Genomic DNA, 58,816 nt, shown 5'->3' on the forward strand with positions numbered 1-58,816 from the left:
TAATTTCTGGGGAGCAGAAGTGGTGCACCCCCAATACTTAGGTGCCCCTGGGCTTGTTTCAGCCCTGCTGCCTTGTACTCCAGGGGCGTGGGGCGGGGGAGCGGGGGTGGGGAGCGTGCCCAACACAGTGACTGGACTCAAGAACCATAAAATGGTGGTAGAAGCTGTCATTCCTCTCCTTTTGCCTTCCCCCAAAGCAGGAATCCTGGGGTTCCTGGGAACATCGGTTGGGGGCCAGCCCTGGCATCTCATGGCAGCACAATGCCCAGCATGACTGCAGTTCTGACACGTCCACGCCTGATGGGCCTTTGGTGTCAGAGTCTCAGGCTGCTTCAGGCCTCTGCAGCCTGCAGCCTGCGAAAACCGAAAACCGGAGAACTTTAGACACAGCAGGGCCTGGGAAGAGGGTGGAGCCAAGAACAGTGATGGGAAAAGTATATGGGTGGAAATTTCCATGACTCTTCTGCCAAAGCAAAGGCTTCAGCTGAGGCCCAAGACAGAGACAGACCTGGGAGCTAGAAACCATCGAGGTCACAAAGGGTCACTCTTACTCATTCTCCCAGATCTTTGTCACCAGCTGCCCCACCCTGAACCTAGGCCATAAAACTCAATTAGTTGTGTCTCCTCTATTCCAGCCCCACTTGATATCAGTCTCCTAGTTTCATGAGACATCCCACCACCTCTCCCTCAAGGACATGGACAACCTCCCAGCCAGTGGAAGCCCCTGCTTTAGGAGCTACATCGAGGCTCCCTGCCTCCTGCAGGAAGCCCTCCCTGCTGAATGGCCCATCCGTCCTGTGGTCACCCATAGCCATCATTGTTCAGTTACTTCCCCAGCACTCTTGTGATCATGCCCTTTGCTCAGTGACTCATCTGTTACCCTCAGCTATGGTCTATGACTTTTATTGTTGTTTGTCACTTATCCTTGAAAACACAGTCCAAGTCTTCCTATAGCCCTGCCTCAGCTCAAAATAGTGGTGCACACAGCTTGTGCAGCATCCACACAGACCATCCCGTGTGTCCTCCAGCTGGTGAGACTCTTGAGAGGCTCACCCCAGGTTCCAGCTGCTGGTCCCCAGGATCCACCCCCAGCCCAAGCTGGCACTTCCCCAGCAGGAGTCCAGCAGGAATATTTACAGGCTTGACCTCTCTCCCCACTCCACCCCTGCCCCGGTCAGAATCCTAGGGAGGATGAATGATGGGGACTCAGCCTGGGGTCCTGGCCACAGCTTTCCCTGGGGCCTGTGCGGCCATGCCCACCAGCCCTCAGCCCCAACCCAGCAACAAGGGTGCCCTGGAGCCAAGCAGGGGTCTCCTCCCTGTTCTTCCACTCAGTCGAAAGTCACCTTCCCTCAGTCCCCCAGAAGGCCATGGATCTCAACCCCCTTTGCACCCCATCTGGTTCTATAACTATTTGGCCTTTATAGAGGGGTCATGGAGAGAGTGGCCTTGAGAGTCCCATACACTTAGTCTCAGCCTGGCTACCCACTTGCTGGCTGTGCCCTGTGATGTGGCAAGTAAATTAACCTCTCTGAATCAAGTTTATTCCTCAGTGAAATAGGGGTGATCTGTGTAGTACCCCCTTCTCAGAGTTGTGAGGATGTCTGGAGCTTAGTAAAGTGCCTGGCTCAAATGATGCACCCTGAATATGATGGCTGTCACCACCTTCCTTCCCCCCATTCCTGTACTAAGTAAGCAGCCCCCTCCCAACCTCCCAGGTCTGACTGGAGCCAGGCATATCTCAGGAAGGGGTTAAACACTGCAATGATTTCATCCTTGCCTTGGAGGAAGAAGGAGGCAGAAAAGATAACAAAATCAGGCCAGAGACTGGGTGGAATTTTCCAGTGCTCATGAACAGGGCCATCTGGGTTGCTAACTGTGGTCACCATGGAAACGGTCACGTGTGCCTGCCTTCTGGTTATTCCATCCTGGCTCCAGGCCGATGACACAAGCTCCAGGCCTCTTCATTGGCTGCCACATTCTCTTGCCACCAAAATCTAGCAGGAGATTGGCCAAGTGCAGTTACTGGGCTGGAGTTAGACCTTCCCATGCCACTGCTGGAACCTGCTGGAAGCTGTTGTTTTGAACCAGAGGAAGATGGAAAGTAGGCTGCCAGAGATGTTGCCATAGCAACTGCTTTCCTTTCTGCTCTCCTAGGAGTTAACAGTTGACTTTGTAGTTGAAGTACTTTTCCAAAGGCTTAAGAAGTGGCAGCCATTTTACACTCACTTAAGCATCTTTGAAGGGGACTACTCTCCACAGTAGTCAAGGAATTTCTGAGCCTCTACTTATGGCTTTGGTTACCAGTCCACCCCTGCTTTCTTTTTACGAAATGGGGTATTCATTCAGGACATTCTATCTTCTAGGGCTGGAGTAAGTTTGCAAATGGGCTTCCCTGGTGGCTCAGTGCTAAAGAATCCACCTGCTAATGCAGGAGATGCAGGTTTGATTCTTGGTCCAGGAGGATCCCTTGGAGAATGAGATGGCAATGCACTCTTGTGTTCTTGTCTGGGAAATCTCATGGTTGGAGGTTACAGTCCATGGGGTCACAAAGAGTCAGACACGACTTAGTGACTTTTTTTTTTTTAAGTTTGCAAATGCTCACTGTAAACTGTAAAGCTCTACGCAGTCACTGTGTGTCTTTAACTGACCAGCGTTGACATTAGTGTAGGGTGGAACCACCCTATGAAGTGGAGTTGGGGGCCCTACTGACTTGTTTAGCAAAGCCCAGAGCCCTGGGACTCAGGGGCCCCTTGGAAATCCACTTACTGTTCTGTCACTGGGACCATCAGCAGTTCACATAGCTCCCCAAGGACTCCCTTTCTCTTTCTGTAAAAGAATTCCTCTGTAGAGGAGCTTGGAAGGCCCATTCCAGCTCTGACATTTCATGAATCTAAGTTAAAGGTCTGCCTGCTTGTGGCAGTGAAAAGGAAAAAAGAGGAATGAGTTTTTCTCTTTCTCTTTCCTGAGAACAAAGTAGATAAAGAGAAGCGTGAGCAGGCCTGAACATTCCTAGTTTGTTTTTTCTTTTTACTTTAATTGCTCGTAACTCTACATGTCTACAACTAAGTTTGCTTTTCTGCTCCATAACTCTGCAGGAGCTATAATTCAGTTTTCCTTTGACTCCATGCTAAATACATCCTGTATCTGGTGTTTACCCTTACAACACCCTTCCCCTTGTAGTTACGTATCAGAAAAGAGGCTGCAGAGTCACTGAGCTACCAGACTCAATTATTAGATTACTGACGCCAGATTACGACTGTCTTTGAAAGAATTCAAGGGGAAGAAATCAAGATCTTATCACCTTTGCTCCTCATCACCGAATCCTAACTTTGAGCCCTTGCCTTATATAAGCCCCTAGACTCCTTATGGGGCAGGGAGGGGGCACAGTTCTTGAGGCATGAACCCTACTGTGTTCCCCTCTCTACCAACTGAGAATTAAAGCCACCTTTCTATTTCCTCCAAATTCTGTCTGTTTTTTATTCGGCTCCAATGGGTAGAGAAAGCCAAGATTTTGGCCAGCAACATAAATCTGTGGACCACAATAAATCTGTGGACCTCATCATCCCCACAGGAGGTAAAAATATAGGCACCTGCCACACACCGAGCACTTTTCTCTGTGGCAGGCACTGCTCATGCACTAGTTCAATCTTCACTGCAGCCTTAGAAGGGAGGATCGTTATTACAGTTCCCACTCATTTTACAGATGAGGAAACTGAGGCCCTGAGAAGTTAGGTAGACCCAAGGTCACACAATAGCAGGTGGCCAGATTTAAAGCCTGGTGGTTTGGCAGCAAGTCCATGTAGCTATCTTTCCAGGCACCAGCTGAAATGAAGACAAAGACAACATGAGTCAATCAAAGAAGGTAAAACATTGAGTGGAGGGGACACTGGCATAGGAATCAAAAGTCCTGGGTTCAACTATGGGCTCTGCCATTAGGTCATTCTCTGTTGTGTAACCTCCAGCAAGTCACTTTTGCTCTCTTGGCCTCAGTTTTCCCATCTGTAAAAATATGAGGTTAAACCAGATCTCTGAGGGCCTAAATATGCAGATTCTTTGAGAAATTGACCAAGAGGAGACAGATGACAGCCTTCCCAAGACACAGAGCAAACAAGTACAGCTCCAATGGCCTGTCCACTAGCTGAGACCTCAACTTTTGAAAAACACAAGGTTTGGAAGGGATTGGTTGAAGCTGGAACCCACTGACCAGTACTAGTCCATGGTAGTGTCTGCTGTGATTTTTGCATTAAGCAAAATACATTCTGTTTTGATTGGCCTTTATCAGAGATCCAGCCTTTCCTGCATCTTTGATTTGATAAAGTCCTTTTTCTAATGAAACGATGATGATAGCAGATGGTAGCTATTTTATTGTCACGTTCTTATTTGGGGAAAGTTGGCTAATTGACAAAAGGCTAACCTTATGTCAACATATCCAAATTGTTTTGGCTACACTGGGTCTTTGTTGCTGTGCTCAGGCTTTCTCTAGTTATGGCAAGCAGGGACTGGCTACTCTCTAGTTGCAGTGCTTGGGCTTCTCTTGTTCCTAGGTACAAGCTCTAGGGCTCTCAGGCTTCAGTTGTTGCAGCAAGGGGGCTCAGTAGTTGTGGCACACATGATTAGTTGCCCCACAGCATGTGGGATCTTCCTGGGCCAGGGATTGAACTGGTGTCCCCTGCGGTGCAAGACGGAATCTTAACCACTGGACCACAGAAAAGCCCAACGGATCCAATTTTTAAAATTTGTTTTCAGCTTATTGTTTTTTTGGTGCACCACACAGCTTACAGGATCTCAGTTCCCTGACCAGAGATCGAACCTGGGTGGGCCATGGCAGTGAAAGCCCAGAATTTAAACCACTAGACCACCAGGGAACTCCCTAAACATGTTTTATTATGGAAAATTTCAAACATGCAAAAAACTAATATGAAGAGTTTAAAGAATCCCTGGGTTAGGCAGCTTCAAAATTACTAACTGCTTGCCAATAAATGTGCCCTGGGTTAGTCTAGAACAAATCACAGACATCAAATAAATTCATATGTAAAAAATAAAAAAGATCTTTTAATATAACCAGATGAGCATTTTCACACTTTAAAAAATAGTGTACTTTTTAAATATTAGTCTTCAAATATATAATTTATCTCTCTCTTTTTTGCAGTTTGTTAGTTCAATTAGACATTGTACAGAAGGCAGTGATTCAAGACCATCCCCAAGAAAAAGAAATGCAAAAAGGCAAAATGGTTGTCTGAGGAGGCCTTACAAATAGCTGTGAAAAGAAGAGAAGCTAAAGGCAAAGGAGAAAAGGAAAGATATTCTCATTTGAATGCACAGTTCCAAAGAATAGCAAGGAGAGATAAGAAATCCTTCCTCAGTGATCAATGCAAAGAAACAGAGGAAAACAATAGAATGGGAAAGACTAGAGATCTCTTTAAGAAAATTAGAGATACCAAGGGAACATTTCATGCAAAGATGGGCACAATAAAGGACAGAAATGGCATGGACCTAACAGAAGCAGAAGATATTAAGAAGAGGTGGCAAGAATACACAGAAGAACTATACAAAAAAGATCTTCATCACTAGATAATCACGATGGTGTGATCACCACCTAGAGCCAGACATCCTGGAATGCGAAGTCAAATGGGCCTTAGGAAGTATCACTATGAACAAAGCTAGTGGAGGTGATGGAATTCCAGTTGAGCTATTTCAAATCTGAAAAGATGATGCTGTGAAAGTGTTGCACTCAATATGCCAGCAAATTTGGAAAACTCAGCAGTGGCCACAGGACTGGAAAATGTCAGTTTTCATTCCAATCCCTAAGAAAGGCAATGCCAAAGAATGTTCAAACTCCCACACAATTGCATTCATCTCACACGCTAGCAAAGTAATGCTCAAAATTCTCCAAGCCAGGCTTCAACAGTATGTGAACCGTGAATTTCCAGATGTTCAAGCTGGATTTAGAAAAGGCAGAGGAACCAGAGATCAAATTGCCATCTGTTGGATCATCAAAAAAGCAAGAGAGTTCCAGAAAAACATCTATTTCTGCTTTATTGACTATGCCAAACCCTTTGACTGTGTGGATGACATGCAGAAACTGTGGAAAATTCTTAAAGAGATGGGAATACTAGACCACCTGACCTGCCTCCTGAGAAATCTGTATGCAGGTCAAGAAGCAACAGTTAGAACTGGACATGGAACAACAGACTGGTTCAAAATCGGGAAAGGAGTATGTCAAGGCTGTATATTGTCACCCTGCTTATTTAACTTATATGCAGAGTACATCATATAAAATGTCAGGCTGGATGAAGCACAAGCTGGAATCAAGATTGCCGGGAGAAATATCAATAATCTCAGACATTCAGATGACACCACACTTATGGCAGAAAGTGAAGAACTAAAGAGCCTCTTGATGAAAGCGAAAGAGGAAAGACAAAAGTTGGCTTAAAACTCAACATTCAGAAAATTAAGATCATAGCATCTGGTCCCATCACTTCATGGCAAATAGATGGGGAAACAATGGAAACAGTGACAGACTTTATTTTCTTGGGCTCCAAAATCACTGCACATGGTGACTGCAGCCATGAAATTAAGAGATGCTTGCTCTTTGGAAGAAAAGTTATGACCAACCTAGACAGCATATTAAAAAACAGAGACATTACTTTACCAACAAAGGTCCATCTAGTCAAAGCTATGGTTTTTCCAGTAGTCATGTATGGATGTGAAAGTTGAACTATAAAGAAAGCTGAGCACCAAAGAATTGATGCTTTTGAACTGTGGTGTTGAAGATTCTTGAGATTCCCTTGGACTGCAAGGAGATCCAACCAGTCCATCCTAAAGGAACTCAGTCCTGAATATTCTTTGGAAGGACTGATACTGAAGCTGAAACTCCAGTACTTTGGCCACCTGATGCGAAGAACTGACTCATTGGAAAAGACCCTGATGCTGGGAAAGATTGAAGGCAGGAGGAGAAGGAGACAACAGAGGATGAGCTGGTTGGATGGCATCACCGACTCAATGGACATGAGTTTGAGTAGGCTCTGGGAGTTGGTGATGGACAGGGAGGCCTGGCATGCTGCAGTCCATGGGATCAAAAAGGGTCAGGCACAACTGAATGATGAACTGAATTGAACTGAGTTCAATTAAGATCTTAACAGAGTCCAAACATTTCCTTTGATTATGTCTCTTAAGAGTCTCTTATAGTCTATAGGTTTCCCTTCCCCACTTTTTTTTCCTCTTGTAGTTTATTTGCTGAGGAATCTAGGTTGTTGGTCCTTGGAATTTTCCACATTGTAGATTTTGCTGACTATACCCCTGTGGTATGGTGAGACATATTCTTCCATCTCTTCTGCAGTTTTTATAAAGAGGGGATTAGATCTTGATCCAATTTGGGTTCCTTTTTTTTTTTTTTAAACAGGAATATTTTATCGATACTGGTAGCAATATTGTTGTTGAGAACATCCAATTTGAAAATAAAATTATTGACCATGTAAGCCCAAAAACTGGGAGCCACACTGTTTGGAAAGGAATTGTGTCCCTCCATCCCTCTTTGATTCGAGGCCTCACCCCCACCCCACCCCCGCCCGGGTCTAGCCAGAGCCCCAGAAAACCCCTTTGTCCACCCTGCAGCACTGCATGCGCTGAGTCGTTCTTGGCACCCAGCTCACTGCTGATGCTGCAATGCTCTGTGAACAAGGCCTTTAGCTCGAAACGCTGCTATTGAGAGCATCCCCATCTGAAAGCCTATGTGAGAAACTTCTTATATATTAGCCACCCACAAAAAGTTTGCTTTCCCTAAGGAACTGGAAAACTCTTCATAGACAAGATAAATCATGTAGTATATACTGTTCCCTTTTCCTTTAGCTCTCAGGAAGCTCAAAGCCATAACTGAGGCACAAATTTGGCAATGATAAAGGACTCTATGGCCTTTACCCTGCTCTTTTAAACCTGCCTGAACTTTCTCTGCCTGATTTTTCAGTCTAGCTACCTACCTATCTCAGGCTCACTGTATATTTAAAAGCTGACTCCAATCCTTTGTGTAGAAAGTAGGTATAAAGAGAAAAATTTAAATATTTATTTATCTGTTTGGTGGTGCCGGGTCTTAGTTGTGACACTCAGGATCTACGATCCTTACTGTGGCATGTGGGGTCTTTAGTTGTGGCATGTGAGCTCTCAGTTGCGGTGTGTGGGCTCTAGTTCCCTGACTAGGGATCGAACCCAGGCCTCCTGCATTGTGCAGTGTGCAGAATGGGAGTGCAGAATCTTAGCTACTGGATCACCAGGGAAGTCACCAAGATAAATTTAAAAATTAGTATCAGAACAGGATTTGGTTTTCCTGACTTGTAGCTTCATTCTTTTTATGATTCTAGAACAGAACTTCATTCATTCAACAAATACCCTCTACGCAAGGCACAACTAGTGGAAATAAGGCAGATGAAAGGCAAGGTTTCTACCTTCATGGAGCTTATTTTCTAGCAGAGGAGTGAGGCAACAATCCCAGTGAGTAGCAGCAGTGTAAGTGTTCTGAAAAAGGTAAAATGATGGGATAAAGGGAACCAGAGGAGGGGACCAGTTTTAGATAGGGTAGACCAGGAAGGTGACATCTGAGCAACAAGTAAAAGGATCAGAATGAACTGGCCTTGAGCAGAGATCGAGGAATTTCAGCCATAAGGAAGAACAGGGGTGGACAGAGGAAGTCAGGCTCACAGAGATGTAGCTCTGGGAGATGGGCTGTTCCCCAATGGGGAGAGGGGATTCCTTCCCCTCACCCCTGGGGAAGTCTCCCAGCGTGGCCTTCTGAAGCTCCAGTACTTTGGCCACCTGATGCAAACAGCGGACTCATTGGACAAGACACTGACCCTCATACTGGGAAAAACTGAAGGCAGGAGGAGAAGGGGACGATAGAGGATGAGATGGTTGGATGGCACCATGGACTCAATGCATATGAATTTGAGTAAACTTCAGGAGATGGTGAAGGACAGAGAAGCCTGGCATACTTCAGTCCATGGAGTCACAAAGAGTCAGACATGACTGAGTGACTAAACAGTGACGTGGCCATCTGCCCTTGGCCAATGAGTGTGAAATATACAGCCGTTCTCCCTGATCCTAGATTCCAACCACCACCTGTGTGAAAACACTCGCTCACCTCCTTGTTTGTGGGTGGGGGCCCCAGGTCTTTTGACCTGTGGGCTTCAGCTCAGACAGGCAACCCCTGCAATCCTGGCTTCCTGTACCACACGTTTGTCAGGATACCTGCTCTAGGGTCTGTGCTTCAAGGCAAGACCCAGTTTCGCCTGGACAGCCTACCCCAGAATGCAGAGCTAGAAGCTGTGGGGATTTCTCAAAGCTCAGGATTCAGCTTTCACCGGGCGTTGGTGCATCAGTCATCACTAAACACCTTGGTCAAGTCCAAACCAGAAGAGGCTCTGACTTCTCTGGGTTAAGGAAGTGGAGGTCTGGTGGGTGCTGAGGAAGGGGGAGGCTGGGGGCTACTAGAGCAAAGAAGAGGGGCTTAACTCAGAGGGCAGAGCTAGGAGGGCTTCCAGGGGGAAACGATCCACACACTTGGAAGAATCCTGGAACATCAACCGCAAGGTTGGGTTTTATCAGGGCTAAATTAATCCTCATTATTTAAACCAGTGCCCAGCCTCTGCCACACAGTAGGTGCTTTGTAAATATCTGTAGTGTGAATGAATGGGCGGGGGTTGTTAAGATCTTTCTTAGCAGTAATAGCTAGTGAGCTCCTTATTACTGGGAGGAACCTGCTGGCCCTGTTGGATGGCCACTGGTCTGGGGTCTCACCTTAGGAAGTGGTGAGACCTAGGAGAACCTTCTATCCCGGGGCGGTGTGAGGTTAATTTTGAATAACCTGGGGTGGGGAAGTCAAGTCCAACAAAGTAATCTACACGGAGACTGCTGGCTCAATCCCCTAGACCTCTCTGCGTCCTCTCTGTGAACCCTCGTTCACACAGTCAAGCCTCCCGGGCCGCCAGACCTGAGAAGCGCCCGCCCCTGCGCCTCCCCCACGCGGAGCTCAGGGCGGCGGAGCTGACACAGCTGCGGGTGTGCTCGCCAGCTCGGTTCCGGGAGACGAGGCGGGGCCGCGGGGGCCGCAGTTGGAGCAAGCGCGCCTCACTGCAGTCCAGTGAGCTCAGCCTGCTGCCGCCACCCGACCCCTTGGGGGAGGAGGGGTGGAAAGGGGAGGAAGGGAGGAGGAGAGGAGGAGGGGAGAGGGGAGGAGGAGGAGGAGGAGGAGAGAAAGGGGAGGAGGAGAGGAGGAGGGATGGGAGAGGAGGAGCGGTGAGGGAGGAGGCGGAGAGGAGGAGGGGAGGGGGAGAGGAGGAGGGGGGAAGAAGGGGAAGAGGAGGGGGAGGAGGGGGACAGAGCGGGGGAGGAGAGGAGGGGGACAGAGGGGAGGAGGAGAGAAGGGGAGAGGAGGGGGAGGGGGGACAGAGGATAGGAGGAGGACAGATGGCAGGAGGGGACAGAGGGGAGGAGAAGAGGAGCGGGAGGAGGAGGACAGACAGGAGGAGGGAGCGCAGGCACCAGCCTGGTACGCAGTTCCGGATACCGCCCCCCCAACCTCGGTCGGGCAGAGCCCCAGAGCACCACACCCCTCCTTCCTTGCAACGCTGTCCCCCCTCCACCCCGCCGAGTCTCTTGACACCCGATTCCCATAGAGGCCGAGTGACCTGCCTATCCACCCTCAGCCCTGTGCGGTTCCCCAGCCCCAAAGCCTTTTCGCTGCAAGTGACAGGCCCCGCGTGCGCGCTGGCGAGCGCACACGTTTGGGTCCCCAGTCTGAGGGAGGTCTGACAGTGAGGCTGAGTGGAGCTGGTGGTGGAGGCTCCCAGAGAAGGCATTCCAGGTGGGGGGGCTGCTCTGTAGCTGCGTGTGGGGCTGGCTCCAGCGTTCCCCAAGGGGTTTCGGGAGAGGGCAGTGCGGGTGCAAAGGTACAGGGTCGTTTCCCAATCTGTAAGGCCAAGGCAGAGACCCTGGGAAGAGAAGAGGCTTGGGCTCCTCCCACCCCACCCAACCTCAGGATCTCTGGGCGGGGAGAGACACACAGTCCGCAGATTAGCCAGGCCCCCGACCCCACCAGATCCTCATCGGTGGCTCCCCCCCTGACTGTCCCAATAAACATCCACTGGAGGGCTTCTAGGCATCCCTGGTGGTGGTGGCGGCGGCCCTAAGTCGTGTCCAACTCTTTGCGACCCCTTGGACTGTAGCCCTCCAGGCTCCTCTGTCCCTGGGATTTCCCAGGCAAGAATATTAGAGTGGGTTGTTAGGGGATCTTCTCCAGGAGATCTTTCCCAAGGATGGAACCCACAGACCCACATCTTCTCCATTGCAGGTGGATTCTTTACCTCTGAGCCTCCGGAAAGTCTATTGTCATCTCTAACCTGCCTTCGTGCAAGCTGGGCCTGAGACAGGCATCAGCGGGGCGGGCCCCCTCTGAACAGCATGGTCCCCTCGCCTCTGTTCCCTGGTCTGCCACTTGCAGGTGGCCCCATGTCTGGGGCCAGGCCGGTGTCTGAGTTGGCTGGGAAGGAGGGACTTATGGGGAGGGAACTCCTGGGTCCCGGTGGGCCTGGGCCTTTGAGAACCGTTTTTCCTATTGGCTTGGCCCATCTTGGTGTCTGCACAGTGTCAGGCGGGTACTGTGGTCCTGGATCCAAAGGCGCAGTAACGCGATTGGGGCAGGAGCACAGGGCCAAAGGGTTCTCGAAGGACCCTGTAGCTGGGCCTCATTCTGGGGAGTCCAGGAAGGCCCCAGGGTGAGGCAGGGCCGCCCTCTGTCAGCCTGAGGTCGCCTGCTTCCTCACTTGAGCCTCATCTGCTGAGTCGGCCTCCTCCACGTCCCCCTTCCCTGCACCTACAAGCGGCCTCCTCCCCAGGCCAGGGCCTTTCCCTGGTACCGCCTACCTCCTCCCCAGAGCCCCAGGTCATCTGCCTTCAGGAAACTTGATGAACTAGTCTTTGGTCCTGTCCCACCCCAGCCTTCCTGAGTAAAACCTGGCTTCTCTGGGTTTATTCTCCTTGTGTTCCTGGCTCACCCAGTTGCCCCCCTACCCCAGTCCTGGTGAATTCTAGTTTGTCCTTGAGTCTCAGCTCAACCCTGCAGCCTCCTTGAAGACATGAGTGTGAGAGCCCTGCTGCAGGGCTCCCTGACCTTAGGCAGAGGGCTGACTGGTTCCTGCTCTCTCAAGACAGGAGCGCCAGTGGCCCCAGAACCAGAGTAGCCTAGAGTGCTGCCATTAAGTGTGGACAGTTCACTCTCCACCCAGTGCAGACCAATAGCTCCGCGAAAACTTGGGATCCACAGAGATTCGCAGCAACACTGCAGTTAAGAAAAAACATTCAAAATTTGAAAAGGCAAAAGGATGACTGTCAGCTCCAACTCGGTGTTAAGTAGACTGCTAAGCTGTAAATAACTCTAGCAGGTAGAGAAGATGACCCCCAAGGTAACAGTGACCCCTGTAGGTCATTAGCCAGTTTGTATGTAACCCAGCAATCTTACTCCAGCACTTTTTCTTTTGGTGCCTCTCAATACTTCTGTCTTGCCAGTTCTCTTTGAACTAGCTCTTCCACCATATGGGTATCTTCCTTAAGGCATTAAGTAATCTTTGACACATACCCTATATTGAGATTCATGCTTTTAACTTTGAAAATTATATGCTGTGACTCTTCCAGAAACTGTCTCACCAAGATGTCCAACTGGACTCAGCTGCCAGGGCCAATTAAACTTTGTTGAAGTGTCTCATGGGCTCACCTGAAATGATGCCTCTCCCACCTCAGGCTTCCTGATTCCATCCTGTGATGTATTTATATTATTTATTTAGAAATACCCACCACTTTATTGTTACAAAATTTAAACAGTGCTGTCAAAGCCCCTTGGACCATTGTGTCCCCTTCAACCTGTCCTAAAGTTGACAACTGTTTATATATATGATATAGATATATAAATACATATATATACATCATATATATAACACATATATATCAGTGTGAAGAATATATATATACTCTAGTTTGTGTATATATAGACATACATATATTAATGTGCTGTATATATATATACACACACACACATATATATGTATATATAGCTATACAAATATGTATACACCCGATTTGATATATGTGTATATCATATGTATATATATACAAATGTAATATCATTTTAGTGCCTGGAGATTTTCTTCTATAAAAGGTGTTATTCTGAAGAAATTATTTTGCAGCTTGCTTTTTCTCAAAAATAGAATTGAAAATCTCTTTTGGCACATAAAACCTACCTTATTCTTTTTAAGTGCAAACATGGCAACACAAACCATAAAATACCTAGGAATACAGTTAAGAAGTATGTGACATTTCATGTAGAATGTTATTAAAGATGTTGTTTTCTAACAAAACAAAAGGTTGTAATATTTACAACCTTGTGATATTGATAATTTTATAAACGATGAAATGTATGAAGCAAAAAGTAAAAGTACACACATACCCCCTACCCAAGGCAACAACACTGTTTTTTCCCAGGTTTTTTGTCTACCTTCCTAAGCATATTTCTAGAACTTGCTTTTGGGGATTGAGGCGATTTCCTTCCAGGGAGTTGAAGACATCTATAAATAGTTGTGATGCGCGTGGGCCTGCCAACGCTGTGACTGAGGCACCCAGCGCATTGGGAACCTGCGTCAGGGAGATAGTCATGGTCACGAGCTTGGAAGAGGCTTCTGAGAGTGGGTGGTGCTTTAATTAGGCCAGGAAGGATGAGCTGGTAGATAAGCTGGGCAGGACACTGCAGGCAGGGAACTTGGTTTGGAGGTAGGAAAATCATTTCTAAAGAGCAGAACCAAGGCCCACAGAGGCTAGGGGAGGGGTGGGGGGACGGGGAGCCATGGTCAGAACCACCAGACTGTGACTCAAGTTCTAGCCCAAAGGAACCAGCAAGGTCCAGTTTGTGAATCTCCTGTGCCCCGTAGAGCGGGGGCCACGGAGGAGCCCCTCTTTGCTGCACAGAGGGGATGTCTGAACCCTGAAGGCCTTCCCAGTGTGCCAGCGCTGGGGACGGGCAGTCACAGAGATGAGAGGGAGCTAGCAGGCAAGGCAGCCTGGCCTCCCCTGCCTCTCCCATCTCATCAGTTGGCAATGGATGTATCTCTTCTGAGTTATGAGTCCCAGTTCTGACCCGGGAGTCCCCCGGGGGAGCTCACACTGCCCTTTGAGGATCGGGTGGCTGTGGTGCGGCTGGCAGCCTGGGCAGGGGACATCGAGGCCAAGCCGTCACTCCCTCAGCCTCTCCACAGCCTTGGGAAGCACAGGCCCAGAGACAACTCGGTGAGGAAGTAGAAGCAGCCAGCCTAGAGTTCACTTGTCCTGCCCCACGGCAGGTCAGGTCTAGGACTGTTCTTTTTTCTCCCCTCAAGAGACATGCCCTCATCCCGTTACTACTTGCCTGACATTGCACACCTGAGGCGTGTCAGCACTAGTGCACTAGGCCCACATCAAGGTCTCCCAGACCTTCTTCAGTTTCACCTGAAACTTCTGCACCAGCTTAAGAGGGGCTAAGCAAAAAGGGTATTTATTGTATTACATTATTGGAAAATGCAGAGGTGGTCTCTGCCTGGGGCAGAGCTGGCCCCAGCTCTCTCCAAGGCTCCCCACTGTGAGGCTCTGGTATCCTCCAAGTGGCTTCCTTCTTAGACCAGCCTTCTCACATCACTTAGCTTAAGTGGTTTGTATTGTACAGTAGGAACAGGAAATGCTTGTTAAACTTGCTGAACAAGGATTAAAAGATGGACGGTTCACTGTGATTTCCTCCTGCTGTGGAATGCTATACCTGGAAGGACGCTAAAGGAGGTATTTCAAAGTTATCCAAATACTGGATTCATCAGACGCCAGGAGACTGGAAGGGAGAAGCTGATGTCAGACTTCTTTGGTGGTCGAGGGTTTAAGAATCTGCCTGCCAATGCAGAGAACATGGGTTTAATCCCTGGTCCAGGAAGATTCCCCATGCTTTGGGGCAACTAAGGCCATGCACCCCCACTACTGAGCCTGAGCTCAGAACGCCCGTGCTTGGCAACAAGAGAAACACCACGAGAAGCTCGCACACGGCAACTAGAGAGTAGCCCCTGCTCACCACAACTAGAGAAAGCCCACGAGCAGCAGCAAAGACCCAGAGCAGTCAATAAATCAATAAGTGAAAAGCTGGTGTCAAGGTCAAAGCAAAATAGAGTCAGACCAGGCCAGAAGAAATGCAGAGGGGGATCAGGGGACAAGGAGAGGGGCCCCAGAAGTCTGGATGTTGAGGTTCAGTGTGAGTTTAGGAGATGAAGGCTGAAGTGGGAGGAAGCAGCAAGCAGCCTCTCTGCCCAGCTCAGCCCTCAGCCCTCACTAGAGACGGGGACAAAGTGGCCTCGACTCGTTTCCCAAGCTCTGTAACTGAAGGGCTGGTAGCACACAGACCCAATGTGTGGCTAACAGGGGGCTTTTCTGCAGCTTGCTCTGTTCATTGGCCTCGTGTTTGTATAGTGTTTCTGGTTCTAGTGTGTTCATTTTCCTGCTGAGCCCCGCTGAAACATAAATGTAGGGAGTTCCCTGGTGGTCCAGTGGCTAACACTCTGGGCTCCCAGTGCAGGGGGCCTGGATTTGATGCCTGGTCAGGGAACTAGATCTCACATGCCGCAATGAAGTGTTCCCACGCCACAACAAAAAGACGAAGATCAAAGATCCCGAGTGACAAAACTAAGACCTGGTGCAGCCAAATAAATAAATAAAATAAATATTTTAAAAAGAGAAATTTCCATTGTACCCTGAGGTTCCCTGTGTCCCCATGCTGTCAATCCACCCACTACCACCCAGCCAGGCAACCACAGGTTTGCTTTCTGTTACTTTAGATTAGCTGCGACTTTCTAGAATTTCTATAAATAAGATAATAAAAAGTAGGCAAGTCTTTTGTGTCTGGCTTGTTTTTCAATATTTTTGAGATTCATCCATGTTGTTACATGTGTCAGTAGTTCTCTCCTTTTTATTGCTGAGTAATATTCCATTGTATGGACATACGGAAATTTGTTTATATATTCATCTGTGATGGATATTTAGGATGTCTGTTTGGAGGTTTTTATGAATAAGACCACTCTGAACATTCTTTGTGTGTATGTCTTTGTGTGGATATATGGGTTTTCTTTTTTTTTGGATATATGTTTTCATTGCTAAGTCATATGGTAATTATATGTTTAACTATAAGAAACTGCAGAATCATTCTCCATTGTATTATTTTACAGTCTCACCAGCAGAGCGCTAGAGTTTTTGTTGCTTCACATGTTTGCCTGTGCTTGGTATTGTTCCAACTTTTTTTCAGAGGGGGGGCTGCAAAATGCAGCTTGTGGGATCTCATTTCCCCATCAGGCATTCTACCTGGACCAAGGTAGTAAAAGCCAGGAATTCTAACCACTAGGCCACGAAGGAACTCCTAACTTCTCCTGATTCTGTCATTTGTTGCTAGATCCAGCTGAGCCTGAAGATGGAGGTTGCCTTTCGTCTTTTATGAAGGCCTAGTTGCTGCCCTTTTCTGGCAGTGTACCTTTGGAAAGCTAGTTATTTCCTCTGTAATTTTTTTTTTTTAATCAATAAAACTATACCAACAATGAGATAGCTCTTTGCATCAGGTGGCCAAAGTATTGGAGCTTCAGCTCCAGCATCAGTCCTTCCAGTAAATATTCAGGGTTGATCCTCTAGGATTGACTGGTTTGATCTCCTTGCTGTCCAAGGGACTCTCAAGAGCCGACTCATTGGAAAAGACTCTGGTGCTGCAAAGATTGAGGGCAGGAGGAGAAGGGGATGACAGAGGATGAGATGGTTGGATGGCATCATCGACTCAATGGACATGAGTTTGAGCAAACTCTGGGAGACAGTGAAGGACAGGGAAGCCTGGTGTGCTGCAGTTCATAAGTTTGTGAAGAGTCAGACACGACTTAGTGACTGAACAACAATACCAATAATAGCTACACTACGGGTTTCTTTGGGGGGGTGGTGAAAGCACAGAAGTAAAGCATCAGTACTTGGCACATAGTAGGTGATCAATAAACATCTTTCTGTTTTCTCATGTACCTTGTCCAGTGTCTTATAATAACCCCTGTATTTATGCTACATTTTAACTGTATTTATACAGTGCATTTTTTTCTAATTAATAGGAAGGACAAAGGTTAATATTTCTAATCAAAAACTAAAAGACTGAGGACGAGTGCAGTGACTCACTGAAGGTGGACCAGTCTCTCACACAGCGAGACTGTGACAGTGGACAGGCCAGGTCCTCCTGTGGTTGGTTGTGGCTTGCCCAAACGTGACCTCATCACCCCCTGGTGAAGTGTGCCAGGCTGCTTGTCCTACACTAAGGCCTCTGCAGTTGTACCTTTGGAATTCTGCTTTTTAATTTCTCCCTGTTTCGAGTCTGGCAGCCAATTGCCCACCTGCAGCAATCCTGCTACTCATGGTAATTTGTTGTTTCTTAGTGGCTCTGGCAGGCTTCCCTGGTATCTCTGCTGGTAAAGAACCTGCCTGCAAAATGCAGGAGACCCCGATTCGATTCCTGGGTTGGGAAGAACCCCTGGAGGAAGCAAGGCAAGCCACTCCAGTATACTTGCCTGGAGAATCCCCATGGTCAGAGGTGCCTGGCAGGCTACAGTCCATGGGGTCGCAAAGAGTCAGACACGACTGAGCTACTAAGTGCATGTACACACACGCACACGCACACACAGACACAGCGGCTCTGGCTTTGGAGGAGATCAGATCCTACTTGATACAAATATATGTAAAACAGAAATCAGGAAGCTGTGAAGTGGGGATTCCAAGAGCTATGTTCTTGCTTATTTTATTTTTACTTTATTTGGCTACACCACAAAACTTGCAGGATCTTAGTTCCCCGACCAGAGATTGAACCCAGCCTATAGCAATGAAAGCAGTGAGTCCTAACTTCTGGTTGTTGTTATTGTTTAGTCACTCAGTCGTGTCCAACTCTGCAACCCTATGGATTGCAGCATGCCAGGCTTCCCTGTCCTTCACTATCTGCTGGAGTTTGCTTAAACTCATGTCCATTGAGTAATGCCATCCAACCATCTCATCCTTGTCGTCCCCTTCTCCTCCTGCCCTCAGTCTTTCTCAGCATCAGGGTCTTTTCCAATAAGTAGGCTCTTCACATCAGTTGGCCAAAGGATTGGCGTTTCAGTGTCAGCATCAGTCCTTCCAATGAATATTCAGAGTTGATTTCCTTTAGGATCGACTGGTTTGACCTCCTCCCTCTCCAAGGGACTCTCAAGAGTCTTCTCCAGCACTACAATTCAAAGGCGTCAATTCTTTGATGCTCAGCCTTCTTTATGGTCCAACTCTCACATCCCTACATGACTACTGGAAAAACCATAACTTTGACTATATGGGCCTTTATCGGCAAAGTGATGTCTGCTTTTTAATATGCTTACTTCTGGACCACCAGGGAATTCCCTATTAATTTTAACTTCTCAGAGGCCTTCAAGACTCCCTTTTGGGATGCAGGAATCCCAGTACTGGGTATGTAGTACTCTGCCCACCTGCCTGGTCCAAGCACAATCTTACCAAGAGCAGTGGACCAGTCAATGCCTACTGAATAAATGGTCTAAAAGTTCTGAGAAAGGGTCAGCTTTGATGTTGCCCCTAATAACACCAGCAAAGGGCTCTCTCCAAGGTCACTAGGGATTCTAGTCTCTAAACCCAGTGGACAATTTTCAATGACTGTGGGCTATGGAGAAGAAAGGAACCGAGGAGAAGGCCAGGGTCTTCAGCCTGAGCAGTAGGAATAACAGAACCATCATCAACCACAGCAGGAGATTTTGAAGACAAAAATCAGCAGCTCTGTTTTGGAGTTAGGAAAGAGAGGTCTAGCGGGAGGTACAACTTTGGGAGTTAGGAGCACATTACACCCATTTAAAACCAGGAGACCAAGAGGAATGTGCATCAGCGGGGAGAGTGTAAATGAAAAAGAACAGAGCCTGAGGAGCTATAACATTTAGAATTTGGGAAGTGACAAAAAATCAGAAAGGAGGCTGAGAAAGAGCTGCCAATATAGTGAAAGGGAAGCAAAGGACATGTTTTTGGAGGAGGGAGACATCATCTGTGTCAGATTCCATTATTAACGCCCCTCCCCAAGACTGCCATGCTGGAGAGCTCATGTATAGCCCACTGGAGCTCCCAGCTTAAACCAGGACCACAGCTGGTTTGCCATCATGAACATCCAGCCCAGCTAAGCCTTCAGACTGACTGCGGCCCCAGAAGACAGCTGACTGCAACCACGAGAGACTCCAAGAGAGAGGAGGAGTGTTGGGGAAAGCCTTCACTGTAGTTTCCGCAGGAAGAAATGGGCAAGGAAGAATGGCTGGGTTTAGGATTGGTTACTCTGAATAATTTCATTAGGCTCTGAGTCACAGGGCCTGTCTGATGCCTGGCCTTGAGGTGATTAGGATATATGGATGGTGGCCTAGAGTGTGAGAGCCTGATAAAGGAAGTGGTTGTGGGTATGGGCTCTGGATTGGTTAGTTTATATCTCCTGGGATTGGCTAATCTTGGGAGGAGCAGTTCCTTCAGGGTCAGCACGGCCCCAGATGTTAAAGCATCAGAACACAGAAAATAAAATACATGAAAAATACAGTGACCAACAGAATATGACAGAGGTGATGGTGTGTCACTTTAAAGATCAGGTTATAAAGATACTGTGTCTTTCTTCAGCGTGTCCTCTTTTTCTCTTTCACACCATTTGCTTCAGGAAAGTCAGTTACCATGTTGTGAGCAGCCCTACGGATAGGCCCAGGGAGCCAGGGACTGAGGCCTCTTGCCAACAGCCATGTGTGTGTACCATCTTGGATGCAGATCCTCTCACCCTGCTAAAGCCTTCAGAGAACTGCAGGCCCAGCTAACAATTTGATTGCAGACTCTTAAGAGACCTTCAGCTGAAACCACCCTGCTAAGCCACTCCCAGATTCCTGACCTAGAAATACCAGTATGATATTTGTTGTTTTAAGCCATTGATATAACTTGATGCAGTAACAGATAACTAATATGTGCAGTAATAGCCTCATTTTATGGATAAATGTAAAGCTCAAAGGGACAAGGTAACCAGTTCAAGGTCATGGAATGAACAAAAGACAGAACTGACTTGTACTCAGAGCAGGTATCAGTATATAGTATGTTGCATATAGTATATTGCCAACAAATATTTGTTGAATTGGCTCAATCATTTTTTTTCCTGTTATCAAATTAGCTTAAGGAATTCCCTGGCAGCCCAATGGTTAGGACTTCATGCTTTCACTGGCATGGCTTGGGTTCATTCCCTAAATGGGAAACTAGGATCCTGCAAGATATGTGGCACAGCCAAAAAAAAAAAAAAATTAGCTTAAAGTTGAGGTACAATAGTTATCAGTTAAAACCAACTGTTATAAACATAATTAAAGAGTCTGCCTAATTAAGTGTTATGGATCCCAGGAACATCTGCTTTTCATTAGGTGACTTGCTGTAAAGTCACCTAAAGTAAAGGCAAAGACAAAGGCAAAGGCCTCGTTGTTGCCCAGAACCCAAACAGTCTTATTTTGGGGGAATTCCAAGGTAGAAAAGAAAAAACAGGCTGTGAATCTGTCAGGGTTCAATCAGAAGAAAGAAAACACACAGCGAGTTGAACAGGGAAGATTTAATATAAAGAATTAACTACAATGGGAGTAAGAAAAACTCTAAAGAAAAAGAGCAGATACAAGCAGCAGCCACTACCCCCAGGGCTGAAGTAGGTGCCCAAGGAAGAAGTTCCCCACTGCAGGGCTAAAATTCACACTTGATTGGACAGGGTATATTCAGGTTTATGGAATAACAGAGAAATTGCTTCTATGTCACAATGAAAGAATTTGCTGGAAATCTGCCCTCTAAGGTACTAGGGAAAGCTGTTCATGGGGAAGCGTCTCAGGAGAAGGATTCAATTATATAACTGCTGGAAGCAGGGGAAGCTGCTGGTTTCTGGGGGCTGCTGACTGCTGGGCACTGCAGGAGCCTGGTACTTGCCATCCGCCACCCATTATGCAGGAACATGCCAAGTGAGCAGACCAGAAAGGAAAGCTCCTTTCTTTGGCAATGTGTGTCCATTGCCCTCTACTGACAAAGCTTGACATTATGCCAGATGTCAAAGGCAAGATATTTAAAGGCCCAGATCTGTTTTTGGAGAGCAGACAATGAAGGACAAATTTGGGGCTGAGAGGCAAGAAATTGATAACAGCCACAATTTCATTCAAACAGCCACAGAAATTCTACAGCTCGGTACATTTTGCTCAAGGTGTGAGACCAGTAGAAAAACACAAAAAATAACTGTGGTAACTTAATTTTTTTAATTAAACACAGTATAAGCACATAACATACAAAATTTATAATACCAGATATTTCAAAGACAAAATTTAGAAATACATATTTAAAAATAGAGATCTTTAATTATTAAACATTTCTTTCATTATCTGTTACTCCTTTGACTTGGAACCAGAAAACTGACACCTTTTTTTCTGCACCAAGATATTAATGTCTAGTCTCATATTTTGAGGTTCAGTGTGTAGGACTGAATTCAATCTTGTATCCTTTAACTGGGAGCAAAATTTAGTTTTACTCAATTTTATGTCAGAAAATAGCTGTTCACAGACATAGGTGCTTCGAAACATTGACAGAATCTTTGCACAATGGTTTCTATATTTAGGGGAACTCTTGCTAAGGTATCTGTAGAATTCTGGTATCCCAATGTCATCATATTTAGTCTTCAGTACTGTATCACACTGCAGTTCAATAACTTCCATTTGTAATTCTTCATTAAAGATATCAATGTTAACTAAGAAAGGTGAGCTAAACAATGTGAGCTCATTTTCATAATGTTTGAAATCAGAAGAATCTTTTTGGGGATGCAATCTTCAACTCTACAATTTGGGGGATGTAGATTAAACCATAACTTTCACTTCTATAAACTAATCTCAGTGTGAGCCAGATTGTTTACTGCCAAATGAGTATCCCAAGGAATACTCTTTGCTCTTTACTAGGAAAGAGCAAACTATCATACATTTGTGTAACTACTTGGTGAACATCTTTGCAGAAAAGTATTCAAAATGCTTAGATGGTTTGAATGTCACCCAAAAAGGCCAGACCTCTGATCCAATCTTCACTGGTGAGCTGGGGAAGGGATTTGCCCTTGGATGCCATGAACAAATCTATCTCCATTATTGATTCAAAAAATCTCTTCAATACCATGCCAGACTAAGTCACCTTACCTTTGTATAGTAAAGGAGATTATCATATTGTATATCCAATTCCTCAAGCAAAGCACTGAATTTTCTATGACTGGAGCCATGAGAGTGTATCCAGTTTACTGTATTTATGACTACATCCATGACATGTCCTAGTTTTAACTTCTTAGTATAAAACAATTCCTGGGGAATAATGCAGTGAATGGATTTAAGTTCTGCATCCTTGCAAAAACATTTTGACCTTACATTAAAGTTTTACAGCAAGTCCAGTGTTATCACAGACCATCACAGGGGCACCATCTGTGATCACACTTACTAATTTTGACTAGTCAACATCAAACTTGTTGAGACTTTTCTAAACATGCAAAAATAAGTCATCTTCAGATGCTGAGTAAGTCATAAGTACCATGTCCAAAAATTCTTCAGTAATGTCAAAATTCTCAACACTGCAGATAAATATAATTAACTGGCTCATGTTATTTATGTATGTGCTATCATCAACTGCAATACAAAATGTCACAAATGATTTATTTCACTTTTTCTCACAACTTATCCTGTAAGTTCTCAGCCATAGCTTTTACTCGCTGAGCAACAGTGTTTCCATGTAGAATGTACCTTTGCAAATGCTCAGGTCACATGATTTCAGCTGCACTGGGTAGACAATCTTTTATAAACTCACCATCTGTGAAAGGTTTTGATGCCTAGGCAATTTTTTCACTTATGCAACTGCACTTCACAGCAGCATCACTTATTTTATTTGTATTTGATGACAAATGCTGTAGAAAGTTTAGTCTTTTTTTTAGTTCATGAAGTTTTTCATCATGCATCTTTTCTGCATGCCAGTCAGAATTCTTACTAGGGTTTGTTTCATAATGGTGTCTTAAGTTGTATTCTTTTGACACAAGGTTTGGTTGCATATTAAACACATGAGGCTATTCTTTACTTTCAAAAAAAATAGGCTCCTTCCCACTTTTCTTGAAACATGCAGTGCTCTGGATCCGTCTTTCATTTCCCCACTTTTGATAGAGATACAAAAAGAGAGTTCATTTTTCTTTTCTCTGAGAGAAGCAGCAGCACAAACCTGTTGATAAATGGTAACTGACACCGTTTTGAGGAGTAACAGGGAGGAGGAGGGACTGTGGTAAACTGGAGAGTCTTCCAAAGGGAGCAGCCCTTAGGTAGGGCAGACTGTTGGTATTTGATAACACAGATTATTGTCACCAGATCTTCCCAATTTTTGAGGCCAGATACTGCATTTTATCACAAAAGGAGCTGGCTCATTTAGATATTGTAAATTAACACAAAAAATGTTAGATGCTGTGCAGGGCAAACAAAATAAATCTAAGGGTCACAAACACTCTCTGGGCACCAGTCTGGGGCCTCCGTAGCTCCAGTCACCTCCTAGCATGCGGCCCACCACTTCCAGGGTAGTCAGGGCGTCTACCCACATTGGCCCAGAGCGGCTTCATCCTGAGGGGGAATCTGCCAGAAGCACACCCTTAGCCTCAGGAGTGAGGCCCTCCAGGGAGGCTACATGGGACGAGGAAAGAAAGGGAGAGCCAAAAGTATTCTCTTAGGAAGCCACAGAATTGGCAAAGGGCGGATGGCTCGGGGATACTCTGTTATCTTTGCCTAGATCTGGGCAATGATCTCCAGGCCGGTCACTTCAAGAGTGTGCAGCTCCTGGCCACAGACAAACAGCTTCATCTTGGCGACTGAAAGGATAGAGAATAGTGAGGTCAGGAGCTGGGCGAGGTACGGGGAGGAGTATGGGAATCCAGGACAGTTCGCGGCTCTTAAGGGTGTTTGTGGACCGGACAGCATCCTAGAGAGCTATAGAACGGGCACGTGCCGGGCAAGCCAGGCCTCCTGAGACCCAGGGTGAGGCACTGCTTTCCCGTTCCTCTGAGCCCTGAAGACTTCAGTCTCTCAGGTTTCATGTTTCAGTTCTACCTAGATCTTACCTGGGACACTGTCTCCTAACGCTGCAGTAACCGTGGAAACGGAATCCAACGTCTGCAGAGAAAGAGAACGGACGCACTCGCCACTAGGGGCGCATTGCGTCACTGCCTCACGCCTTCCACTGAGGCCACACCCCCATCTTCTTCGCCACGCCCTCCGCAATCCACGCAGGCGCGGGCATCGTCCTGGGCGCCCCAAGGCTTTTGGAGGGCGTGCACAAGATGGCGTCCTCCGTTTTCTGTCCAGCCCTGAGAAGCTGGAAAATTCGCACCCTGCCGGGCCGTGGAATGTCGCAGATGATGGGATCTTACCCACTGGACCACCAGGGAAGTCCCCAAGTTAACATATTTATAAAATATTCAGAATAGTGTTTGGCACAGAACAAATAGCATCGTGAGTTAGACGTGTAATTCAAACGTTTGTCTCAGAATTCTTCAAATGCATCTCCTTACTCGAGTCCCACAGGTCGGAGGAGCAGACATATCACAGCCCAACCCTTTTTCCAACCTTGTTTGTAGCCCACTAGTCTCCCAGACTCCGGCAAATTGAACCCAGTGTTTTCTACCTCCAGGGCCCTGCCGCCTTGCTTCCTACTTGGAAAGCTCTCCTTTCACCTGTTGAGTTTCTTCCCATTCTTGGAGGCCAGTGGCTGAGAGAAAGGTGGTTGTTTCTTTGCTTCAGACACAGACCCAAGGCCTGCCTAATCATGCTATCATGGTGTGATCTGTGGTTGAGGGCTAGTTTGTGGAGCTCCTGCTGCCCCCAGCAGCCTCCCACAGCAGCTCTAGATGAGGAGAGGGAGAGACATCCAGTCAGTGGGTGGGCCAGACTTCTTGGTCTCTGCCTTTTCAGGGATAGGGGATTACGAACCTAGAAGGCTAGACTGCTCTCTGGAGGGAGGAGGCCCCTGGCGAGGCCTGCCTGACCTACCTTCTGGCCCACAGCAGGACGTGGAGGGCTTCCCCTCAGCGGGGCTGGGTTTGATGCCCATCACCCACATCAGTGAGGTAATGGGGACCATGCTGGCCAAGGGCGGCTCCCTCCTGGCCCCTAGGGAAGGGCCTCTGAAGTTTGGCCAAGCAGCCTGCATTCGTGTCCCCATATTACAGACAAGCTCAAGGGGCCTCTGAGCTAGGGAGAGATGCTGGAATTCTAACTGAGGGAGCACAGTGACTGGATCCTTGGAACCAGGCTCTGCCCTGAAAGGGGTGGGGGTGGGAACCCACAGAGGGATCAGCAGTGGAAGACAGGCTCTGAGTACCTTCAGGGAGGGGTGTTTATAGAGACCCACCAGGAGTAGCCAAGCAGTGTGTGGGAAAGCTGCTGGTGTCCACTTCTTTGCTGTTTCACTAGTGGGGCCACTGGCTCTTCTGCTTGGTGGGAGCATATATCCTAACCCAGCTCCAGCAGGCAGCAACTTAAACTCTGGAAGTGGGTGTGGTGCTCAAGACGGGGTGGGCTTTTCTCCTAGGCCAGCTGTCCCCACGGTCTCCTGTGAGTATGGCGGAGCCCCTGCCCTGTGCCCTGCCTGGTGGCGTTGGGCCCTACACAGCTGGCCCAGAGATGGGCCTGAAGAACAGTGCCCATGAGTGGTAGGGCTCTAGAGTGGTAGACCAGCTGTGGGGCCCCCACCAGTCTCTTCCACTTCAGATCCCTCTCTTCACCCAGACCTGGCAGCTTTGGGTTCTCACAGACCTGAGTTCAAATCCCACTACAGTTTCCCTGGTGGCTCAGTGGTAAATGTGCCATTGCAGGAGATGCTGGAGACATGGGTTCGATCCCTGGGTTGGGAAGACCCCCTGGAGAAGAGCATGGCAACCCTCTCCAGTATTCTTGCCTGGAGAATTCTCTGGACAGAGGAGCCTGGCGGTACAGTCCATAGGGTCACAGAGGGTCAGACATGATTGACCATGCACGTACACATGCAAATTAAGCAATGTTAGCCCTGATTTTCTCAGCAACCCTTCAAGGCAGGTATTACTAACTCCATTTTAGAAATGGGGAACCTGACTCTCACAGGCTAGGTTGGACTCAGAGACCTAGGTTCTTTTCGCCATGTGTTGGTTCCCCTCTGGCATTAACTCTGGTGCCTGTGTGCCTTTGCTCATGCATGCGCATAAGCCTGTCAGCCCCCACCAGGCTGATCTGTCCAAGCGCAGCAGGTCCCACAGCTGCTTTTTGTCCTTGCGGCTGCCAAGCTTCAGATAGATGGGCACCTTGGTGGACATGGAGACCTCACCACCCAGGCTGCCGGGCCAGCCGGAAGATTTCAGCGAGCAACACTACGCGTTCCTTTAGGCTAAGAAAAAAGGAGACAGAACAGATGGGGTCGAGAGGATCGCTGCAGTCAACGATGATTCTTTATTTCTCAGGGTTACATATATACTAAACCAAGAAGAGAGGCATCACAAAGAAAATTCTTCCCCATGTACATCATCTTTAAGATAACAATAACCAGAGCTCTCTCATGGCGCCAAAGGCATCCTACTTATCTTAAGGGCAGTCGTGTAAAGCCATCTATCTGCACCTTGTGTACATTCAAGGCTCACTAATGGTCTGTTAGGAGTTAACTTGGATAGTAAATTTCAGAGGGGTGGCGGGACAGAGAGCTATGTCTGCGAACAGACCCTTGATAATCAATCAAGGCAGCTCCCAGAGTCAGCTTTTTCAAGCCGCTCCCCGCAGGGTGGCGGGACAGAGAGCTATGTCTGCGAACAGACCCTTGATGATCAATCAAGGCAGCTCCCAGAGTCAGCTTTTTCAAGCCGCTCCCCGCAGCTCCCCCTCTTTTATTTAATAAAACGGCACGCCTGATTCTTTTGGCGTAAATAATTACTGTGTAGGACAGCCTTGATGTCCCACAGCTCTTTGACAAATTTCTTTATGATAAAAGGAGTAATGCACACAAAAAGCGCTAATACCAGAAGCATGGCCACGACCCCTGAAAAAAGATGCCAAAGTGAGGTTATTGGAGGAAAATTGGAAAACAAACTGTTAACAAACTCTTCAGCATTTTCTGCCAAATCCATACTAGCCCGAGGAGCATTTTCTATATCAAGAATTTCCTGATGAAGTTGTAATAGATCTAAGGAAATGTTTTCATTATGCCAAATACCATCTAAATGTAATTTTATCTTATTCCAAGGGGTCTCAGTATTATTATAAATTTTTGGAGTTACACAAATCCAACGATAATTAGCATGACATCTAATTTTTGTTCTTAGCTTTAACCCTTGCACTTCTTCTCCCAAAAATCTTACTGCATCATAAAGCGCATTTAGTCTATCCTCTAATTTTCTATCTATATCTTCTTGAATCCCTAAAGCTTTGGAAGTATTTTTTGCTAAATCGTCTACAATGCTAGCAGTTTGCACAGATTGAGCTAAAGATACAGAAGCAGTAACAGCAGAAGCAATTAAAGTTATAAGCGTTACTACTCCTAGAATTATTAATCCTATCCCCCTTCGTGGCCTAGCAAGGGCTGTACGCACCTTATTCCACAGCTCAAGCCCTGACTCTTCATACCAGGGCTCAGTAAGATTTACAGGCATCATGACGAAGGGTGGTTGTTTAACTATCAGAGCCCCAGAATTATTTTCCATACCTCTTATACAATTAGTCAGGGTACAATTAAAACAATGAACATGATATTGACTATTATTCTTAGTAAGATTTACAGAACCAGCAATAATCATAAATGGATAAGGTACACAAGCCCGAGGATATCTCCAGGTTGCATTCCAAAAAAATCCACCTTTAACCTTTTCTCCAGTCTGCATGAAGGATCCGCTTGTTTCAAAAGCGGCCAGCAACTTCCAGACCTCAGTTTGATAAACAAGGGTGCCGCCAAGATTCCAAATTCTCGCTGCAAACTGTCTGTTACTTTCCTTTCCGGGGTTTCTCTCTGAGTCTGGTGACCAGTCCCACAGTGAGTGTGTGCTGTTAGGAATAGAATACACCGTAGTAGTCTCATTCCGGCAGAGTTTCCGTGGCCCCGCTCTATGTTTCCCTTCATGCCCCAGGCCACAGAATGGGACATCCTGGGGTCCCGTTCCGTTGCGTCGCTGTGCATGCCCTGTGAGCTTGGTCACACCAGGAATATCCACACTCCAGCCAGTGCTGTAATCAGAATATCCAACATCTGTAACAGTGAGACAACCTGAAACATTATGATTTCGGAAAAAGCACATTGGTAATTGTGAAGAGGATCCTGCATAAGAAATACTGGCATTCTGTGGAAAAATATGCTTATCAGAAAACCCCCCCAAAAGTATTGTGTCATTCACATACACAGGAATAGAACTCATTTCCCATCCAACAGGCTGTAAAAGAGGGGGATCAGGAACATACGCCCAGAAGATACTGGCTTCCATGGAACTTATCTGGTTTAAAAGAAGTAATAATGAAATTAATATACTAGTAGGAGAGGCAGGGGAAGGGTTGGAAGCATTCTCACATGCCATCTGTAACAGTGCCTGTATCTGCTGAGCTGTCGGCAGCAGGACCGTCTCCTGGATTGTGAGCTGTCTCATTCGCTCCACCAGTGAACTCCTCTGCCGTGTGTACCAACCTTTCCGGGAGCCAGCGCGGCGCTTCAGCATTCTGCGGGAAAACACAAACATGACCTCTCCCCCATATTAGAACTGGATCCGGCCCATGCCATCTGCCTTCCAGCGGGTCTTTCCACCTGACTAATGGCCGTGCCTTTTTATTATCATAGTGCCAAAAACGTTGAGCTGCTGATTTTCCATTTTTATCGAGGCTCAGAAAATTTAAAACAAACAAAGCATGACTAAGAAGATTGTTAGGCGTAACAGCATACAAACTCCCCCTTTTTAATTTTTTCAGTTGGTGCTGAAGGGTTTGATGTGCCCGCTCAACAATTCCTTGGCCCTGTGGGTTATATGGGATTCCAGTCTTGTGTATGATGCGCAGCTGGGCACAAAAGGTTTGAAAATTGCGGCCAACATATCCAGGGCCATTGTCTGTTTTAATGCATTTAGGTAGGCCCATAGCAGAAAAACTCCGTAAGCAATGCTGAATACAATGTTTACTAGCCTCTCCAGATTGAAGTGTGGCCATGATAAACCCAGAGAAAGTATCAATAGTAACATGCACATATTTCAGTTTTCCAAAATCAGAAATATGTGTAACATCCATTTGCCACAAATCATTGGGGAGTAAACCCCGAGGATTGACTCCATATGTTGGGAGCACAAAAAACTGTGGACAAGTAGGACAAGCTTTTACAATTTGACGAGCGGCTTCCCGAGAAATTCCAAATTGCAGCCGTAATGAATTGCTATTCTGATGGTGTATTGCATGAGAGGCCTGTGCTGCAGAGGTAAGGGTTAAGGAAGAATAACATACCGTATGGGTGACTTCATCAGCCAGAGCATTCCCAGCCGCTAAAGGCCCAGGAAGGGCAGTGTGAGCACGTATGTGCCCAAAAAAGCAAGGATGAGTTCGGGCTCGAATGAGATTCTGAATTTTCAAAAACAAGGTTTGAATAGAGGCCTTAGCAGCTCCAATGAGGGGTACTGTTTCAATGACTGAGAGAGCTCTGACAACATAATGACTGTCAGAGTATAAATTAAAACTTTGAGGAACACGTTGCAGAGCCTGGAGTACTGCAAAAAGCTCTACTTCCTGAGCTGATGAATATGAGGTTTGACAATAATAAGATTCATTTTCGATTATCAAACTGGCTATGCCATTGGAAGATCCATCAGTAAAGACAGTTGTCCCCTTTCTCAAAGGGCATTGCTGTACGACTTTTGGAAAAATAAACTGATGCAGCTGTGCAAATTGTAACAATTTATTAGCAGGGTAATGTTGTTTAATCTCCCCTGCATACTGTGCAAGCGCAATTGCCCAATCATCAGAAAATTGAGAGAGCCATTGTTGCTGTTCAGTTGAAAAAGGAATACAAATAAAGTGGGGATCTCTTCCCAAATAGGTCACAGATTCCTGTCTTCCTTTTTTATACCTAGGGCATAAATTAGGAGTTTTAATATTCCCTGAATTGGCTCGTTGGGGGCAAAAGGCAGCACGATGTCCAGGCTGGCCACAAACAAAACAGCCAGCATTTCCTCTACTAGGTAATCCTCGTTTATTTTTCATTTGCTGTTGATATAATACTTCTTTTATGCTTTTCCCTTGTAAAGCTGCAGCCAGGGTAATACCCTGCATATAGGAAGTTCCGATATCAGCACATATACGAATGTAATCTGATAGACCTCCCTTTTTTCTGTACGGTCTAAGCGCAGCCTGACAGGCAGAATTTGCATTTTCATAGGCTAATTGTTTAGTAAGCACCATTCCAGCCTGCTCATCAGCCATAATCTTACCTACTGCTTCAAGAAGACGAGCCACAAAATCTTGATATGGTTCATCAGGCCCCTGACGAATTTTTGAAAGATCCTCAGTCTTATTACTAGAGCAAGGGAGCTTTTTCCAAGCCTGCCGGGCAGCATTAGAAATTTGAGCATATGCTCCAGGCAAATAGTTCAATTGAGCATTGGTATTTTGGTAGGCCCCTTCCCCTACCAACATTTCATATGTAGTATTGATCCCTTGTCGCTGGTTTAGTTCAGCTATATGGCCACATTGTTCTGTAAATTCTGATTTCCATAATAAATAGTCCCCTCCTGATAAGCAAGCTCTTGCAATTTGTTTCCAATCACTAGGTGGCAAATTTTGACCTCCTAGACTCTCTATCATGGTCTGGGTAAAAGGAGCCGTAGGTCCATATTGAGCACAGGCAATTTTTAATTCCTTTAGTTTTTTGAAAGGTAAAGCTTCATAATACCTTTGGTTTTCATGTTCGAATACCGGGAAAGCAGCGGAGAATCCCTGAACAGTTTCTCCAGCTCTTTGGGCCTGTTGCATAGCCTTTTGCAAGGGGGACAAACTGTGTGATTCACGAGTTATATTCAACAAATTTTCAGGTTTGGAAATAGGTGGAGGATCTAATCCAGCAATAGTTGAGGGTGCATAAGCAGGAGGCGCAGTAGAGATTGCACCAGCGCCTTCATCCCTACCTTCCCTTTTTATTTCTTCCTTTATTGTTATTAATAATTTCTGCATGAGTGCCTCCAGACCCTTTGTCAGAGGGGCAGCTGCTGCCTGCACATTCGAATTGTCAGTTACAAGTAATTCCCAATGATCATCCTTATGGTAAGCAGCTGCCTGTTCCTCTAAACTTTCCTCATCCTCTGAAGTCAGCGTTCCCTCATTTTCCTTCAAAGGTTTTGCAGATTCTAATTCAAAGGTTGTGGGTCCTTTCCCTTCAGGAGTAGCATAAACTTTAGGAGTAGCATAAATTGGTTCTTTGGGTGGGAGCATGTGTTTTAATTTACTCCCTTCCTCATGTTCAAAATCAAGGCAGTCTCTTATTAAAGACCATAATGAAAATGTTTCCACAGGAACCTTATTAGGTCCGTGGAGAGTATAATATGTTTGAATCTGTTTCCCTATCTTTTTCCATATCTCTAAACTCATAGTTCCTTCCTGCGGAAACCAGGGACATACTTCCTCAACAAAACTAAGAAAAGTCTGCAATTTTGTTTTAGTAACCTGCATTCCCCGATCCTTTAACATTATCTGTAACATATGCACAAACAACTGACGACTATTATCTTGTCCCATGGTTTATACTCTCGACAATATTCCTTCCTGCCCCTCAATATACAAGTACACACACTCTTACTTACCTTAATAGTTTCAACGGGCAGCGGCCGCAAGGAACTTTCGTCGAGCTCCACGCTGTTGGGCGCCACTTGCCGGGCCAGCCGGAAGATTTCAGCGAGCAACACTATGCGTTCCTTTAGGCTAAGAAAAAAGGAGACAGAACAGATGGGGTCGAGAGGATCGCTGCAGTCAACGATGATTCTTTATTTCTCAGGGTTACATATATACTAAACCAAGAAGAGAGGCATCACAAAGAAAATTCTTCCCCATGTACATCATCTTTAAGATAACAATAACCAGAGCTCTCTCATGGCGCCAAAGGCATCCTACTTATCTTAAGGGCAGTCGTGTAAAGCCATCTATCTGCACCTTGTGTACATTCAAGGCTCACTAATGGTCTGTTAGGAGTTAACTTGGATAGTAAATTTCAGAGGGGTGGCGGGACAGAGAGCTATGTCTGCGAACAGACCCTTGATAATCAATCAAGGCAGCTCCCAGAGTCAGCTTTTTCAAGCCGCTCCCCGCAGGGTGGCGGGACAGAGAGCTATGTCTGCGAACAGACCCTTGATGATCAATCAAGGCAGCTCCCAGAGTCAGCTTTTTCAAGCCGCTCCCCGCACCAGGCCTGGACAGTCTGCTCGTGGGATCATGGCTTTCTGTGTCTCCTCTCACCACCCTCAAGAAATACCATCTCCAAAGAGGGATTTTCTGTCACCAGAACTTGCCAAGGGGCTGAGGCGCTGCAGGTGATAGGCAAAGCAGCCACAGCTCTCATTCAGGAGGCCCAAGCCAAGGCCCCTTATTAAGGAATTCTTTTAACCAAGGCTGGCTGGCCCGCACCCTTCTCTGTTTCCTAGTCCTGCCCCCCCATCCCTCCCCCCACCCCACCCCAGGCTTGTAGCCTGGGTCTCCCTCAGGTTTGTCCAGGTGTGGGAGCCCAGCTTCCTGGGAGGAACTGTCCCATCATGTGACTGGAGTTGGGCTGAGAAGACCTATGGGGGCCTGGTGTTCAAACTGGGCTCCGAGAGCCCTGTGTCCCAGGCCAACTTGGCATGCCTCCCTTCCTGCTTCCAGCTGTTCTTTGTGGGATGCGTGTTGTTAACGGGAGAGATTATTGCAGTGATGGGCAGGGGCTCCCTCGGGAATTACAGGGTTTGACTGTGGCAGCCAGGCAGCCCTGTTCCAAGGTGCAGACTGTCAGCATCAGGTCCAGCAAAATGGGTTGTGATCCTCTTGACTTGGAAGGTGGGAAGGGAAGCTGGCCAAAGTTAAGGGAGGGGCAGAGGGAAACTCAGGCTGAGAGACGAGACACCCACTGTCAGCTTGTGTGGGGCCTTGCCTAGGACCGCAGCCGCCCCTGTTGGGTCCTGAGCTGGGGTCTCCTGGGGTCCTGCCTCCAGTCCCAGGTGCCTGGAGAGTGCAGGCTCAGGGCCACTCAGGCTCCTCTTGCATTTTCTGCAACGAGGCCTGCTGTTGGCCTCTCTTCCCGCTCCCCAGGGCCACTCCACGACCTGCCCACTTTGGCCAGGCCTCCTCCTTTTAGACTTTGTCCACCCAGCCCTTCCTGGTCCTCAGAGGCAGGGAGGAAGGCAGTGGTGAGTTGATCCCAGGAGCCCTGGGTGGACAAAGCCAGGTGGGGAGCACACCCTGTTAAGTGTGGCCTCTAGATGGGCCCCCTAGCCTTGGGCTTTGCAGCCCCTAAGCTGTCCTCCCCTTCCCACGTCCACCCACCATGTGTGGCCCGGGTGGAGGGGGGCTGCAACCTGTAGAGCCCTTGAGCTCCAGCCACCTTCTGCGTCTGCTCATCTCATCCAGGCCCCTCCAGGCGGTGAGAGGCTGAGTGGGGCTGGGGGGCTCCTGGGAGAGGCCCTGGGTGCCCCACCCCAACACCTATCCTTGGGGACCATGATGCCTGATGGGGCGGGAAGGGCCTGGAGCGTGGAGCCGGAAAGAAGCAGGGACGCTGCAGGGACTCGAACCCCGGCCCAGCAGTGCCAGGCGTGCCACCACCAGCGCCTTTTGCTTTTTCCTGCTCATTTTCGCACAGACTCAAAGGTGAAAAGCAAAACCTGGACGCGGCCATGAGCTGCGTCCAGGAAAAGAAACACCTGCGGCGGCTCCATGCCCCCCACCCCCCCAGGCTCACTCCTTGCTAGACATCCCTTTCACAGACAGAGCCAGGGGACACGCGTCCCCTCAGCTTCACAGAGATGTGTCTCCTGTCGTGCTGCGCTGCACAGCCACGGGAGCGCGTGACATCCGACGGGCAGGCCCACCCACGAGTCACAGTCCTGATGCTTCTAGGACAGTGCCAGCGGTGACAGGATGTGTATGGGTACAGAAACCTCCGAGAATCTGAGACACTTGAGAGGTCACCTCTGCGTGGTAGGGCTGGGATGGGTGAGGGGAAAGGAATTTTACTTTTGTTTTATAGCTTTTCCATGGCTTGAATTTTTAACTCTATACAGAGTACTTTTATAATTAAAGCCAAAAATCTTAAATCTTTCATCACAACAGGAAATCTAAGAGCCAGGGGAAACTTTGAGCACGCTGGCCTAGCACCAATGCCAATGGTCCTGCAGGTCTGCTGTGCCCTGGCTGCCTGGGGTCAGAGACATGCCCACCTCCTCGTCTGCTGTCCTCCGTCTCAGCCATCGTCAGCTGTGGAATCCCTCCTGGGAACTGCCTTGACTGGAAGACGAAGTCGGAAGCACAGGGTCCCCACCAGTCTCTCCTCTCACCGACTCAGCGGGGCCTGCGTTCTGGGGCCCAGAGGTATGAGGGGCTCACTGTGGACCCTGGCCAGTACCTGCCCCCAGCTCTCCCTCCCAGCCCCCTGCCCTCAGCACCCTCTGCTCCCAGGCCAGGCTCTGCCTCCCCTGGGCCCACAACCGGTCCAGTGGGTGCACCCCTCCCAGCTTTGTAATCTTCATCCAGAAGTTCTGTCCCGGCCTCTCCCAGGGGGAGGGCTCCTGGACCCCTGCTGTCAGCCCCAAGGAGCTCAGAAGCCCCTTCCTTGGCAAAGTCCATATGAAAGGCTGAGAAACTCAGAGGACTGAAACCTGCGCAGGGCCACACCACACATTAGGCTGAGAAGTGTGAGCAGGGCCGACCCCATTCTCACACATCCCTCACCCTAAGGTCTAGGGCCCACTGGGTGGGCTCAAAGCCAGGCCTATGGGCCAAGCCTCCATCCCCTCACCCACATCCCTCATGTCCCTGTCCCTCTTTTTAGCCCATTTCCCCTCACAGCCTTCCTTCAGCTTCACCCCCCAAACACGCAACAAAAGGCAGCACTTACTTATTGCAGCAGGAGAGAGAGACGTGCATGGCCATCTAAGTCCCAACCTGATGATGAAGCAACAAAGCTCTGACCTTAAAAGGCCCCAGAAATGGGGGTAGTCAAAACACACTGCAAGATGAGCAAAGAGTTAATTTGACACGTTAGTGACAAGGCCCTTACTGCTTGTACTTTGGGAAACCCAGAGGGTGATCTTCACAGGGAAACATGCCACTGGCTAAAAGGGTGAAAATTAAAGTGGCTTCAAGAAACCACCACACACTCATAAGTCAATGAGCAAATATAAGCGCGTCACTGGCCACTGAGAACCATCTGGAGGGCACAGGGCAGTGAGCAAGGAGGACTAGGCAAGTGCTTCTTCCCTTTGGCCAGTGGGGAGTGCAAGGCCATGAGGAATTTGCCCAAGGACGTTTGTGACAGTCGTCTGTCATCACAGAATGCTGGACCCCAGTTGCTATGGCCCACAAGGCAGCAGTGACAGTCTCCCACCTGGAATGCCCAGGGGGCCTCAATTAGAACAGGTGCATGGTTTCAGCAGGTTAACTGTGCCCACAACATAACCTGAAGTGGAAAAAACAAAGAGCTACCAATTTAACGATGTAAAATGAACATACATAGGCAGAAAGACGTAAAAATAGTTTCAAATTTCAGTTGAAAAGAACCCTCCACACGTAGTTCAGTCAAATGCAAATGAGACATGGCCAGGCGGGGGGTGGGGTGGGATGAAGGGCTGCCCTGTCTACATCAGACAAAGTGAATTCCAAGCAGGCAGCAGTCAAACAGGCAGATCTTGATGTTCCAATGATGCTGCAGCAAAACACAGAGAACAGAGCTGCTGAGCCATCTTGGGGGAAGCGGGGAGAACCAGAAGAGGTGCTGAGAATGTAACCACACTCCTCACCTACAAAAAGACGTAGTGGATTTGGACCAGACCAAAAAACATGCAAAGGGACTGATCCAGAATGTGGAACGTATCAGAGAATACCTTCTTGCGTGCCGTGGAACATTTATAAAAATAATACTTTAAGCAATGAACAAAGGAAGCCATAGATTCAAAAAAGCAGTAGTGTTTAGAACTACTTCTGGTCACTTCTTCAAGTAACCGTTCAGTAAACCAGAGGCTCATTACCATAGTTTAAAAAAAAAAGTGTACCATGAAGGCAGGGCCAGTCATTATGTTTACCTGTGTTCCTGGGGACCAGCTCAGGGTCTGGCCATGGAGATGAGCGTTAGAAGTCAAAACTCGAAGGAGGCGACAGCAGTTCACTGCTTCTCTTTGCTGAATTCCCTCTCCATGTGTCTGCCAGGCCCCAGGCACCAACTGGTATGGGTACATCCTCCTGGGTGGCATCAGTAGCCTCTCTTAGACAGGCCCCACACCTCAGTAGTTGAGGACCCTGTCCAAGGTCACAGGGATGACAGAGCCGCAGGGCTGGAGCAGGACCTCAGGCCACAGCCACCCTGTGCCATTCTCCACCTCTTTCTTTCCGTTGTTAAAAGTATGTGAATCTGAACATGAATGAATGAGGTATGCAAGGCTCTAGAAAGAAAGTAACAGAACAAAATCCAAGGAAAGCCAGAGAGAAGAATGAAATAAAAGCAGAAATTTATGAATTACAAAATGAAAGCAGAACTACTTATTTTATCTAAAGTTGCTTCTTCGAAAAGATCAATAAAATAGAGTTCTTAAAACACTAACCAAAAAAAAAAAAAGGACTATTCAAGAAAAAGAAAAAGAAAAACCAGCAATAAGAACATAGTGAAGGACTTCCCTGGTGGTCCAGTGGTTTGGAGTCCACCTTCAGGGGACACAGGTGTGATCCCTGGTCCAGGAAGATTCCACATGTCAAAGGACAACTCAGCCTGTGCTCCACAACTACTGCGCTCACAACTACTGAGCTCTAGGGCACAAGAGCTGGTGTTCCACAACAAAAGAAGCCACCAACAATGAGAATTCTGTGCATGGCAACTAGAGTAGCCCTTGCTTACCATAACTAGAGACAGCCCGTGCACAACAGAGGAGACTCAGCACAGTCAACAATACATTGATTTAAAACAAAGAACAAAGTGAAGAAAACTACTCATAAGGATATTAAAATGTAAATAAAGTGTAAAAGAATATTGCACACTAATACATGTGAACGTAATTTTTTTAGAAAATAAACCTGACCTCCAACTAATAAAAAAAAAAAAAACCTGAAAAGTTTATGATCAGATAGAAATATTGACTAGTCCAGTTGACTCAGTTTTCAAAGAACCACTCAACCTCTGGAAAGAAGTGGCAGAACACCCCACGCTGTGCGAGAAGGCTGGGAACTTTCTATCGTTTCTGTCGGAAGGGACAGGGGGGTGGCACCACCACTCACCTCCCAGCACCCGCACCACATGCACACCTCACTTCAGCTTCACACTGTTTGAGAGCAATGCACTGTTTTTCTACCCATTCTGAGGAAATTGGCTTTAAGAATTTAAGGAATTTGGCCAAAAGCATATGCCGATAAGCAGCAAAGTAGGGAACAGGGAGGGATCAGCTGTCAGGGCTGAGCTCAAACCACTTGCCCTGAAGTTATGTCTGCCTTTCCTGAGATCCCGACACCTGCTTGCCTGACAAGGCCCCAAGTCAAAGTCGACCCTCTGGTTCATTTCTGTCAACAAAATAGAGCTCCAGGCCTGGAAAAGTTTGTTTCAGAAGTCCTAGGAGGGCTTACTATCCCAACTAATTCTTAATCATTAGAAAATGAAAGGAGAAAAACCTGATGCTCCATCTCAAAAGATGCAGAAAAGACGTTAATAAATCCCTATCACTGATTTAAAAAAAAAACAGAAGCTTCCTCATAATCTACTAACAAATGATCCCAGTGCATCTAGCAGTGACCCCGTTGACATCACTATGGACGGATAGCACTCCTCATTCACTTACTTCTCATTTAAGGTTCGCACTTTTTTCTCTCTAAACATTTGTGGTCTCACAGAAAACACTTTTCCCAAACTTTAATTCACATATCTTTTTGCCACATCTGAATACAGCAGTCCTATTTCCCCCCCCTTAAATCAACTAACTTTTAAAATATAAGTTAACTTATTTCAAAAGACAGTATCAAGAAAGTAGAGTTGCAACCCACAGAATGGGAGAAAACATGAGGAAATCATATATCAGATAAGGGTATTGCTTCCAGAATATATAAAGAACTCACAGCTCAATGATGAGAAGACAAATACCCAATTAAAAAAAATGGCAAAGAAGATACACACATGGCTAACAAACACATTAAAAATGTGCTTGACAAAAAAAAAAAAACCAATGTGCTTGACATTATCGGTCATCACAGAAAGGCAAATCAAAATTATGAGATACCACCATCGTGTTCACTTGGACGACTACAACCAAAAAGGTAAGAACAAGTGTTGGCAAGAATGTGGAAAAACTGGAACCCTCATAAATTACTGATGCGAATGTAAAACAGCACAGCTCCACTGAGAAATACTTTGGTTGAATATAGGTATATACCAGCAAACACTTGTGTTTGCAGAAGAACTTGTACACAAATGTTCACAGAAGCATTACTTCTAATTGCAAAAATAGTGGAACAATTCAAATGTCCAACTGATGAATGGATAAACAAATATGGTATATCCATACCATGAAATATTACTCAGCCACAAAAAGAAGTATTATTGCCTGCCACAAGATGAATGAACCTTGAAAACACCATGCTAAATAAGACAGACACAAAAAGACAAACATATGATTCCACTTACACAAGGTATCAAGAAAAGGCAAATTCACAGAGTATAATAAAGGAACTAGGGATTGGGGGGGGGTTGGAAGATGGGGAGATTGTAGGGGTAGAGAGCTTCTGTTTGAGATAATGAAAAGTAATGGAACATTAGTGTATGTGAACTAATGTGAACACACAGCACATTCACAACATACTGAACATACTAAAACCCACTTAATCATACACCTTGAAAGCATGAATTTTATGATACTGTGAATATTTCAGTCAAAAAAGGAAACTTTGTATTACCACAAGTGGAAAACAAGGAATTTTCAAGTACATGTTAAAAAAAATACATAAACATTGAAATTTAAAATGTATATCAGCAGATCACCCCAACTCTCTTGAGGACCACCAGCAGAACAATCACTCCCTTGGGCAACTTGGTGTGGGCTGCCTGTGCTGCCTCCTTCATTTGCTAATGGCTGGGTCAGAAGGGAACAGGATCTCAATGTAATTATAGCCAATGCAAACAAGACAGGAGAGAAGCATGAAAACAGAATAAATCATATGGATAATATAATGATTAAAGGTGACGTTACTTGGAAACCACTTTGAACAGTGCTCACTCCATGGCAGGCCAGCACCAAGCGCAAAGCTTACACTGCTCCATTAGTCCTCATCCCACTTCTTCACAGATAATATGATTATCACTCCCCTCCCTGTACATATGGGAAAACCGAGGCAGAGAGATGGTCACACAGAAATGAGGCAGGCCCAGCATGAAAGTAGGGTCATGTAACTTGAACATCCATACTTTTAGCCAAGATGCTATACTGCATCTCAAATGGCTCTAGTAATGAAGTTCAATGTGTTTATTTATAAAATACAGAAAACCAGTCTTACCATATACTACCATAGTCAAATTTTAATAGAAAAATGCATTGAACCACTTTGGATGCTATTAGGAACATACTTCATAAACGTGCTTAATTTGAATGAAGTCTAAAATTCCCAAGAGACGTGAAAATCATCCAATCCTGAATTAACAGGGAGGCCAGTTCCTAAACGGGAAGTTTCAGTAACATGTATATAAATGCAATTCAACTCTAATAAAATCCAAATACTTGTAAATACTTAAAACATTGGGTTGGCACAAGGAAAGGTATTAGTGGAGCAGACTGAAGAGTTCATGAACAGATTCAAAGTATTTAGCCCATAATTAACAAATCAGTAGAGAGCGCAATTACTTAGTATGGGAAAATTTGTTAACCATTTTTAAAGATCTAAATTAGATTCTTACCTCATACTGTACACCACAATTTCTAGATGGAGTAAAACGTTAAATGTCAAAAATGATACCACAAAAGAACAAGAAAAAGGACTTCGCTGGCAGGTCAGTGGTTATGACTCTGCATTTCCACTGCAGGGGTCTGGATTCGAGCTAAGATCCCACAGGCTGTGCAGCGACACCAAAGTACATAACCTTAATGATAAAATCAGATTTGATTACAAAATTTAAAACCAACAGCAAGATCCAAGATGTAAACTTAAAAAGCAAATTACAAACCTGAAAAACATTTTGTAGTTATCTACAGTAAATGTCCTCAATGTAAAAAAGGATTCTTAGGAAGCGATGAAAATAAAAGTGAAGCACAAAGCAGATACAGAGATCAACTAACACACACAGATAGTGTATATTCAGCCCTACAGTGTCAAAATGTTCAAATTAAAACACTAAGGCACTGCTTAAACTGCCAACCAGCCAAGAAAAAGGGCAGGGCCATGCCGAGGTGTGCTGGCCTTTCAGGAAGGCACTCAGAAACATGAGACCAAAGCCTTCATACTGGCCATGCCCACTGAGCCAGTAATGTCACCAGTAAGAAATTCCCCTAAGGAAACAATCAGATTTCTGCACAATGTTATCTTCCAAGACAAAGAAAAGCATCCTGGTGTATTTCAACAGCAAATGAGAAAAAATCATAATCAGAAAACAGAATTGTGTTTGGTTGAAAAACAAACACACATTACCTCCGAAGAGACGCAGGCCACCACTGACGCACAGGTGAAATAGTAAAATAACTGAAGGGAAGGCCTGCTGTCTCACCTTCAGTTCGCCCCAGTATAGACACCGCAAGTCTGGTACAGGAAGGGTGGGCCAACCCTGAGGAAGGGCTGGACTGGGCTGGGGAGGATGGTCCGTGAGGGGACAAACAGGTCACCGAGGCAGATCCCAAGTCAACTGCCGTGTTCCCAACAGGACAATGTGTATGTGGATGGTGGGACACTAAAGCAATGGTAAATTCTAATTTGTGTAACCACTCTGATAAGGCAGAAAAGCATGCAAGACATTTTGTAAACAGTCTGTCAGGTGTGGATGGGAGAAAAAGGCAGTTCAGGGTCAGGCACTGCTTACCAGGACAGGATTCCCCTTAGACATTCTGGGTACACAGATCATCCTAACTGACAGGAGTCAGCCACACAGGGACAGAGGTTCAGAATCCAAACCCTCCAGCTGAACTACCTTCCTAGGAGGTGACCTCCTAGAATATGCCCAATTCATTCTTCACGCTGGGTCTGCAGAAAGGTATTGGCATTGTTGGCAGTATGTTTTGTTGGAGTATTTCATCTGTAGAGTCCACTGAACAGGACATTGTCAGATCAATAGTGACAAGTAACCATTAGGCTCAGCAGAAAAACATGGAAGTGCTGTGATGTGGGTGGTCATGAGGATGCGGGTTGGGGGCTCTCTGGAAGCAGGTTAGGATGCCCAGACACACAATAAGAAAATGGCTAAAATGACCATACAGAGTAAACATTACAGAGTCATGAAAATATTAAAGTAATTACAGACAGATTAAGATCAGTCTAGTGAACCACAGCTTTCCACATCCTATAGACCCAAATCAAATAACTGGAGTAAACGGGAGTACATGCCTTATCCTAGCACAGGGAGACAACAGCATGAGGACATAATACAGAAGGAAAAGGAAATATGCAAGAATCACTGGGAAAATTTGGGGGAGTGAAATAATGAGGTAGGCCATCTTTACCATATAATGAAGCACAGAACTACAATATTTAAAACTGGAACATGGACAGATAAATAGTGAACAGGTACATAAATCAGTAAGTCATGTAGGGATGATACCTAAGTCCAGATGGAGCTAAGGTTCAAATAAAAATAAAACCTTAAAAGAACTGAGCAAAACACAAGGTTTAACAAAAAATAATCTTGAGCTGGATTGGTCTCTCTGAACTACTCATAAAATCCAGAAGCCATAAAAGGAAACTCATAAAAAAGCTTAAATATATTTAAAACTCTTGAACACCAAAAACTCTAGAAGCATAAAATTTAAAGGTAAATGACAAACAGCATTTGCAGCACAAATAAAAAGGGTGATTAACGTCTCTAATCTGTTAAGAGCTCTTCTTTACCAGCTAAATCACAAGGGAAGCCCTAAGAGCTTTTTTTTTTTTTGCTCTGCTTTGCCTGAGAGCTCTTAAAAATCCCTAAATACACACCCCAATAGAAATGCAAATCAAAACTGCAATGAAATAACTGTTTTTACTTTTCATAGACAAATAACCGAGTTCAAGAACAGTGTCGGTAAAGGTGTAGGGAATGGTCAACCAGAACAGCCTTCCTGGAGTGTAAGCTGATGGCTCCCTCATGTTTGGAAAGGAACTACGGGCCAGAATTTCCCTCAAAAGAAAGTACCGCACAGATGTAGCTGCCATGCACATAAAAACACATAGAAACTGATACTCAGTATAGATTTACATACAGTAAAAGTTACTGGAAACAACCTTAGTTGTTCCTCAAAAGGGGACTGGATAATTCAAACATGGACCTGCACACAGATACTGGAGTGCCCAAGGCAGACAATACAGGTACACAATGAGTTCCTCAATGCACCGTTATCTGAACCACCCACAGTGCAACATAGGGCCTGTGGTTTATCAGGACCTCACAGCAAAATACATACAAGAACTCTCCAGAAAACGCCAGCAACTACTGGCCACAACACCAGTCTCTACAGGAAGGGAGGCCAGGGGTTGGAGGAAAAAACATCACGGTAACTCCTATGGGGTTTGGATTTTAATATGTGCAGGTTTTACTTTGAACATTTTTTACACCTTTAAGTTGAATTAGAGGAGTCTTTGCTCTTAGGGTCAGCTCAGGTCAGAGGCAGGGCCTGGATCTGACACCCAGACGGCAGGTCACATAGTTGTCACATCGACAGAAGAGTAAGGGGGACAGTGCAGCGATCACCCCAGAAGCTGCAGGGAGAGAACAAGGCTGTGGGGACTGACCCTGAAGTCCTCGTGACCCCATGGGGAGAGTGAGAGACAGGGATCCACATCTGTGTTCCTGGCATCGGGTGGCCTCTTTGAGGACGGCGAGCATGTACTTAAACCAGAAAGCAGCCAGGGCAGTGCTGAGAAGACAGACGGAGCAGACTGTGCCCCACCCTGAACACCTCTTTCCCGAGAACAGAAATGCCTACAGACAGGGGCCAGACAGGTTTCAACAGACCAAACACATAAGGTGATTTTGCAAATGTCACAACTGCTTTTCTAGAAGAGTTTGTTTTTCAACCCGCTTAGGGGAAGAACACTAGAAAAGATTGAGGTTTGTCAGGCCTGTCTTTGTTTTGTGCTAAAAAGTCAGACACCATCTTAAGTCAGAAACTGATATGAACAAGCAGTTTCAACTGAATTTCACAGCACATCAGGAGAAGACCAGCATAATTCTACTTGGGCAGCAGAAACTCTCAACCCACCTCACAAGACTCTGAGCCCCAGACCTGGACAGCACCAGGGCAGGAGAGCTGGGTACAGGGCGTTTGAAGCAGGTGTGCCTGGAGCTCACGCCTCCTGCAGGCATCATGACCTGAGGGCTGGCATAGCACATGCACAAAGAGGTATTTATAAGATGCTCACTGCAGCACTGTTTGTATGGCCAGAAAACCCTGGAAATCACCTTAAAAACTTGTAAACAGGAAAATGGTTAAAATGACTATACCAACATGCTCAAGATTAAATAATTATAGAGTCATGAAAATAATAAAGATGTTGCAGAACAGTCATACCGCATGTTTGCAATTGAGCAGATGATAATAGGATAAATTGCTGTATGTCCACGGAGGGGAAATGTCTGAAGGCCAATAAATGAAGTTTCTATTAATAACTATTCTTGGGAGAAGAACTACAGAGAAACGTCTATCTTCTATGTTTTTAACATAGCATTTAAAATTTAAATGCAAAACTAGTGATTTATAAAGGGATTAATATAAATTCTGCCACATACACTCCACAGTCCCATCCATTACTACAGTACATAGTATAGTAACATTAGCCATGAACTTACCTAAATCTTCCAAGTTTTGGTCCCTTCGAGAGTTGCTGCAATGCAGAGACAAGTGGAGAACAAACCACAGGGGGACATGGAGAGTGTTTGGCTGGGCACTCTCAGCAGCCTCAGGACATGAATAACTCAAAAAATTATACCTCAAGAACATTACAAATGATTATATGTCTTGGATTCAGGCACCTCCATCAGTTTCAAGCCCACAAATGTAAACCCACAGATGACAAGAGTCCACTGTACCCATTAAAGTCTCAGTGGGTCACTGTGAATACATGACAGATCAAAGACAGCAACTGGCAGAAATTTCAGACCTTGCTATTCAGACTGTCAAAGAGGATATGGACATATACACTCATACTCAGGCAAGAGAATTTGTACACCTACTCTGGAGAACAGGGCAGAATTGAGTATACAATGTCTGACATTTTGGTACCTACTCTGAGAAACATTCATGTGTATGCACACAGGGTGTGTAGGACAATGATCACATAGCATCCAAAAGGACTGGAAATAGCGTAAATATCCACCAGTAGCAGAAGGTCTAAATAACTCACGGAACATCCAAGTAAAGGACTAGTACCCAGCAGCTTAATACAAGGCTGGCAGTTCAACACGTACTCATGGGAATCTCCCTACTGCCAAATGAAAAAAGCAAGTCAATGATGATATATGGTATAAAACAGTATTTTCCCACTTACATAGGTTTTTTAATATTAGATGTGGATAAAAATGTATAGAAAAAAGTCTAGCAGGAAACAGCACTCAAGGTGGGGTTGGTTGGGGTCGGGGGGGGGGTGGTGTATTGGTAGTGACAACCTAGTCAGTCAAGCATTAATTTTGTATAAGAGAGCATCCACCTACCACTTATCCAATTACACTGACCAGAATAAAAAACAACGGGAAAAATGGAATCATTAACTGTGTCCATATCACATGAGAGACTCCAAACAAACTACACACAAGGTAAAGGATGAATTGCAATATCATTAAATGAGAAAAATTCCAGAAGCTTATATGCTTTTTCTATAAAGTTAAAAACTACTAAAATGAAAATTATAATTCATTAGGTAAGTTTTTTTCTTTTTCCAAAGTTATATGAGAAAATAATAAGTAAAAGGGAAACTTAGTATTCAGGATCATTAACTACTTTGGCTTAGAGGGAGGCAGGAAGGGAAACGACCAGAACCACATAGGTGGCAAAAGTTACTGTCTAGAAGTCCTAGTTTGTCCACTAGAAGATTCAAAAATGTTTGCCACAGTATTAAAACATCAAGGAACCAAATAAAAGACAGCCATATTTTGTCTTGAACCAAAGATTAACCCAGTTCTGTGTGCTCAAGTTCCAACAAAGGAATATTCTTCTTGCCTTAAGGAGTATCACATTTTCCACTTATTAGATTTTATAATGAACACTAAGTTATTAAAATCCAAAGCATTTGATTAGAAACAATAAAAACTAGAGACTAAAAATTTGAGTAGATTCAGGCAGATAATTACAAAAAGCTAATATTGACAGACCTGGGACAAAAGAGTGATGACAGTATTCACTTGAAGTCTGATAATTCAACTTTATCAGTGTAATTAGTTTAGATACACCAAGTAGGCTGGATACATAAATCCTTAAATGGAGAAGAGAATTTACTTTAAGGTGGGAGTACATACATGTTTAGCTACTAAAGAAAAAGTAATCAGAAGCAAACCCAACAGTCTTATTAGTTGTTATTATTAGTCTTATTACATCAATCTTTAAAACGTCTTTGTATAATACTTTCTAAGCACAATAAAAGGAAAATAATGAGAGTAAGTTTGATAATCATTGGCAAAAGCTTCCCTTCCCAACTATACAAGGAATTCATGACCTTCATAAAAATCAATATAGAAATTTTATATGGTAAATGGTTAAAGAAAAAATACAGATGGTAAATCAAGTGGTAAAATAGACTAAACAGTAATTACAGAAATACAGGCTGACTACTTAAGTATTTTTTAAATAAAGTAGCAATACTTTGTAACAATCAACATGGCAACAGTTTCTTGGACATGACACCAAAAGCAGAAGTAACAAAAGTAAAAACAGATAAATTGAATTACATCAAAATTGGAACTTCTGTGCATCAAAACACACAACAGTGAAAAGGCAACCTATGGAAAATAAAAACATATTTGTAAACCATGTATCTGATAAGGGGTTAATATCCAGAATATGTAAATAACTCCCATAAATCAACAACAAAAAACAAACAAACCATTTTTCAAATGGGCAAAAGTGAAAAGACATTTCTCCAAAGATACAGAATTGGCCAAACAGCATATGAAAAGATGCTCAACACCACTATTAGGGAAGTGTAAATCAAAATGACAATGAAATATCACTTCACACCCATTAAGATGGCTACACTAAAAACAAGTGTTGGTGAGGATATGAAATCTTGTAAATTGTCCATAGGAGTATAAAATGGTGCAGCTGCTACTGTAGATAGTATGAAAGTTCTCCCAAAATTTAAAATCCTATGAGGCAACAATACCCCTTCTGGGTATATATCCAAAAGAATTGAAAGCAGTGTCTCAAAAAGGCATTTGTACACCCATGTTCACAACAAAATTATTCACAACTTAAAAGTAGAAGCAACCCAATGTTCAAGGATGAGATGAATAGATATGTCCAATGGATCAACAAGTTGTGATATATATAAACAATGGAATATTCTTCTAAAAAGGGAAAAAACCTTGACACATGGTACAATATAGATGAACCTAGTGGACATTATGCTACATAAAATAAGCCAGTCACTAAATGCAAGTATTGTATGATTCCACTTAATATGAGGCACCCAGAGTTCTCAAACTCATAGAAACAGAAGCAGAATGGTGGTTGCCCAGGGTTAGGAAGAAGAGAATGAGTTTAATGGGTACAGTTTCAATTTTGCCAAATGAGAAAGTTCTGCAGATTATCTGAACGCTACTCAACTGTACAGTAGAATGGTTAAGATGGTGAAATACATGCATATGTTACCACTCGTTTTTTAGAAAGTAAGAATAGATAAATAGTAGCAATAAAATAGAAGAACCTGATGCTAGCAATTATGAAGGGAAATGGATATTTTCACAAGAGGAAGTATAAGGTATCTGGAGAGTATCTAAAAGTCTGTGACAAAAGTTAGAAAACCATGCATGTTCAGTGACCAGGCTGTGCCACCCTAGAAAACATATGTATATACATATATTTTTTTTTCTACCAATACATATTTACATATTTTCACAAAACTTACTGGCTCAACATCTTATAGCATATGCACAATAGGATAAAGTAATGCAACTGTTCATTCATGGTATTTTCTTGAGGTCATGAACCCCTTCAGCAAGCTTATGCTTTCCATGGAAAAACAGTTTCAGAGCACTCACAGGCTTCTAGAAGAGTCCTCCATGGGATTTCTGTGGGAGAATACCCCTGAGAAAAAGCACTTCCAACACATTTGTGGACTCTGGTGATACAGGGAAATCTACATGGAAACAAACTTAAGGTGGAAAACCAGAACAGTCCAAAACATGCACACGGATTACACTACATGAAAGGCTCAGAGAAGGTGGGTAACTAGTGGGAACCAGAAGGAAGAGGCTGGACCTGAGGCTGACCATGAAGGAGGCGAAGGAATCACCATACGCACTCAATGAGTGACCATGTGCCAAATACAGACATCCACTCCCCCACCTCACACAGGAGGAAAACCAGCCCCGCAAGGCTCAGAAACTGCTCCGTCAGAAAGCTCCCGTCAGGAGTAGATCAGCATGTCTGTCTGCACTGGAACCGCCCCCACCCGGGGTGCCAGTTGGGCTCAGTTAACACAACAGCTGCCTGCCCCTCACGTCTTCAGTGAACCGGCCAGTTGTGACAAGTCTCCCAGCTGACAGCACTCTCTGCCACTCCATCATCCAGCCACAGGGAAGCAGCAAGCCCGAGGGCTCTGGGCAGGCACCAGGCCTCCCCTTGTATACACACACACCCCCCCAGCCCTGACTGCTATAAACTCCAGTTGGATTGAATGTTTAAATGTAAAAAAAATGAAACCACACAATTGTCACAAAATAACAAGAGATTAATACTTACATCCTTTGGGGCTGGGAGAGATCTAAACATAACACAAGTACAGAAACCACATGAAGAGTGACAGACTCATAAAAACTAACTTTTGTATGATTGAAAAACAAATGAAAAGGCAATCTACAAACTGGAAAATATTTGCATCAAACAGAATGAAGCATTATAAACACCTAAGTGCTTTTACAAAACAGTAGAAAAATGAGCCATTTCGAAGTAGAAAGTCACACATGGATGAACATACAACACTGCAGATGTCGAAACACACAGATGTTCTGTGTCACTAGCAGGGCTCACCACACAAAAAAAACTGCCTGGATCCAAAAGGGGAGCAAAGGTTTTTAGTGTGAAACCACCTCGTTTGAGAAAAAGTGGGGACAGCAAGGTTTACCTCAAGATTGAGGATGCTATTTACAAAACCCCTCCCAGGAGGGCAATTTAGCAACATGAACTTAGATGTAAGAAGTCTGACAAAGGCAATTCATGTGTAGAAATATATCCATGTATCCCAAAGAAATACTATCAGATATGATAAAGTTTGAGCTAGAAGGAAGGTCATTACAGCATTACTTACCAAGAAAAATTGGAAAATAACTTACATGTCTAAATGAGTATTTAAATTGATAAAGTCACACAATGAACATTATGTCACCACAAAGATGCCTAAGTGAAAAGAGCTGCACAACATAATCTACAATATAATTTCACTTTTGTGTAAAAAGATATATATCCTATACACAGGAAAAAAAACAAACCTCTAAAAGCAAAGAGACCAATAACAACTGTCAGTAAGATTACTGAGGGTTTTGTTTTTATCAATTTTCTTATTTGTAAACTTTACAATAAATACCCCTTTTACAACATGAGAAGAGTTATTTAAAATAAAAGAAAGGGATGTTGGTGCAGTGCTGAGGGCCCCTGGAATGTAGAGCCTTCAACAAAAGGTGTCCTACTTGGGAGACCAGGGGGTGGAAGGGGCTGGCTGCCCTCACCCAGAGGAAGGTCACACTCCCTAAATACAGCTTTCTTATTTTTGGTTATTTTGCTATCTTCCTCTTGTCATTTCCAGACTGCATCTGTACATTTTTGCATGTTAAACATTTAAAACTTACCACAAATATCCAAAGCCTGTCTTGGCATTTCATTTAATATCAGCACTGCACAATAGCAAGTACTGCTCAAGGCCAGAGGTTAACATTTCCTCCAGAAACTTAAGTACGAAGAGGTTAGCCCTGGCATGAGGTTCGAGTCCCTTCATGGCCACAACCAGTAGGACAAACCAAGGGCAGCCAACAGAGTGAAGTGGGGGTGAGGAACCCCTTCGGTAACACAGTCCATTTCCAGAGTTCTCAGGGTGTGCAGCCTGGGCCCACAAAGGAGCCTCAACCAACACTTCCCCTCCGGCTGTTTCTTTTTGAAAGAACTTTGAAATTCACCTCTTGCTATTTTTATACTCCATTACTTTTAGCTGCACCATATCTCCATTTTCTACCTAAATGCCACAAGCCCACTCAATTTCATTGTACCATCTGAGAGTTCAGAGGGAAGGCTGAATTCAGATCTATGTATGAGGATGCAAACCAATCAGCAGGGATCACCAACACCATCAACAATATCTATGACCTATCCCACCCGTGAACAAAGGAGGGTGAAGAACAGGCAGGGCCCTGGGACAAGGCAGAGGCCGGGAGGGTGTGGGCACAGCCCCCAGCTGCCTGCTCTGCTCCTATACTATTAGGCCCACTTCAGAGTCCCTTTCCCAAGACAAACATTCACACGCCTGTGGAGAAACCCTTCATCAGCCCACCAGTCGCTAGCTAACAGTACCCAGAGGCACTCATAGCAGCTACCCTTGAGTTTGGTAATCACTGTATAGAGACAAAAGGAAAAATAAGCTCTGAAAAAAAGGCAAGGCAGGTAGAAGAAAACTGAGCAAAAACAAGAAGGGCAAGGTAGGAAAGGAAGCCCAGATTGCTCTGGGGAAATCAAGGAAGAGGGTGCCGAGCAGGGGAAAGATCCTTGAAACTGCACAGCAGTGCCCACTCTTGACAGGGCCATGAGCCTCGGGCAGGCGGGCACTGAATTCCAGTGTCTGCAGCAAACACACGAGGGCGGAGGCCGCACCCAGCTGCTCTCCCAGCCCCCCACTGTGGTCACAGCACAGCCTGTCCCTTTCCCCTTCCCACTCCCTTGGCCACAAAAGCCTTCTCAGCAGAGGCTGAGAAGTGGTGGTTTCTACTCCAAGTTCATCTCCTGTAAAGCAAAACCTTAGGGCCCCAATGAACAGAGTAACAGCAGCACTGCTGGGCTCTCCCCGCCCAGGACACAGCGTCAGCTTAGTCGCAACACACACCCTGGATTCCAAGTTGCTTAGCACAGCACTTCTGCAATTCTAGTAAAATGAGAAGTGTGTGCTTAAACCCAAATCCCAGACACATTCCAGCCTCCCAAAGTATGTCAAGCATATATTACATGTCCTTTCCACTTGTTAGGCTGCTTACAGTCATCAAGAGAGATCCCCTTTTTAACAGTACCATTTGGAAATACAATTGGGTAAAATTCCAAGAAGTTAGGAAATAGTGCCCCCACTCCTGACAATGACCTTCATTGGCCTGTAGTGTGTCATCACATTTTGCACAACCATCACACACTCCCAGTCAGCCAAGTCCATCCCCAACTGTCATTGGGGATGCAGGCCATTCAGGACCTACCAATTCTGTTGAGGTTACCACACCAAGCTCAATGACCTCAGTCTGGAGTTACATTAGTGAATCTAGGCCTAAATCTACAGTACAAAGGTACATTTCACTTCATGATATACAGACAAGGTCAGGGTTGAAAAAATATAGCAATACAAATAATTCTAATGAGTTTAGAACTCAAACCTTTATTCACGCTGTAAAGGGGAAGAAAAGTGTTAGTAGTCATACACATGATGCAACAAGGACTGGTTCTCACCATACAGCGCAACATAAAAGAACCCTTTCCATCTGTTTTTACAGTTTCAATTTCACAACAGCTTATTTCCCCATACAGGCATGACTAATACTCTTTAAATTCCAATGACAGTAACTGTATCACATGCCCAAGTTACAGGTTAAGAACAGAACTATCACGTCAACATACTTGTAAACATTAAAATGAGAGAACCCAGAAAAATTCCGGTCGTAAGTACTGAGGATCTAAAATTCTCCAAACGAAATGGGAAAATGGACAGGATAAAAAGTCACTGGTATTACTTTATCACAAAGGATTGATACTTCCCTAAATTTTTACAAACATACATAATCCAGGCAAGAAACTCCCCACCCCCAGTTTTGCTCTTATTTCCCTACCCGACTTTGGTTGTTTCCCCTCTAGTACTCCTTCACTTAACACAAACATTCAAACTGAAGATGGAATAAACGCTTAACTTGAACTTTAGCAAGGGTACATAGATTGTTTGCTACCAAATATTACAGTATTTAGAGAGTGATCATGATTTAAGTTCTCCTTGTTACAATGAGGATGGAAAGAAAGCACTTTGGCTATTACTACTCATTACAAAGAAAAGACAAGATGTTTATAAGGTAGGAAGTAATATACAAAATTCCTTTAGAAATTATTGTTTTTCACTTCGCTCAAACTTTCAACTGCAAAATACCAAGTAAACAAAAATGTTACAAACCCAGAAGAGGGTATCTAAGCATCTTAAGTGCGTACCAAAATCTCAAAATACTTTAAAAGCCCATAATTTGGGTATTGAAAGTCTTTTCTGAAACTAGTCCCTGAACATTGCACACCTTCAGATAACACTTAAGCAGCTTGCAAAGCAGTGAAAGATGTTTATCTGCTGATGCAAGTCCCCGACACCAATCTCTCGAGACTGATATCCAGGTTTCAGTTAGCTTTTCAGTCTTCCCCTTTTCGTAGCAAAGCAAAACAATTTTGCTTTGGAAAAATCCTTCCCCACGCTTAGCAGAAACGTCAAGTAACAATTTAACTAGCATTAGCAAGGCAGCATTTTCTTTGCCTTTGAGCTCTATTCCCCAGAGCTCTGCCTACTGATCTTTTGTCCAGAGAATTCCCTTCAACCCACATTCCCTACCACTCCCACCCTCTACAAGCCACACCTAATCACAACCTTTTCTTCACCTCACCCTTCCCAGCATCAGGCTGTTTTCCACCCCACAACCCCTCACCTCAGGGCCCTCCCATTTGAACACTAAGATTACTCTGAAATCTAATCAAGTAAGTTAAGAAGCATACAGAGCAAGATTTTCAGAAGATTACTATTGGTATCCTGACTATTCCCTTCTGGTGACAGAAGTGACCAAACTAAACCTGCCATTTCTATCACAATCTGGACATGACCATCTCGCGCCCTCCCACCTACCACAGCACAATGACCACGACCGCCCCCCGCGACCCCCCGACTTCGCCAGTTGGCTTCATTTAAGTATTTGCCTAATGCATTTCAATCTGGAACGCTTTCCCAACACACATATTATGTATCACCCTAAAAATTCCTCCAACAAAAGCACAGGCAGGCAGGCGGGTAGATGAGGGTCACTGGGATCCATCTGCAAACTCCATCTACAAGGCATCATCTGTGTTGTGGCATCAGCGTTAAAATGTTCTACAGCTTAAGAGTCTTCTGGAAACAAGGTTCGTAGCACACTAGTATGACAGGAGACTCAATTTAGAAGATGGCAGCATCTGAAACCTCCAACCCAGGAGACGTGCCTGCTGACATTCACGTGCCCAGAGATCGTTGCTCCCGGATCAAACACTCAAAGCAACACATCTGCTGACGGCCCCGGATCCATCTGCTTTGGCCTTTTAAAGACTGCCCCCTCATAAGCTCATGAACACCTTAAAGGATGGCCTCCTGAATACAGGGCTTCCTGAGCAAGGCCTGGAAACATGCCACTGGAGAACTTCCTCCTCCTAAGCCTCTGGAAATTCACTCTGCAGACAGCAATTTAGGCGGGCTCTTTCCTCCAGGGTCTCCCCTCCTGCACCGCTACGACTCACACTGGCCAGGGGCTCCATTTCTCCTGGTGCCATCAGATCGCCATGATGAACACTACAGTAACAAACCACCGTCTATGAGGCATTTTCGTAGCTTTCAGATGGTACCGTCGCTGCGGGCCCACCCAAGGGTGCACATTCAATCCCCACCCTCTCCACTGGCAAGCAACACCACCCCACCCACCCAGAGTCTCAGCAAGGGGCTGCCTCTCCTCTTCAGGGTTACCAAGATACCAACTCCGATGGCAACAACTTTCCCGGCTTACCAGATTACCAGAAGCAATGTTTTAAGTGAATGGGTAACCTCGAGAGTGTGAAGGGGGGGTGGGGGGGGGTGGGCAGAGTGAGCTCACAGAAGAGGTTAGCGTGGAACCTAGAGGAAAGGTCCAAAGGGGAGCACTGCCACCTGGAAAATAAAGGGAGGATCAATTTTGTCGGCCTACAGCCCACGCCTGCCAGACATACCAGTAACCGCTTGGACCAGTACCTTACCTCCTCACTCACTCCCTAGACCACCCTCACATCCAGACCTGGGTTTCACCAGGCTGGGCCTGGCTGGACCCTGTCCCGGGCCGAGCCAGACTTACATACCGCCCTGGGCCAGAGCTGTCAGCCCCACGAAGCTAAGTGCAGCTTCCACCACACGAGGCCTCATCCCCAGGAGGGCTCACAACCCTTTGTCTGGAAAAAAAGGGGACTGCTGGTACTGACAAGTTCAAGTCATGCCCTCCCTGCCCACCTGCCACCCTGCACCCCACTGCCTGCCTTCCAGCTCCTTTTCAAAGCACTGACTGACCAATTCTGCCTCCAGCTAGGGAGGCAATACCCTCAACCTCCTCCACCTGTCTCAGCCTTCCTCCTCCTACACAAACCAGGGCACTGGGGGGCTGCTCAGCCTACACGAGTGGTGCCCACCCAAAGGTCAAGTTCCCCTTCTCCAGCAGACAGCTGCGACAGATAGGCCTGGAGGGTCGTCCTCCCCCTGGGTTACTGCGGGCCCTTTCAAAACAACTCTCCCCAGCACAATTTCCCCAAGATCTACTCCCCATGTCAACCTTCCTTCTCTCGGCACCCCAAGTCCCCCAAGCTCATCTAACCCTGCCATCGCTCTCAACTGTCTCCTAAGAACCTAAACTGGCCAACTCCGCCCCCCACAACTAAACCCAGAGCCCTGGCCCTCCCTGTCGCTAACTCCTGCTGGACAGGCCACAACTTTTGCTTTTATAGCCCTGAGCCGCGTCACTGGGGTACCGCTCAACGGGACGATTCCTCCACTGCCACCAGAAAAAAGTCCCTCCCCGACCCTGGCCAAGTAGACGACTCGGGGCGGCTCCCCGTCTCTCGGGTGTCCAGGTCTCGAATTCCCCGATTATCCCCACTCCTCTAGGCAAGTGCTTCCTGAGATCGACGACAGATCTCAAGGTCACCTTGGGGGGAAGCGGATTCCAACCGGGACGGGGGTGGGGAGAGAAATACCCTTTTCAGCCGGTGATGGAGCCGAGGGTGGGGAGGCTCCCTGTTCCTTGAGAGGGGGGTGCGGGTGGGGAGTGGATGAGGTGGGTTGGGGCTGCTCTCTGGAAGCGAAGAGACCTGCTGGGGGTCGCCTCAGGTCACCCCCGCCCAGCAGAAGCCCGAAAGAAGCGCCGGCAGAGCGTCTGGAAAATTCCAGGCGGCGGCGGCGGAGGGATCTCTGCAGAGGGCGCATCACTCCCTGGAGGCGGGGGTGGGGGTGGGGGGGTGGAGCGGCAGCGCGTGACTCCTCGGGCGTCGGCTGGGCCTCGTGAGCGCCGGTGACGTCAGCGCTGAGGCCTGCGGGTGGGAGCGGGGCGGGGGAGCGGCAGCCCGCGAACCGCCGGGCTGGAGCCAGGGCTCCGCCTGCGGGGGTTGTGGACCATGAGCACGTCTCCACCGGGGCGGCTCTTAGAGAACCTCTCCCGCAGCTGCGCTCAGCGTCTCTGGTTAAGAAACCTTGTTGTGATTTTTAAAAAGTTGATTAAAAAGTTAAGCCCCCATGTTGCTGCTTGGTAGCTTGAGGGGCGTGTGTCATCGGTTTTTTATTGTTACCAGGGGCCTGGAGGCTTGAAGTATTTCATCAGAAAAGTTGTGACTGTTGGGTTAGAGTACTTTATGATTATTCATTCTCTATTAACTGGGAAAAGGTAGTTGCGAGGTAATAAAAAGCAAGATCTTGTTTGTGCAGAAAACAAAACGTGTAATTGTATTGCAACAAGACTAAAAGGATATGGATACTTAACCCTCTTTCCTTTGGGGTTGGGAGGTGAGGAAAAAGGAGATTTAGTTTGTCGAGGCCACTCTACAACCTGTGATGGGCCTCAGGGAGTCTGCCTGATGATTGTGGGGGGCACTTCCCGGTGACTGCCTGCGGGGAGCAGGCCCTCAATGTGGCTCTCCCAAAGTGGAAGCAAAAGCAACCCCGTGAACTCCTGTCCCCTCCACCGAGGCCTGGCAGCGCCTGTGGGACTGTTGAGCATTTGGAAAGGGTCGCTGGCATCTCCCTTGCCCGTGTAGGGGTCAGAGTAAGGAGGAGTCGCAGCCCCACACCCCCACGGGGCCTCCTGTCAGCCCTGCCGCATGGGATGGAAGGACAGTGGTCAGGAGTAACTAGAGGTCAGAAGGGCCTCTTGGACCTACTCCAGCCAGGAAGTCTTCTTCCAGGATAACCACCCACACCGCAAACAAACCCGCCTGTGACAACAGGCTCCCTTGGCAGCAAGGGGAAACTGGGGAAGGAGGTTTTTTTTTTCCCCTCAGCCTCTGCAAGATGGCATCTGCAGCTGCTAGGCGGGGGCTGGGGCCAGCTGCTGCACCCTTCCTGGTTCTCGGAAAACTGCTGTCCCAGAAGGTTGAGTATGTGGCAAGCCCAGGCTTGTTCACAGGGCAGCTCAGCTACTCTCTCCAGCCAGGGAAAGATTATGGAAGCTCACTTTTCCCCAAGGTCTGGCTCATCTGTCTTGTCCTGACATTTCCAGGGGTGGGTTGGGGAGACTGGACCTCAAAGAACAGTGTGGAAAAAAGGGAATTGCATGTTAGAATGTTCTAGAAAGGCTGAGAGGTGTGTATAATACCAAGCACGTACCTTCTCTGCTGAGTCACAGTACCAGGCTGTGGGCTCAGCTCTATATTTATCTACAAGGTGCCTGAGAGGATGTAGTCACTGCTATGTGTCTGCTTGATGTCTCAGCTTACAGCTTTCTGTGTGTGTTAGTCTCTCAGTCATGTCCGACTCACTGTGACCCCATAGACCCCTGCCAGGCTCCTCTGTCCCTGGAATTCTCTAGGCGAGAATAGTGGAGTGGATTGCCTTGCCCTTCTCCAGATGCTGCTCTTTACCTGGTCTAATAACTTTGCTCATTCATGCATATTCCCAAATTCCAGAACCAAACTGTCTTAGATTTTATTTTTCAGGAGAGCAGGAGTACCTGGAAGGAGCCACACAGAAAGCATTAGGATCCTACAAATCTGAGGACTCCAGCACAAAAGGAACTAACGACCTCCTCTGTGCCCTTATGTCTGGAGGAGCCCAGCTCCATTTTCAAGGACAAAATGACACAGTTGCAGTGGATCCTGGTTTCACTTTCTCCTGGCCATGGACTTTTCCACAGCCAGTTTTCTTTGGAAATGGGATGTGTGACGTGTTTGAGCTCAGATGAGGGTAAAAAACACCACACAGGGACCGCTCTGTCCTGCCTTAAGGGGCCAAGGCAGTGCTCGCAGTAAGGTGGACAAATGTGGGACTTGGGTTCTGCCTCTCTCTCTGCAAATAAGGCTAAAAATACTTCCATCTTGACAGAGGAGGAGGTGCAAGGCAGCCCGTGTGTCAGCAGATTTCTGTAGTTCAAAACAAGCTGTTCCAGGAAACAGCAGTAAACAAGATGACCTTGGATCCCTGGGTGGGGCTGGGTAGTGATGGGTCCGCCACACCCGGGTGGGTGGCTGAAGCCTGCTGCTTTTGGCCAGCCAACTTAGGAGCTTAGGGTTGGAGGGGAAAGGAGGTTAGGAAGGAACCCTTGGGCAACCGGTGTTGCCCACGATTTCAGGGTCAAAGTCCAGGCTCCAAGTCTTGTCTTTTCGCACAGCCAGGGTCGCCTCCTCCACTTGTTCCACAGCCAGCTCAGCTGGATTGTTAACACGTACACACCAGCCGGAGGAAGGACCCAGGAGGGGTGACCCAGGAGGGGTGAGGGACCTCCCTGGTGGTCCAGTGGTTAGAACGCCTCTCTTCCACCGCAGGGGGAACGAGTGCCATCTCTGGTTAGGCAACCAAGATCCCCTAAGGGGTGAAGTGTGGCCAAAAAAGGAGAAGAAAGAGGGGTGAGAAAGGGGTGGTACTTCAGGTTCAAGATGGGGACAAGGATGACAGTATTGCTGCAGCCACTAGAGAATGTGCTAGAACCCTGCCCCCCCCCCCCCCCCCCACAGGTCCAGTTCCAGAGCCATGGCCTCCTGGGTCATCTTTGGCTCACCATTCACAAGAGACCCAGGGCTGGGGCCTTTTCCCTCTAAGCCCTGAGGCCCCTGGTTCCAGGGCCTGAGTGAGGAACTGCACAGTCACTGCGTGCTGGCCCAGAGCCCTTTCTGCCCTGGCCCGCCTCACTGCAGCCCAGTAGGAACAGCAACCGGGAACTCCCTGCCCAGCCCGCCCCGGCCTCTCCTGTCCTGGCAGGAAACGGGGCCTCAGCCTGGGCTCCAGCCTGCTCCCCACACCCCCTTGCAGTATGACCCTGGCAGACCCTCACACGCTCACAGTGCGCTTTCCTGTTCTCACTTCATGATTCTGATGAATACTGTCTTGCCTGAAAGTACTTCACCCAGTGGTTGCCTGGCCCAGTCCACACTCAGCTCCTCCTGGCTTCTGCTGGGGTCACCTTCTCATTGATTCCCCACCACCCTACCCCTTCCTTTGTGGCTCAGATGGTAAAGAATCTGCCTGCTATGCAGAAGACCTGAATTCTATCCCTGGGTGGGGAAGATTCTCCTGGAGAAGGGAATGGCAACCCACTCTAGTATTCTTGCCTGGAGAATCCCATGGACAGAAGTACAGTCTATGGGGTAGCAAAGAGTTGGACACAACTGAGCGACTAACACCTTCACCCTACGCTACTCCACCCCCACTGGGACTTGAGCTCCTCAGGAAAGGGGTTTCCCTCTGTTTTGTCCTCCACTGGGCCCGGCAGTCTCTGAAAGGGCCCTGCCATGGAACAGACCTCCAGGAATGTGTTGACCAAACGATTTACGTTGGTTTGGTTTTGTTATTTTGTCACTCAGTATGCAGGATCTTACTTCCCTGATCAGGGATTGAACCTGTGTCCCCTGCAGTGAAAGCACAGAGTCTTACCCACTGGACTGACAGGGAAGTCCCTAACAATTATG

General features: G+C 46.3%; 1 protein-coding gene across 5 annotated transcripts; it reads right to left on the minus strand.

Annotated features, from left to right (window-relative positions):
- Nucleotides 1-26,513: 26,513 nt before the first annotated feature.
- Nucleotides 26,514-54,642, minus strand: LOC133071258 (endogenous retrovirus group K member 10 Gag polyprotein-like). Of its 5 annotated transcripts, none has more exons than XM_061163832.1 (4): nucleotides 54,017-54,642; nucleotides 34,547-53,831; nucleotides 28,687-32,063; nucleotides 26,514-28,349 (listed from the first exon to the last, which is right to left on the minus strand). In XM_061163832.1, the coding sequence occupies exons 3-4, from the start codon at nucleotides 31,878-31,880 to the stop codon at nucleotides 27,020-27,022; spliced, it is 4,524 nt and encodes a 1,507-aa protein (XP_061019815.1). In that variant the 5' UTR covers nucleotides 31,881-32,063; nucleotides 34,547-53,831; nucleotides 54,017-54,642; the 3' UTR covers nucleotides 26,514-27,019. The 5 variants fall into 5 exon arrangements, with proteins under 5 accessions (XP_061019815.1, XP_061019808.1, XP_061019800.1 ...); XM_061163825.1 differs by having other exon boundaries at nucleotides 34,547-34,684; nucleotides 35,224-54,640; XM_061163817.1 differs by having other exon boundaries at nucleotides 34,547-54,641.
- Between the last annotated feature and the right edge of the window lie 4,174 nt (nucleotides 54,643-58,816).

Source organism: Dama dama, chromosome 2, assembly GCF_033118175.1.
Source record: "Dama dama isolate Ldn47 chromosome 2, ASM3311817v1, whole genome shotgun sequence".
Lineage (NCBI taxonomy): Eukaryota > Metazoa > Chordata > Mammalia > Artiodactyla > Cervidae > Dama > Dama dama.

Coding starts and splice junctions, on each gene's coding strand:
- LOC133071258 (XM_061163832.1), bottom strand. CDS start 31,880: ATGGGACAAGATAATAGTCGTCAGTTGTTTGTGCATATGTTACAGATA. Junction 28,350..28,686: donor GGCACTGTTACAGATGGCAT/GTGAGAATGCTT, acceptor TTCTGATTACAG/CACTGGCTGGAGTGTGGATA.